Consider the following 61,293-nt stretch of genomic DNA (forward strand, 5'->3'; position numbering starts at 1 on the left):
TCAGGTCAAGAAGCCCAAGAAGAGCCTTGGGAGCTTCTTTTAAGCAGACCAGCAGTGCACCTGCCCTCATGTTCAGAGAGGCAGATCATTGAGCAAGAGCTGAATAGCTTACATTCTGGCAACGGCAGCAGACACGCGAGTCTGATCCTTTGGAGTGGTGGCGATTTCACGGATCTAATTTTCCACGTGTGAGTTGTCTGGCAAAGAAATACTTATGCATCCCTGCCACAAAGTGCCCCCTCTGAGAGGGCATTCAGCACTGGGGGCAATGTGGTGACATGTCACAGGGCAGCACTAAAGCCAGAAACAGTCAACATGCTGGTATTCTGGCACGGAACTTGTGAAGAAAGTTCTAGTGAAGATTTGTTGATATTGTTGATAATTGATGGTTGAGGCTTGAAAGGTTTTAGTTTCAAACGGTTAGTTTTTTACATATCTACGGACCGTAGCCAAAACAAACACACGTATTTGAATTTTGTAATTACCTTATTTTCTTTTATCTCCTGTTATTTTTTATTTAATTTTACTTAATATCTAATTTATATATATATATATATATAGGCCTACCTACCTCATGTTTACGGAATGCATGTTTGCACAATACAAATAAAAACTTTTCAGGTCCATACGGTCCAATGCCTCACTCTTTCTGGTTATATAAGGTTCAAATACATATTTTTCCTTAACTAATATAATTTAACCAAGAAGGGATATTAAAATGTGATTCATATTTTTTTACGTCATATATCGTGATATCATATCGATATCGTCTGGACAGTGGAAAATATCGTGATATGAATTTTAGCTCATATCGCCCACCCCTATGATCAACCCCGTCTACCATCCAACTCACCATGATGAACCCTGTCTACCATTCGACTCACCATCACCATGATCAACCCTGTCTACCATCCAACTCGCCATGATGAACCCTGTCTACCAGCCAACTCACCTCACCATGATCAACCCTGTCCACCATCCAACTCACCATCACCATGATCAACCCTGTCCACCATCCAACTCACCATCACCATGATCAACCCTGTCTACCATCCAACTCACCATGATCAACCCTGTCTACCATCCAGCTCACCATATTTTGAAATGACATGATATTATTTGGCAGAATGAACACAGTATAGTGAATATTTTCCCAAACTGCGTTACCCACTCCAGTCAGCAGATGACGATGTGAGTCTTTCAAGAGCTGTTTCTTGCTTGACGTATAGTCCAGTGGACAGGAAGCTTTTTCAACAACAGACTCATCAGCCTCCTCGGTAGCTTGCTAGCAAACATAGAAACCAAAACATCGGCGCTCTTTTGACCATTTCATGTACAGTCGTGGTCAAAGGTTTTGAGAATGACACAAGTATTGGTCTTCACAAAGTTTGCTGCTTCAGTGTTTTTAGATATTTTTCTCAGATGTTACTATGGTATACTGAAGTATAATTACAAGCATTCCATAAGTGTCAAAGGCTTTTATTGACAATTACATTGTTTATGCAAAGAGTCAATATTTGCAGTGTTGACCCTTCTATTTCAAGACCTCTGCAATGGCATGCTGTCAATTAACTTCTGGGCCACATCCTGACTGATGGCAGCCCATTCTTGCCTAATCAATGCTTGGAGTTTGTCAGAATTAGTGGATTTTTGTTTGTCCACCCGCCTCTTGAGGATTGACCACAAGTTCTCAATGGGATTAAGGTCTGGGGAGTTTCCTGGCCACTTAATTATCACTTTTGCCTTATGGCAAGGTGCTCCATCATGCTGGAAAAGGCATTGGTCGTCACCAAACTGTTCTTGGATGGTTGGGAGAAGTTGCTCTCTGAGGATGTGTTGGTACCATTCTTTATTCATGGCTGTGTTCTTAGGCAAAATTGTGAGTGAGCCCACTCCCTTGGCTGAGAAGCAACCCCACACATGAATGGTCTCAGGATGCTTTACTGTTGGCATGACACAGGACTGATGGTAGCGCTCACCTTGTCTTCTCCGGACAAGCTTTTTTCCGGATGCCCCAAACAATCGGAAAGGGGATTCATCAGAGAAAATTACTTTACCCCAGTCCTCAGCAGTTCAATCCCTGTACCTTTTGCAGAATATCAGTCTGTCCCTGATGTTTTTCCTGGAGAGAAGTGGCTTCCTCGCTGCCCTTCTTGACACCAGGCCATCCTCCAAAAGTCTTTGCCTCACTGTGCGTGCAGATGCACTCACACCTGCCTGCTGCCATTCCTGAGCAAGCTCTGCACTGGTGGTGCCCCGATCCCGCAGCTGAATCAACAAGGAGACGGTCCTGGCGCTTGCTGGACGTTCTTGGGTGCCCTGAAGCCTTCTTCACAACAATTGAACCTCTCTCCTTGAAGTTCTTGATGATCCGATAAATGGTTGATTTAGGTGCAATCTTACTAGCAGCAATATCCTTGCCTGTGAAGCCCTTTTTGTGCAAAGCAATGATGACGGCACATGTTTCCTTGCAGGTAACCATGGTTAACAGAGGAAGAACAATGATTTCAAGCACCACCCTCCTTTTAAAGCTTCCAGTCTGTTATTCTAACTCAATCAGCATGACAGGGTGATCTCCAGCCTTGTCCTCGTCAACACTCTCACCTGTTTTAACGAGAGAATCACAGACATGATGTCAGCTGGTCCTTTTGTGGCAGGGCTGAAATGCAGTGGAAATGTTTTTGGGGGATTAAGTTCATTTTCATGGCAAAGAGGGACTTTGCAATTAATTGCAATTCATCTGATCACTCTTCATAACATTCTGGAGTATATGCAAATTGCCATCATAAGAACTGAGGCAGCAGACATTATGAAAATTATTATTTGTGTCATTCTCAACTTTTGACCACGACTTTATATTAACAGCAGGGTTTTAAACACAGTCTGTGTGCTAACCAGTTATTACATTTCATATACAGTTGAAGTCGGAAGTTTACATACACTTAGGTTGGAGTCTTTAAAACTCGTTTTTCAACCACTCCACAAATTTCTTGTTAACAAACTATAGTTTTGGCAAGTCGGTTAGGACATCTACTTTGTGCATGACACAAGTAATTTTTCCAACAATTGTTTACAGGCAGATTATTTCACTTATAATTCACTATATCACAATTCCAGTGAGGTGTACCTGTGGATGTATTTCCAGGCCTACCTTCAAACTCAGTGCCTCTTTGCTTGACATCATGGGAAAATGAAAATAAATCAGCCAAGACCTCAGAAAAAAAATTGTAGACCTCCAAAGTCTGGTTCATCCTTAGGAGCAATTTCCAAACGCCTGAAGGTACCACGTTATCTGTACAAACAATAGTACGCAAGTATAAACACCATGGGACCACGCAGCCATCATACCGCCCACGAAGGAGACACGCGTTCTGTCTCAAAGAGATTAACATATTTTGGTGCGAAATGTGCAAATCAATCCCAGAAAAACAGCAAAGGACCTTGTGAAGATGCTGGAGGAAACGGGTACTGAAAGGCCTATCGGCAAGGAAGAAGCCACTGCTCCAAAACCGTCATAAAAAAAACCAGACTACGGTTTGCAACTGCACATGGGGACAAAGATCGTACTTTTTGGAGAAATGTCCTCTGGTCTGATGAAACAAAAATAGAACTGTTTGGCCATAATGACCATCGTTATGTTTGGAGGAAAAAGGGGGTAGGGGGTGGGTGGGGGTGGTCGCTTGCAAGCCGATGAACACCATCCCAACTGTGAAGCACGGGGGTGGCAGCATCATGCTGTGGGGGTGATTTGCTGAAGGAGGGACTGGTGCACTTCACAAAATAGATGGCATCATGCGGAAGGAAAATGATGTGGATATATTAAAGCAACATCTCAAGACATCAGTCAGGAAGTTAAAGCTTGGTCGCAAATAGGTCTTCCAAATGGACAATGACCCCAAGCATACTTCCAAAGTTGTGGCAAAATGGCTTAAGGACAACAAAGTCAAGGAATTTGAGTGGCCATCACAAAGCCCTGACCTCAATCCTATAGAACATTTGTGAGAAGAACTGAAAAAGCATTTTGTGTATATTATAATAATAATAATAATAATATGCCATTTAGCAGACGCTTTTATCCAAAGCGACTTAGTCATGTGCGCATACATTTTTACGTATGGGTGGTCCCGGGGATCGAACCCACTACCCTGGCGTTACAAGCGCCATGCTCTACCAATTGAGCTACAGAGGACCACTAATAACAGCAGGGTTATAAACACACAGTCTGTGTGCTTACTAGTCATATATATATGTTGTTATTCAGTTAGCTTGTTAAGATAGCCTAGCACTACGCTAATGCTAATTAACTAGCTAGCCAACTAACGTCCACAACCAGGAGCTCAATAAGCTACTCGCCCCGTACAAAAGAAGATGTGTGCTGGTTGGAGAAAGAAGCTCTGGGGCTGAACATTGTCGTGAAAGAGGAAGAGGAAGATATCACAGTGAAAGGGGAGGAGGGGGAGATGACTGTCACAGTGGTCCTCTGTAGCTCAGCTGGTAGAGCACGGCGCTTGTAACGCCAAGGTAGTGGGTTCGATCCCCGGGACCACCCATACACAAAAAATAATAATAATAATGTATCCACGCATGACTGTAAGTCGCTTTGGATAAAAGCGTCTGCTAAATGGCATATTATTATTATTATTACAGTGAAAGGGGAGGAGGGGGAGATGACTGTCACAGTGAAAGAGGAGGAGGAGGGTGAATATGGATATCTGATTAACAGCAGTGAGTTTTGTCTTGGGGAGAGGCAGAAAGCTCTGATTAGAGAAAAGGCCTGCAGTGTCACTGGCCTTTTTAACTATCCCAAAGCCTATGACCAAGAGGCATGGAGAGGCAGCCTTTAGTTACTATGCCTCCCAGCCTCTGGAATAGCCAGAGAACCTGAAGGGGAACGAAACTGTGGCATTTTAAAAAATAGATCTTAAAACACACCTTTTTAGTGGTGCTTTTCCTCAGGATGCTTTTTAGTCGTGCAGTTTTTATTGTAATTCTTTAGTTTTTTATCCTCTTATATTTGTGTAGTAAATATTTAGTTTTATTTTTATTGTTTTTATTAGTTTTTTTCCTGTGAAGCACATTGTGTTCCATTCCATGTCTGAAATGTGCTGTATAAATAAAGCTTGATTTGATTCTCTATGGTGTTATTAGGTCCCTAATATTGAGTTAGGCCTATAAGGTAACATAGATGGATATGATTGAAATCTCTATGGTGTTATTGAATTTAAACAACAAGGCACTCAACCCCGTGGATTATTGTGAACAACTAAGAGCTGTTCTCTAACATGACGTGAAGAGGAGTGAATAACACAACTAAGAGCTGTTGTCTAACATGACGTGAAGAGGAGTGAATAACACAACTAAGAGCTGTTCGTATTGGAGATTTTTAGTTAACTACTTAGACAACGTAACAAACCAATTATATGATTTATAAAATGTTGTATACCCCTTCCACTTTTTCACATTTTGTTGTTACAACCCTGAATTTAAAATGGATTAAATTGAGATTAATTTAGTCACTGGCATACACACAATACCCCAAAATGTCAAAGTGGAATCATGTTTTTAGAAACAAATTAATTAAAAATAAAAAGCTGAAATGTCTTGAGTTAATAAGAATTCAACCTATTTGGTATGACAAGCCTAAGAAAAAAAAAAAAATCTTCTCAACAAGTCACATAATAAGTTGCATGGACTCACTCTGTGTGCAATAATAGTGTTTAACATGATTTTTGAATGACTACCTCATCTCCGTACCCCAGACATACTGTACAATTATCTGTACGGTCCCTCAGTCGAGCAGTGAATTTCAAACACAGATTCAACCACAAAGACCAGGGAAGTTTTCCAATGCCTCGGAAAGAAGGGCACCTATGGGTAGACGACATTGAATATTCCTTCATTCATTACACTTTGGATGGTGTATCAATATACCCAGCCTCTACAAAGATAGAGACATCCTTCCTAACTCAGTTGCCGGAGAGGAAGGAAACCGCTCAGAGATTTCACCATGAGGCTAATGCTGACTTTTAAACAGTTACAGAGTTTAATGGCTGTGATAGGAGAAAACTGAGAATGGATCAACAACATTGTAGTTACTCCACAATACTAACCTAAATGACAGAGTGAAAAGAAGGAAGCCTGTACAGAATAAAGTTATTCCAAAACATGCATCCTTGTTTGCAACAAGGAACTAAAGTAAAAATGCAAAAAAATGTGGCAAAGCAATTAACTTTTTGTCCTGAATACAAAGTGTTATGTTAGGGGCAAATCCAATTGAACACATTACTGACTACCACTCTTCAAATGTTCAAGCTTCGTGGTGGCTGCATCATGTTATGGGTATGCTTGTAATCATTAAGGACTGGGGAGTTTTTCAGGATAAAAATTAATGGAATGGTGCTAAGCACAGGCAAAATCCTAGAGGAAAACCTGGTTCAGTCTGCTTCCACCAGACACTGGGAGATGCATTCACCTTTCAGCAGGACAATAACCTAAAACACAAGGCCAAATCTACGCTGGAGTTGCTTACCAAGAAGATAATGAATGTTCCTGAGTGGCCGAGTTACAATTTTGACTTAAATCTACTTGATAATCTATGGCAAGACCTGAGAATGGTTGTCTAGCAGTGGAGGCGCCTCTGAGTAGGAATGAGAACCATCTTCCTTAGTGAATTTCATAAAAATAAAAATGTTAAAACATTGAAAAAGTTATCCTTTATAGATAAAACTATACTGAATATATTCACCTGTCACCAAATAATTGATTAAAACACACTGTTTTGCAATGAAGGTCTACAGTAGCCTCAACAGCACTCAGTACGATAGCACAACTCCCATCCATAGACTTACAAATTAATTATGACAACTTCCGGAGGACGTCCTCCAACCTATCAGAGCTCTTGCAACATGAACTGACATGTTGTCCACCCAATCAAAGGATCAGATAATTCATCTAGTACTGAAAGCACAAGCTACAGCTAGCTAGCGAGCACTGCAGTGCATAACATGTGGTGAGTAGTTGACTCAAAGAGAGAGAAAGACAATAGTTTAGCAGTTTTCAACAAACTAATTATTTCAAAAATGAAGGAGAAGGAAGAAACAGAGAATTCATCATTTCTTTTCACTTTCAGTTTCACTTACTTAGCTAGCAAATGCAGCTGGCTAGTTTAGTTACTCAAACACCCTGCTCCAACAGAGGGATGATATGTTAGCTAGCTGGCTAGTTTAGTTACTCAAACAACCGGCTCAAACAGAGGGATGCTATGTTAGCTAGCTGAGCTATTTAGTTACCGAAAAACTGCACAAAGAGGGGAGTTTGCTGGCAAGTTTAGTTACTCAAACACCCGGCTCAAACAGAGGGATGCTATGTTAGCTAGCTGGCTAGTTTAGTTACTCAAACACCCGGCTCAAACATATAAACATATCTGAATTTGACCATTAGAAACTCTTGTTTGCAACTGTTGGACAAATTATTACACCCTAGATAAGCTATTTGCAGGCAAGAGTGTGCAAGGCGGTATTGAGTCACTGTCCGTATGTCACCTACGTTGTAAACTTTCATTCATAGACTAGGTTGTAGCAACCTCATGATGGGTATTGGGAAATTTTGAGTATCATGTAGTACCCTAAACCTATCGATGTTACATTGAACTGGGTGAATGGAATATGAATGACAGTCATCCAACATGCTGTAATAGAAATAAGGCCATGCTCATTAAAAAATAAATAATGGTCCTCCCTCATCTTAAACGGCATTTACGGCCACTGTTGTCTAGCAATGATCAACAACCAATTTGACGGAGCGTGAAGAAGTTGTAAAATAATAATGGGGAAATGTTGCACAATCCAGGTTTAGAAAGCTCTTAGAGACTTACCCAGAAAGACTCAACTGTAACCGCTGCAAAGGTGCTTCTATAAAGTATTGACTCGGGTGTGAATACTTAAACTACCGGTCAACATATTTAGAACACCTAATCATTTAAGGGTTTTTCTTTAATTTGACTATTTTCTACATTGTAGACTAATAGTGAAGACATCAAAACTATGAAATAACACATATGGAATCATGTAGTAACCAAAAAAGTGTTAAACAAATCAAAATATGTTTTATATTTGAGATTCTTTAAATAGCCACCCTTTGCCTTGATGACAGCTTTGCACGCTCTTGTCATTCTCTCAACCAGCTTCACCTGGAATGCTTTTCCAACAGTCTTGAAGGAGTTCCCACATATGCTGAGCACTTGTTGGCTGCTTTTCCTTCACTCTGCGGTCCGACTCATCCAAAACCATCTTAATTTGGTTGAGGTCGGGGGATTGTGGAGGCCAGGTCATCTGATGCAGCACTACATCACTCTCCTTCTTGGTAACATAGCCCTTACACAGCCTGGAGGTGTGTTGGGTCATTGTCCTGTTGAAAAACAAATGATAGTCCCACTAAGCCCAATCCAGATGGGATGGCGTATCGCTGAAGAATGCTGTGGTAGCCATGCTGGTTAAGTGTGCCTTGAATTCTAATAAATCACAGACAGTGTCACCAGCAAAGCACCCTCACACCATAACACCTCCTCCTCCATGCTTTACAGTGGGAAATACACATGCGATCATCCGTTCACCCACACCGCGTCTCACAAAGACACGACGGCTGGAACCAAAAATCTCCAATTTGGACTCCAGACCAAAGGACAAATTTCCACCGGTCTAATGTCCATTGCTTGTGTTTCTTGGCCCAAGCAAGTCTCTTCTTCTTATTGGTGTCCTTTAGTAGTGTTTTCTTTGCAGCAGTTCGACCATGAAGGACTGATTCACACACTCCCCTCTGAACAGTTGTTGTTGAGGTGTGTCTGTGACTTCTGAAGCATTTATTTGGGCTGCAATTTCTGAGGCTGGTAACTCTAATGAACTTAACCTCTGCAGCAGAGATAACTCTGGGTCTTCCATTCCTGTGGCGGTCCTCATGAGATCCAGTTTCATCATAGAACTTGATGGTTTATGCGACTGCACTTTAAGAAACTTTCAAAGTTCTTGAAATGAGTGACTGATCTTCATGTCTTAAAGTAATGATGGACTGTCGTTTCTCTTTGCTTATGTGAGCAGTTCTTTCCATAATATGGACTTGGTCTTTTACCAAATAGGGCTGTCTCCTATATACCCCCTACCTTGTTACAACACAACTGATTGAATCAAACGCATTAAGAAGGAAAGAAATTCCACAAATCAACTTTTAAAAAGGCACACCTGTTTATTGAAATGCATTCCAGGTGACTACCTCATGAAGCTGGTTGAGAGAATGTCAAGAGTGTGCAAAGCTGTCATCAAGGCAAAGGGTGGCTATTTGAAGAATCACAAATATTTTTTAGACCCCAGGAAGAGTAGCTGCTGCCTTGGGAGCAGCTAATGGGGATCCCTAATGAATACTAATACTTTTTTGGTTACTACATGATTCCATGTGTTATTTCATAGTTTTGATGTCTTCACTATTATTCTACAATATAGAGCATAGTAAAAATTTTGAAAAACCCTTGAATGAGTAGGTGTTCTAAAACTTTTGACTGGTAGTGTATTTAAATTAGATATTTATTTATTTAATTTAAATAGATTTACACAACAGCGTTCATTCCAAGCTGGGAGAGAGCACGAGGAGGGTTCATGTCATGCAGGTTCAGGTAGCAACTACAGGACAGTTGTATATTATTTAAAACATAAATTGGTAGCTGATTAGTATGCATGGATAATTTATTTTAAAATCTGCAATGTTTGAATGTCCAGTTTTAATTACTGAATAAGAAATGACATTATTACCACCAACCAGCAGGATATAAAATTGCAGAATTACGACACAGTGTATAGATTTCGTGAAATGTTAGGCCCTGTGTTGCTCAGTTGGTAGAGCATGTCGTTTGCAACGGCAGGGTTGTGGGTTCGATTCCCACGGGGGGCCAGTATAAAAATATATATATATATGCACTCACTAACTGTAAGTCGCTCTGGATAAGAGCATCTGCTAAATTACTAAAACGAGAAAATGACGACCAAATAGAGGCCTACCAATAAACCTTTATCCATTAGCTAAAGCAAAGCTTTACATGCTCTTGCACCACAGGAACCCTATCATCGATTAATTAGGCACGCAGCCGCATAGACATGTCTCTATTTCAGCACGATGTACAGCGATCAGTTTGTGAGTGGCTGTCTGGATGAAACATTCAATTTTATTTTATATTAGGGAGAGGCCCAAAGTCCAACGTTGTGGGGTCCAGAGAAACTGCATGGACTTTAGAAAATGAGTTACTAAAAGCAGAAGGCTTCCTACGACTGGAGTAAAAGTAATTTCCTCTCAATCTTAAATAAGTATGCCCCATTCAAAAAATACAGAACTAAGAACAGATATAGCCCCTGGTTCTCCTCAGACTTGACTGCCCTTGACCAGCACAAAAACATCCTGTGGCGTACTGCATTTGCATCGAATAGCCCCCGCGATATGCAACTTTTCAGGGAAGTTAGGAACCAATTTACACAAGCAGTTAGGAAAGCAAAGGCAAGCTTTTCAAACAGAAATTTGCATCCTATAGCGCTAACTCCAAAAGGTTTTGGGACACTGTAAAGTCCATGGAGAATAAGAGCACCTCCTCCCAGCTGCCCACTGCACTGAGGCTAGGAAACACCATCACCACCGATAAATCTACAATAATCAAGAATTTCAACAAGCATTTTGCTATGGCTGGCCATGCTTTCCACCTGGCTACCACTACCCTGGCCACCAGCTCTGCACCCTCCGCTGCAACTTGCCCATGCCCCCCCCCGCTTCTCCTTCACACAAATTCAGACAGCTGATGTTCTGAAAGAGCTGCAAAATCTGGACCCCTACAAATCATCTGGGCTAGACAATCTGGACCCTTTCTTTCTAAAATTAGCCGCCGAAATTGTCGCAACCCCAATTACTAATCTGTTCAACCTCTCTTTCGTAACGTCTGAGATCCCCAGAGATTGGAAAGCTGCCCATCTTCAAAGGGGGTGACACTCTAGATCCAAACTGTTACAGACCTATATCCATCCTGCCCTGCCTTTCAAAAGTTTTTGAAAGCCAAGTTAACAAACAGATCACTGACCATTTCGAATCCCACCGTACCTTCTCCGCTATGCAATCCGGTTCCCTAAACGATATTATAACCGCGATCGTTAATAGACAGTACTGTGCAGCCGTCTTCATCGACCTGGCCAAGGCTTTCGACTCTGTCAACCACCGCATTCTTATTGGCAGACTAAATAGCCTTGGTTTCTCAAATGACTGCCTCGCCTGGTTCACCAACTACTTCTCAGATAGAGTTCAATGTGTCAAATCGGAGGGCCTGTTGTCTGGACCTATGGCAGTCTCTATGGGGGTGCCACAGGGTTCAATTCTTGGGCTGACTCTTTTCTCTGTGTATATCAATGATGTCGCTCTTGCTGCTGGTGACTCTCAGATCCACCTCTACGCAGACGACACCATTTTGTATACATCTGGCCCTTCATTGGACACTGTGTTAACAAACCTCCAAACGAGCTTCAATGCCATACAACACTCCTTCAGTAGCCTCCAACTGCTCTTAAACACTAGTAAAACTAAATGCATGCTCTTCAATCGAACGCTGCTGGCACCCGCCCACCCGACTAGAATCACTACTCTCGATGGGTCTGACCTAGAGTATGTGGACAACTACAAATACCTAGGTGTCTGGTTAGACTGTAAACTCTCCTTCCAGACTCACATTAAGCATCTCCAATCCAAAGTTAAATCTAGAATCGGCTTCCTATTTCGCAACAAAGCCTCCTTCACTCATGCTGCCAAACATGCCCTCGTAAAACTGACTATCCTACCGACCCTTGACTTCGGCCATGTCATTTACAAAATAGCCTCCAACACTCTTCTCAGCAAATTGGATGTAGTCTATCACAGTGCCATCCGTTTTTCACCAAAGCCCCATATACTACCCACCACTGTGACCTGTACGCTCTTGTTGGCTGGTCCTCACTACATATTCGTCGCCAAACCCACTGGCTCCAGGCCATCTATAAATCACTGCTAGGCAAATCCCTGTCTTATCTTAGCTCACTGGTCACCATAGCAACACCCATCCGTAGTATGCCTCCAACAGGTATATCTCACTGGTCATCCCCAAAGCCAACACCTCCTTTGGCCGCCATTCCTTCCAGTTCTCTGCTGCCAATGACTGGAACTAACTGCAAAAATCTCTGAAGCTGGAGACTCTTATCTCCCTCACTAACTTTAAGTATCAGTTGTCAGAGCACCTTACCGATCACTGCACCTGTACACAGCCCATCTGAAATTAGCCCACCCAACTACCTCATCCCCATATTGTTATTTATTTTGCTCATTTGCACCCCAGTATCTCTATTTGCACATCATCTCTTACACATCTATCATTCCAGTGTTAATTCTAATTGTAATTATTTTGCACTATGGCCTATTTATTGCCTTACCTCCATAACTTGCTACATTTGCACACACTGTGTATATATATTTTCTGTTGTATTTTTGACTTTATGTTTTGTTTTACCCCGTATGTAAATCTGTGTTGTTGTTTTTATCACACTGCTTTGCTTTATCTTGGCCAGTTGTAAATGAGAACTTGTTCTCAACTGGCTTACCTGGTTAAATAAACGTTAAATAAAAAAAAAAAAATAACAATGATTTGTATGTTAGCCGAATCCCAACGTTTCAGTTGAACGGAAGTGAAGGCGGAGCCTGGCTCTTTTCTCTTGTGACTTTACACTCCGTGCAGAGTAGAACACCAGACAACATGATTGAACAAAGGAGGAATGTTAAAATGATATCGGACTGTAACTTTTGAAAATGAGCTAAGCAGACTACTGCTGTATTATTATTTGTATGTTGGCGGAAGTCCTATTTTTAATTCGAACCGAAGTGAAGCTGGAGTCACATGTTCTCTATTCTCCATTTTGTCTTGTGACTTTAAGCAGAGAGTCACATGTTGAAATATAACGTCTCGGTCCTCTACCTCCCTGATCTAAAAGGTCCGTAGACTACAGATAAACATTGTCATCTAGTTAACGTCGCCTGAACTCTGCAATCGACCATAAACACACGTTTCTACAATGAATCAGGTGAGTTTAGATTAATTTAAACATTTTTATAACCTGCTTCATGCTTTTACACTGCACGCATTTAATGGTCCTGGACTTTTGGAAAATCATTTGTGTAGTTTAGCTGGTTACTCGTAGCCAGGCCCGGCGGCAGGATGAACATGGCAAGGGGGTATCAGAAATGATTATGGGGTCACAACTATTTTCGCTTGCTGATAACACAGGATGGATAATAATCGATAGTACAAAATTACACACAATGTATTTGCAGCCACGCACGGCGGTCTTGCAGCAAGAATACAGGCTACTGCACCGCTTTACAAACATGGACAATCCATAAATAGCAAGTCATGACAACGCTACACAGCTACATGCACAACACCCAACAATACAATGCAAAACAGTTGCTAATTACCGTAATAACACTTCCTCATGCCAATACAATGCATTTCCAATGGCGGAAAGCAAACAATAATGTACAATACACTACCACGATTTATCGGTACAATACAAGCTGTCTTCCCACAAGAGTGCCGTCCTACGCTTTGTATGATAACAGAGGAATTACTATTCCATAACTACCAGTTGTTTATGGCAACACTATAGCTACATCGTTACTCATCCATTGGTCAAGGTCTGCTCACCCTCATCAATGAAATGCAAAGCACCTCTTGTACATTATAAAACATTAAAAACAATCCGATGATATTATTAAACAAAACTATTCCAATCACATCACAGAAATTAAGCAGTATACTTGGCAGCAACGCAAATAAAGACAATCACCTCTAGGCCTATTTCTGACGTTTGCAACGCAGCATTTCCAAAAGCTAGCAAATACCAAAATAACCCAAGCCCAGCCAGGCTGCCTGTTCTTACCCAGATTCAAGAGTTGTAGCCTCCTTGATGCTGTGTTGAACCTCCTCAGCAGTCTCTTGTTCCCCACGGAATGTGCTTGGAAGATCCCTCTCATATCCATATATAGATCCACCACATATTCTTTCAGATTACTACTCACTACTCTTTGCCGTTTGCTTGGAGCGGGGGTGTCCAAGTGTGTTTGTATTTCTCCCATAACTCATCAAACTGCATCTGCCTTTGAACCGCGTGCTACAAAATGCCAGTTTTCTCCCCCAGTCCAGGCGGGTTGGGTATTTCCCCAGACAAACCTGCACTGGGTCCTCATCACCTCCTATGTCACCAGGCTGCAAGACGGTTTGCTCAGGTGCCTTTGCTGCTGGGCTCGTGGCCTTGGCCTCAGTGATTAGCGTCGGCCCAGCGGCCTTGCATTTGGCCTCTGTGGCAGGCTTCTCCCTGCCGCTTTGATGTCTTCACTATTATTCTACAATGTTAAACATTTTCAAAAGAAAGACAAACCCTTCAATGAGTAGGTGTGTCCAAACTTTTGACTGGTACTGTATTCACTGCTTTATCCAAAGTTACATCTTGCTCACGCAGCAATCTCTCATTGAGTCCATTATCAAGTATGCCTCAGACTATCCTTTTCACTAGTGAGTCTTTCAGATTTTTCAAATTCACACGTTTTGCTCATTGTGTTCAGCTCAGCCAAGTACTGGTCAAAACTGACTTCTGTTTCTGATCATGAGTGAAAACGTGTATTTCTCAAATGTGATGTTCTGGCTTGCTTCAAAGTACTCCTCAAATTTAGCCATGAGCACAGTCAATGTCAAGTTTGCCTCGTCTAGCTGAAAGCTATTGTATACACTGCATTCGGGAAGTATTCAGACCCCTTTACTTTTTCCGATTTTGTTACGTTAGTCTAAAATAGATTAAATTATTTTTGTCCCTCATCAATCCACACACTACCCCACAATGACAAAGTGAAAACATACGCACATCTGGGGAAGGTACCAAAACAATTCTTGCAGCATTGAAGGTTCCCATGAACACAGTGGCCTCCATCGTTCTTAAATGGAAAAGTTTGGAACCACCAAGACTCTTCCTAGAGTTGGCTGCCAGGCCAAACTTAGCAATCGAGAGAGAAGGGCCTTGGTCAGGAGGTGACCAAGAACCCGATGCTCACTCTGACAGAGCTGCAGAGTTCCTCTGTGGAGATGGGGAAAACCTTCCAGAAGGACAACCATCTCTGCAGCACTCCACTAATCAGGCCTTTATGGTAGAGTGGCCAGACGGAAGCCACTCCTCAGTAAACGACAGCTCGCTTGGAGTTTGCCAAAAGGCACCTAAATGACTCTCAGACCATGAGAAACAAGATTCTCTGGTCTAATGAAATCAAAATTAAACTATTTTGGCTGAATGCCAAGCTTCACATCTGGAGGAAACCTGGCACCATCCCTACGGTGAAGCATGGTGGTGGCAGCATCATGCTGTGGGGATCCTTTTCAGCGTCAAGGACTGGGAGACTAGTCAGGATTGAGGGGAAAGATGAACACCGCAAAGTACAGAGAGATCCTTGATGAAACCTGCTCCAGAGCGCTCAGGACCTCCGACTGGGGCGAAGGTTCACCTTCCAACAGGACAACGACCCTAATCACACAGCCAAGACAACGCAGGAGTGGAATATGGTCTGGGTAAAGCATATTATAATTAGTCTCTGACATCCCTGACCTAGGGAAACAGCACGTGGTCTGGGTAAAGTGGGGGGTTAAGGCCAATCCAGAGATCACTGGGGGTTTTTGTTGGTGTGGGCATGCGCTTGGGTGGACTCTGATCTTTTGGAGCAATATGCACCTGTTGGTAACATGATACCCTCACCGTTCCATGTGTGCCTAGACCCCCGAATAGCAATATTCACAATGGGGATAGCAGTGACTCTCCATTTGGGATAAAAGCAAAAAATAATCCTGTTGAAAACATCACCACTGTTAGCTTATTTCAAAGAAATTGCATATTTGAATAATAGCTACATGTAATACAAGTTTAGGTTTGTATTACATTTACATTGTTTTGTGCCAGTTGGCTGTAGTCTCTACTAGCAGCTTACCAGTTGGCTGTAGGCTACTCCACTAGCAGCTTACCAGTTGGCTGTAGGCTACTCCACTAGCAGCTTGCCAGTTTGCTGTAGGCTACTCCACTAGCAGCTTACCAGTTGGCTGTAGGCTACTCCACTAGCAGCTTGCCAGTTGGCTGTAGGCTACTCCACTAGCAGCTTACCAGTTGGCTGTAGGCTACTCCACTAGCAGCTTACCAGTTGGCTGTAGGCTACTCCACTAGCAGCTTGCCAGTTGGCTGTAGGCTACTCTACTAGCAGCTTACCAGTTGGCTGTAGGCTACTCCACTAGCAGCTTACCAGTTGGCTGTAGGCTACTCCACTAGCAGCTTACCAGTTGGCTGTAGGCTACTCCACTAGCAGCTTGCCAGTTGGCTGTAGGCTACTCCACTAGCAGCTTGCCAGTTGGCTGTAGGCTACTCCACTGGCAGCTTGCCAGTTGGCTGTAGGCTACTCCACTGGCAGCTTGCCAGTTGGCTGTAGCTTACTCCACTAGCTGCTTGCCAGTTGGCTGTAGGCTACTCCACTGGCAGCTTACCAGTTGGCTGTAGGCTACTCCACTAGCAGCTTGCCAGTTGGCTGTAGGCTACTCCACTAGCAGCGCCAGTTGGCTGTAGGCTACTCCACTAGCAGCTTACCAGTTGGCTGTAGGCTACTCCACTAGCAGCTTGCCAGTTGGCTGTAGGCTACTCCACTAGCAGCTGGCTGTAGGCTACTCCACTAGCAGCTTGCCAGTTGGCTGTAGGCTACTCCACTAGCAGCTTGCCAGTTGGCTCTAGGCTACTCCACTAGCAGCTTGCCAGTTGGCTGTAGGCTACTCCACTAGCAGCTTGCCAGTTGGCTGTAGGCTACTCCACTTGCAGCTTGCCAGTTGGCTGTAGGCTACTCCACTAGCAGCTTGCCAGTTGGCTGTAGGCTACTCCACTTGCAGCTTGCCAGTTGGCTGTAGGCTACTCCACTAGCAGCTTACCAGTTGGCTGTAGGCTACTCCACTAGCAGCTTGCCAGTTGGCTGTAGGCTACTCCACTAGCAGCTTACCAGTTGGCTGTAGGCTACTCCACTAGCAGCTTACCAGTTGGCTGTAGGCTACTCCACTAGCAGCTTGCCAGTTGGCTGTAGGCTACTCCACTAGCAGCTTGCCAGTTGGCTGTAGGCTACTCCACTAGCAGCTTGCCAGTTGGCTGTAGGCTACTCCACTAGCAGCTTACCAGTTGGCTGTAGGCTACTCCACTAGCAGCTTGCCAGTTGGCTGTAGGCTACTCCACTAGCAGCTTACCAGTTGGCTGTAGGCTACTCCACTAGCAGCTTGCCAGTTGGCTGTAGGCTACTCCACTAGCAGCTTGCCAGTTGGCTGTAGGCTACTCCACTAGCAGCTTACCAGTTGGCTGTAGGCTACTCCACTAGCAGCTTACCAGTTGGCTGTAGGCTACTCCACTAGCAGCTTGCCAGTTGGCTGTAGGCTACTCCACTAGCAGCTTACCAGTTGGCTGTAGGCTACTCCACTAGCAGCTTGCCAGTTGGCTGTAGGCTACTCCACTAGCAGCTTACCAGTTGGCTGTAGGCTACTCCACTAGCAGCTTACCAGTTGGCTGTAGGCTACTCCACTAGCAGCTTGCCAGTTGGCTGTAGGCTACTCCACTAGCAGCTTACCAGTTGGCTGTAAGCTACTCTACTAGCAGCTTACCAGTTGGCTGTAGGCTACTCCACTAGCAGCTTGCCAGTTGGCTGTAGAGCTACTCCACTAGCAGCTTACCAGTTGGCTGTAGGCTACCCACTAGCAGCTTGCCAGTTGGCTGTAGGCTACTCCACTAGCAGCTTACCAGTTGGCTGTAGGCTACTCCACTAGCAGCTTACCCAGTTGGCTGTAGGCTACTCCACTAGCAGCTTGCCAGTTGGCTGTAGGCTACTCCACTAGCAGCTTGCCAGTTGGCTGTAGGCTACTCTCTACTAGCAGCTTACCGGTTGGCTGTAGGCTACTCCACTAGCAGCTTACCAGTTGGCTGTAGGCTACTCCACTAGCAGCTTGCCAGTTGGCTGTAGGCTACTCCACTTGCATTTGGCCTCTGTGGCAGGCTTCTCCCCTGCCGCTTTGATGTCTTCACTATTATTCTACAATGTTAAACATTTTCAAAAGAAAGACAAACCCTTCAATGAGTAGGTGTGTCCAAACTTTTGACTGGTACTGTATTCACTGCTTTATCCAAAAGTTACATCTTGCTCACGCAGCAATCTCTCATTGAGTCCATTATCAAGTATGCCTCAGACTATCCTTTCACTAGTGAGTCTTTCAGATTTTTCAAATTCACACGTTTTGCTCATTGTGTTCAGCTCAGCCAAGTACTGGTCAAAACTGACTTCCTGTTTCTGATCACTAGCAGCTTGCCAGTTGGCTGTAGGCTACTCCACTAGCAGCTTACCAGTTGGCTGTAGGCTACTCCACTAGCAGCTTGCCAGTTGGCTGTAGGCTACTCCACTAGCAGCTTACCAGTTGGCTGTAGGCTACTCCACTAGCAGCTTGCCAGTTGGCTGTAGGCTACTCCACTAGCAGCTTACCAGTTGGCTGTAGGCTACTCCACTAGCAGCTTGCCAGTTGGCTGTAGGCTACTCCACTAGCAGCTTACCAGTTGGCTGTAGGCTACTCCACTAGCAGCTTGCCAGTTGGCTGTAGGCTACTCCACTAGCAGCTTGCCAGTTGGCTGTAGGCTACTCCACTAGCAGCTTGCCAGTTGGCTGTAGGCTACTCCACTAGCAGCTTGCCAGTTGGCTGTAGGCTACTCCACTAGCAGCTTACCAGTTGGCTGTAGGCTACTCCACTAGCAGCTTGCCAGTTGGCTGTAGGCTACTCCACTAGCAGCTTGCCAGTTGGCTGTAGGCTACTCCACTAGCAGCTTGCTAAAAACTGTAAGCAAGCTAGCCTTTTAGCTTCCCACAGATTTAGATGTGGCTTAGTGTTGTAGGTTACGGTCTTGCTGAAAGGTGAGTTCCTCTCCCAGTGTCTGGTGTAAAGCAGACTGAAGCAGGCTTTCCTCTAGGACATCCTGTTTCGTTTCATCCTGTAAAACTCCCCAGTCTTTGACGATGTCAAGCATTTCCTTACCATGATGCAGCCATCACCATGCTTGGAAATAAGGAGACAGTTACTCAGTGATATTATGTTGGATTTTACCCAAACTTAAGGCTTTGCATTTAGGCCCAAAAAGTGTGTTCATTTGCCCTGTTAATTTTTTAACAGTATTACTTTAGTGCCTTGTTGCAAACAAGATGGATGTTCTGGAATATTTATATTCTCCTTTCACTCTGTCATGTAGGTCATTATTGTGGATTATTGTGAATAGTCACATGTACAGGGTTGCAGGTGGTCACTGTGGTATAAGGCACTGCACTGCACAGCGTCGTCCAGGGTAGGGGAGGGAATGGCCGGCAGGGATGTAGCTCAGTTGGTAGAGCATGGCGTTTGCAACGGCAGGGCTGTGGGTTCGATTCCCATGGGGGGCCAGTATGAAAAACGAGTCACATGTACAGGGTTGCAGGTCATTATTGCGAACAGTCACATGTACAGGGTTGTAGGTGGTCATTATTGGGGATTATTGTGAATAGTCACATGTACAGGGTTGCAGGTGTTCATTATTGGGGATTATTGTCAATAGTCACATACAGGGTTGCATGTGGTCAGTATTGTGGATTATTGTGAATAGTCACATGTACAGGGTTGCAGGTAGTCATTATTGTGGATTATTGTGAATAGTCACATGTACAGGGTTGCAGGTGGTCATTATTGTGAATAGTCACATGTACAGGGTTGCAGGTGGTCATTATTGTGGATTATTGTGAATAGTCACATGTACAGGGTTGCAGGTGGTCATTATTGTGAATAGTCACATGTACAGGGTTGCAGGTGGTCATTATTGTGGATTATTGTGAATAGTCAAATGTACAGGGTTAAAGGTGGTCATTATTGGGGATTATTGTGAATAGTCACATGTACAGGGTTGCAGGTGGTCATTATTGGGGATTATTGTGAACATCTTTGACGTGTCTGGGTGGCTTAATACACCATACACAACATCATTATTAACAGAGGAAGGGTTAGTCATTCATATCACACAATTACTATTTTAGTTATTGTTTTGTATTTGTTTGTACAAATTTGTAGAATTTTGTTTTTACTTTCACATGACTTTGTGTAGATGAATTACGGAAAATTATAATCAAATCTATTTCAATCCCACTTTTTAAAGCAACAAAATGTGAAAAAAAGTTATAGTGGGTGTAGACTTTCCATAGGAACTGTATAGCCTAATAATATTTAGGAAGTTAATTTCCTTGGGAAGATAACTGCCCGTACTTCTCCATCCATTCATATATAGACTACTCTATTTAATTGAGACCAAACGCTCACCTAATCTGGCATGCCCAACCAGGAGAGGAGAGGAGAGGTATGGCTGCCGAACTAGGAGAGGAGAGGTATGGCTGCTGAACTAGGACAGGAGAGGAGAGGTATGGCTGCTGAACTTGAAAAAGCAAGAAAGATGAGCGGTCCGTTGCACTTTCTCTTGACCTACGTTTTGCACGTAGGATATAGCCTGTCTTTTAGGAGCGGTAATATTAACAGACTCAACGCTCGATCCCCATGTTGCGCCTTTTGCTTTATATTGATAATCACATTTTGGGATTTCACCTCGACTCACGTTGGTTGAGCGTCCCCAACTTCTTTCTATTAACAGACACTGTAGTAAACTATAGCCTAATTATATTTCAGTGAATTTCCTTGGAAAGATAACTGCCACGTGATTTATTCGCCCATTCATAGGTAGGCTAGTGTGTGAATAATTTGACAGAGGTGCTTTTAGTACAATAGCTAGGCTAACGCATACCCAGCAGAAAGACACCGTTTCCAAATAATCTGCGGAACAAGTATATTTATCACAACGTTTTCTGTCTGACCGCCCTCAACATGAAAAATACGGACTGCGCTGCAATGATCTCTGTCGGAGCCCGCAGCCCTCTACCTCCAAACATCTTTGTTGTAACATTTGAAAGTGGAAAGAAAAATATACAGTACCAGTCAAAAGTTTGGACTCACCTACTCATTCAAGGGTTTTTCTTTATTTTTACGTTGTAGAATAATAGTGAAGATATCAAAACTATGAAATAACACATATGGAATGATGTAGTAACCAAGAAAGTGTTAAACAAATCAAAATATGTGGTGTTTGAGATTCTTCAAATAGCCACCCTTTGCCTTGATGACAGCTTTGCACACTCTTGGCATTCTCTCAACCAGCTTCATGAGGTAGTCACCTGGAATATATTCTGAATTGTTTAACACTTTGTTGGTTACAACATGATTCCATATGTGTTATTTCATAGTTTGGATGTTATTACATTTTAGTACATTTGTCAGCCAAAACATGACACCCACCCTTTTTTTATGTGTTCTATCGCAAACTGTCATCAACATGAAGCTTTCCAACGTAACATCAACTATCCAATCAAAGCCACATTGTCAATTTAAATTAGCACATCAATTACAAAAAATTACAATTTAATATATTTCAATCCCACTTTGTAACGTAACAAAATGTGAAAAAGGTTCAAGGGAGTGCAGACGTTCTAAAGGCAATGTATTATATTAGGTTAACATTTCAAAATAGTCTGATGCATATCCTGTAGATCAGATCAAATATCCTGTAGATCAGATCAAATAGCCTGTAGATCAGATCAAATAGCCTGTAGATCAGATCAAGGAACGCTGTCTATACTTCCATCCCTTTTGTTATTGGCTGATTCCATCGCCAGCAATGCCCAAAAATATTCTTGGAATTCTCACATAGAAACGTAATTGGGGTCTAAAATAAAAATAAGCTAAACCAATTTGCCCTTTTTCCCGAAATGTCCTATTGGTCTGAAGTGTAAGATATTGGTTTCTCCCGTGGGAGCCCCGGGTTCATATCGTGCGTGTTACATACAGTTACAATATTTGAGCGCTGCAAATCTGCGTAGCAAGCAAACAGACAATGTGTATTATTTTTAACATGCTGTGAAAGTAGTACTCACTTTTAGGAATGGGTAATCGTTTAGAAGTTACAAGCTATATCATAAACCCATCGTTGAAAACCACAATTTTCATCTTCTGTGGTTTGGTAACTTCCTGTTGTTCAACGGACCGGAATGAAGAAGCAGAGTTTGGAAAAAATGTATTTGGTGTCCATTAAGTCTTAAACAGCAAGGGGGCATTGTTTCCACTCCGTTGTGGCCGTCCCCATTTAAATGCAAGACCTCATCATACCATTGTTATGTTGTTTTACCCTTAGTGTACTAACTTGAACTCCACTACCCTCTTTTTGGGATTTACAGGAAACACCTATTCCACCCCCTCCTCCCTCTCCCTCCAACCCTCCTCCCCCCTCCCCTCTTGGGGTCCCCAGGTCGTGCCTCTCCTGGTAACTTACTGCTGGGTCTGAAGAGGGTGTCTGTGCTGCTGGTCGACTGCAGGAAAACATCGGAACGGAGTGGGTTTATGCTCTTACATACATTTATTTTGGGACATTCCTAGATGTCCTTAATTACCATTAAATACAATACACTAACCTTCTTAAAATGTAGACTCATTAGAAGCACTCCTATCCCATTGGTTACATTGATGATTTTAACCCATCCAAAATGCTCAAATCTGATCACAAGAGTTTGAAAGCTCGAGCCTTGAACTAACTCGATATGAAGAAGGAAACCTAACTGTCTGTCTTTGTTTCACAGGGGACAGCCCTAACCATCGTCTCTCTCAGTAGAAGGCTTATCATCTGGGGGGGCTAACCAAACATCATGATGCTGATGAGGCAGAGAAGAGTCTCTCAGATCAGAACACCTCAAGAAACACCAGCAGAGACTTACAGGGAAGAAACCTCACTGCTGCTTTGACTGTGGAAAGAGTTTCACCTCTTCAGCAAAACTTTAAAATAACCAGAGAACACACACAGGGGAGAGGCCTTACAGCTGTGATCAATGTGGGAAGAGATTCACTCAGTCAGGAAACCTGGCTGGACACAAGAGAATACACACAGGAGAGAAGCCTTACCACTGCTCAGACTGTGGAATGAGCTTCACCACTTCAAACGGACTTCTAGGACACCAGAGAACACACACAGGAGAGAAGCCTTTTGGTTGTGATCAGTGTGGGAAGAGATTCACTCATTCAGGACACCTGGCTGGACACAAGAGAACACACACAGGAGAGAAGCCTTTTGGTTGTGATCAATGTGGGAAGAGATTCACTCATTCAGGAAGCCTGGCTTTACACAAGAGAATACACACAGGAGAGAAGCCTTTTGGTTGTGATCAGTGTGGGAAGAGATTCACTCGGTCAGGACACCTGGCTGGACACAAGAGAACACACACAGGAGAGAAACCTTATAGCTGTGATCAATGTGGGAAGAGATTCACTCATTCAGGAAGCCTGGCTTTACACAAGAAAATACACACAGGAGAGAAGCGTTTTGGTTGTGATCAGTGTGGGAAGAGATTCACTCAGTCAGGACACCTGGCTGGACACAAGATAATACACACAGGAGAGAAGCCTTTTGGTTGTGATCAATGTGGGAAGAGATTCACTCAGTCAGGAAGCCTGGTTGAACACAAGAGAAAACACACAGGAGAGAAGCCTTTTGGTTGTGATCAGTGTGGGAAGAGATTCACTCAGTCAGGACACCTGGCTGGACACAAGAGAACACACACAGGAGAGAAACCTTATAGCTGTGATCAGTGTGGGAAGAGATTCACTCAGTCAGGAAGCCTGGCTGGACACAAGAGAATACACACAGGAGAGAAGCCTTACCACTGCTCAGACTGTGGAATGAGCTTAACCACTTCAAAAGGACTTCTACTACACAAGAGAACACACACAGGAGAGAAGCCGTATAGCTGTGATCAATGTGGGAAGAGATTCACTCATTCAGGAAGCCTGGCTTTACACAAGAGAATACACACAGGAGAGAAGCCTTTTGGTTGTGATCAGTGTGGGAAGAGATTCACTCAGTCAGGAAGCCTGGTTGAACACAAGAGAATACACACAGGAGAGAAGCCTTACCACTGCTCAGACTGTGGAATGAGCTTAACCACTTCAAAAGGACTTCTACTACACAAGAGAACACACACAGGAGAGAAACGTTATAGCTGTGATCAATGTGGGAAGAGTTTCACTCATTCAGGAAGCCTGGCTTTACACAAGAGAATACACACAGGAGAGAAGCCTTTTGGTTGTGATCAGTGTGGGAAGAGATTCACTCAGTCAGGACGCCTGGTTGAACACAAGAGAAAACACACAGGAGAAAAGCCTTTTGGTTGTGATCAGTGTGGGAAGAGATTCACTCAGTCAGGACACCTGGCTGGACACAAGAGAACACACACAGGAGAGAAACCTTATAGCTGTGATCAATGTGGGAAGAGATTCACTCAGTCAGGACACCTGGCTGAACACAAGAGAAAACACCACACTGTTGGGTAACCTTTCCACTTTTGTTAAATCAATCCAGTTAATGGTAGACTAGTGTACACACACCGGAGAGAAGCCCTACAGGGTGAGTTTTGCCACCTCAAGCGTTCTTAATGTGGCCTTCCTTAGTGTAATTTGATGTACTGTCAACAAGGGGTCCACCCTCTGAAAACTTTAAATAACTGTCCATTATTTCCAGATTTCTATTAATTGCAATGTGAGTGAAATAGTCTGTGTTTGAATGGTGTGGGCGTACGTACCCCAACAACAGGATTGGTCAGCTCAGAGAAAGCAGGGCGGTAGCTCCTCCCCCTCTCTCTTCCAGTCTATCGATAGGGTTAAAGCAAGGGTCCGTTTAACATGTTGACTAGTTGGGATGTGGTCAGAAAAGTCCCTTAAATCGCTGCCGTCCCACAGTCTGTTGACAGATGCTACGATACCAGTTAAGTCTGTTCACCAGAGATTACAGAAATGTTGGCCTGTAGATTTATTTGGTTTGCTTAGTTGAGCAAGCTGAGAGGATCTGAAGACTGATAACAATGTCTGAGGACAATTCACCATCACCATGATCAACCCTGTCTACCAGCCAACTCACCTTATTTTGAAATGACATGATATTGTTTGGCAGAATGAACACAGTGTAGTGAATATTTTCCCAAACTGCGTTACCCACTCCCGTCAGCAGATGACGATGTGAGTCTTTCAAGAGCTGTTTCCTCCAGTGGACAGGACGCTTTTTCAACAACAACACGGACTCATCAGAAGCCTTGGTAGCTTGCTAGCAAACAAACAAACCACAACATTTGCTGCTTCAGTGTTTTTAGATATTTTTCTCAGATGTTACTATGGTATACTGAAGTATAATTACAAGCATTCCATAAGTGTCAAAGGCTTTTATTGACAAGTACATTAAGTTTATGCAATGAGTTAATATTTGCAGTGTTGACCCTTCTATTTCAAGACCTCTGCAATGGCATGCTGTCAATTAACTTCTGGGCCACATCCTGACTGATGGCAGCCCATTCTTGCCTAATCAATGCTTGGTGTTTGTCAGAATTTGTGGGAATAAGTTCTGGGGGAGTTTCGGCTTGCCCATGGACCCAACATTTCAATGTTTTGTTCCCGAGCCACTTGGTTATCACCTTTGCCTTATGGCAAAGGTGCTCCATCATGCTGGAAAAGACATTGTTCGTCACCAAACTGTTCTTGGATGGTTGGGAGAGTTGCTCTCAATTGTGAGTGAGCCCACTCCCTTGGCTGAGAAGCAACCCCACACATGAATGGTCTCAGGATGCTTTACTGTTGGCATGACACAGGACTGATGGTAGCGCCACCTTGTCTTCTCCGGACAAGCTTTTTTCCGGATGCCCCAAACAATCGGAAAGGGATTCATCAGAGAAAATGACTTTACCCCAGTCCTCAGCAATTCAATCCCTGTACCTTTTGCAGAATATCAGTCTGTCCCTGATGTTTTTCCTGGAGAGTAGTGGCTTCCTCGCTGCCCTTCTTGACACCAGGCCATCCTCCAAAAGTCTTCGCCTCACTGTGCGTGCAGATACACTCACACCTGCCTGCTTCCATTCCTGAGCAAGCTCTGCACTGGTGGTGCCCCGATCCCGCAGCTGAATCAACTTTAGGAGACGGTCCTGGCGCTTGCTGGATTTTCTTAGGCGCCCTGAAGCCTTCACAACAATTGAACCTCTCTCCTGAAGTTCTTGATGATCCGATAAATGGTTGATTTAGGTGCAATCTTACTAGCAGCAATATCCTTGCCTGTGAAGCCCTTTTTGTGCAAAGCAATGATGACGGCACGTGTTTCCTTGCAGGTAACCATGGTTAACAGAGGAAGAACAATGATTTCAAGCACCACCCTCCTTTTAAAGCTTCCAGTCTGTTATTCTAACTCAATCAGCATGACAGGGTGATCTCCAGCCTTGTCCTCGTCAACACTCTCACCTGTGTTAACGAGAGAATCACTGACATGATGTCAGCTGGTCCTTTTGTGGCAGGGCTGAAATGCAGTGGAAATGTTTTTTGGGGATTAAGTTCATTTTCATGGCAAAATGCAATGAATTGCAATTCATCTGATCACTCTTCATAACAGTCTGGAGTATATGCAAATTGCCATCATAAAAACTGAGGCAGCAAAATTTGTGAAAATTTATATTTGTGTCATTGTCAAAACCTTTGACCACGACTGTATATTAACAGCAGGGTTTTAAACCCAGTCTGTGTGCTTACTAGTTATTACATGTCATATACAGTTGAAGTCGGAAGTTTACATAAACTTAGGTTGGAGTCATTAAAACTCGTTTTTCAACCACTCCACAAATTTATTGTTAACAAACTATAGTTTTGGAAAAATGGCTTAAGTACAACAAGTCAAGGTATTTGAGTGGCCATCACAAAGCCCTGACCTCAATCCTATAGAACATGTGTGGGTAGAACTGAAAAAGCATGTTCGAGCAAGGAGGCCTACAAACCTGACTCAGTTACACCAGCTCTGTCAGGAGGATTGGGACAAAATTCACCCAATTTATTGTGGGAAGCTTGTGGAAGGCTACATGTAAAGTTTGACCCAAGTTAAACAATTTAAATGCAATGCGACCAAATACTAATTGAGTGTACGTAAACTTCTGAACCACTGGGAATGTGATGAAAGAAATAAAAGCTGAAATAAATCATTCTCTCTACTATTATTCTGACATTTCACATTCTTAAAATAAAGTGGTGATCCTAACTGACCTAAGACAGGGAATCTTTACTAGGATTAAATGTCAGGAATTGTGAAAAACTGAGTTTAAATGCATTTGGCTAAGGTGTATGTAAACTTTTTAGTCGTGCATTTTTTATTGTAATTCTTTAGTTTTTTATCCTCTTATATTTGTGTAATAAATATTTAGTTTTATTTTCATTGTTTTTATTAGTTTTTTTTCCTGTGAAGCACATTGTGTTCCATTCCATGTCTGAAATGTGCTGTATAAATAAAGCTTGATTTGATTCTCTATGGATTTATTAGATCCCTAATATTTTAGTTAGGCCTATAAGGTAAGATAGACTGATATGATTGAAATCTCTATGGTGTTATTGAATTTAAACAACAAGGCACTCAACCCCATGGATTATTGTGAACAACTAATAGCTGTTCTCTAACATGACGTGAGAGTGAATAACACAACTAAGAGCTGTTTGTATTGGAGATTTTTAGTTAACTACTTAGACAATGTAACAAACCAATTATATGATTTATAAAATGTTGTAGAATGAAACGCCTTTATGCCCTATATGCCTATGGATTAAGAACCAATTAAAGGGTTTAAAAAGAGCCAGTGAGTTTGGCGACGAATATGTAGTGAGGACCAGCCAACAAGAGCGTACATGTGACAGTGGTGGGTAGTACAGTGGGGAGAAAAAGTAATTAGTCAGCCACCAATTGTGCAAGTTCTCCCACTTAAAAAGATGAGAGAGGCCTGTAATTTTCATCATAGGTACACGTCAACTATGACAGACAAATTGAGAAAATGATTTCCAGAAAATCACATTGTAGGATTTTTTATGAATTTAATTGCAAATTATGGTGGAAAATAAAAAAAGTATTTGGTCAATAACAAAAGTTTCTCAATACCCTTTGTTGGCAAGGAACTAACGGAACTAACATTATCACTTGTTTGTGCGCTATGACCTGATACACATAGCCACAAGAAGAAACCATAGTGGCTCAAGGTCAAGGTCAAGGGAGGGTGGCTGTTTGGATAAAGAGGGGGTTCCGATATGATATGAAAAGGAGACCAAGCAGACATGGGGATAGACAGGAAAGAAGCTAGACAAAGAAACCATAGTGGCTCAAGGTCAAGGTCAAGGGAGGGTGGCTGTTTGGATAAAGAGGGGGTTCCGATATGATATGAAAAGGACAACAAGCAGACATGGGGATAGACAGGAAAGAAGCTAGACAAAGAAACCATAGTGGCTCCGATATTATATGAAATGATGAAGCTGTATAAAAAGAGAGCTCCAAGTCTGGGACGGCAGTTGCTCTGCAGACCAGCTCGGCTCTATTGCTTGTGAATATCCCTTCATTCATTACACTTTGGATGGTGTATCAATATACCCAGCCTCTACAAAGATAGAGACATCCTTCCTAACTCAGTTGCCGGAGAGGAAGGAAACCGCTCAGGGATTTCACCATGAGGCGAATGCTGACTTTTAAACAGTTAGAGAGTTTATTGGCTGTGATAGGAGAAAACTGAGAATGGATCAACAACATTGTAGTTACTCCACAATACTGACCTAAATAACAGAGTGAAAAGAAGGAAGCCTGTACATAATAAAAATATACCAAAACATGCATCCTGTTTGCAACAAGGAACTAAAGTAATAATGCAAAACAAAATCCAAAGCAATTAACTTTTTGTCCTGAATACAAAGTGTTATGTTAGGGCAAATCCAATCCAACACATTTCTGAGTACCACTCTTGGAAATGTCCAAGCTTACTGTGGCTGCATCATGTTATGGGTATGCTTGTAATCGTTAAGGACTGGGAGTTTTCAGGATAAAATAAATGGTGAAGCTACACAGGCAAAATCCTAGAGAAATCTGGTTCAGTCTGTTTTCCACCAGACATTGTGAGATGATTCACCTTTCAGCAGGACAATAACCCTAAACACAAAAAGGACAAATATACGCTGGAGTTGCTTACCAAGAAGGTAATGAATGTTCCTGAGTGGCCGAATTACAGTTTTGACTTAAATCTACTTGATAATCTATGGCAAGACCTGAGAATGGTTGTCTAGCAGTGGAGGCTCCTCTGAGTAGGAAAGGGATGAGAGCATCCTCCTCAGTGAATTTCATAAAAATAGTAAAACTGTCAGTAATGCTGTAGGTGGGTGTAGTGGTGGAATCAAGCGCAGGACACCGAAGTATAGTCCAAAAGACTTTAGTGCAATTTCCAACAAGGAAAAATCGAACAAACTTGCCCGAAGGCGAAACTACGCACGAAGGCGACAAAACAAAAGGCGCACTACACATGTGCGTAAAACGCTCCAACACAGTGGAGTAAAGCTCAACCGAGCGACTAAGTAATTATACAAGCACAACACACGACAGAAATAAATCAATCACACACAACACTAGACAAACACAACGAGAAACTTATAGGACACTAATTACACTAAACGAGAACAGGTGTCACAACAAACAGACAAAAAGCAAACGAACATAGAAACATGCAACGGTGGCAGCTAGTATTCCGGAGACAACGAACGAAGCCTGCCCGGACAAGGAAGAGAGGCAGCCTGGCCGAAACCGTGACAGTACCTCTTGACGCGCGGCTCAGACGTGCGCCCGACTCCGGCCTCGGGACGACCAGGAGGACGCGGAGCAGGGTGCGTCGGGTGCCCACGATGGAATTCTGTCAGGAGAGACGGGTCCAAAATGTCTCTCCTCGGCATTCCAGCACCGCTCCTCCGGACCGTACCCCTCCCACTCCACTAGATATTGGAGACCCCCCATCCGACGTCTCGAATCCAAGATGGACTCACGGAGTCGCCGGTGCCTCTCGATGTCAATGGGGTGGAGGAGTCTCCTGATCTCACTTTCTTGGAGTGGGCACAGCTACCACCGGCCTAAGAGACACATGGAACGAGGGGTTAATACTTTTATATTCAACAGGTAGTTGTAATTTGTAACACACCTCGTTCAACCTTCTCAGGACTTTAAATGGCCCTACAAACCGCCGACCCAGTTTCCGACAGGGCAGGCGGAGGGGCAGGTTTCTGGTAGAGAGCCAGACTCGATCACCAGGTGCGTGCACCCGGTCCTCACTGCGGTGGAGATCGGCGCTCGCCTTATGACGACGGAGGGCCCGCTGCAGGTGGACGTGTGCAGCGTTCCATGTCTCCTCCGAGCGCCGCGCCCACTCATCCACCGCAGGAGCCTCGATCTGGCTCTGCTGCCAAGGTGCCAGAACGCCGGCTGGTAACCCAACACACATTGGAAAGGGGTTAGGTTAGTGGAGGAATGGCGTAGGGAATTCTGGGCCATCTCGGCCCAGGGAACATTCTTGCCCACTCTCCGGGCCGGTCCTGGCAGTATGTTCTAGAAACCTACCCATCCTGGTTCACGCGTTCCACCTGCCCATTACTCTCCGGGTGGTAACCCGAGTGAGGCTCACGAGACCCCCCAACCGCTCCATAAAGGCTCTCCAGACCCTGGAGGTAAATTGGGGACCTCGATCAGACACAATATCCTCGGGTACCCCGTAGTGCCGGAACACATGGGTGAATAGTGCTTCGGCAGTTTGCAGGGCAGTAGGAAGGCCCGGCATGGGGAGCAAACGACAGGCCTTAGAAAACCGGTCCACAACGACCAGTATAGTGGTATTCCCCTGTGAAGGAGGAAGGTCAGTAGGAAATCCACCGAGAGGTGAGACCATAGTCGTTGTGGAACGGGCAGGGTGTAGTAACTTACCCCTAGGCAGATGTCTAGGCGCCTTACACTGGGCGCACACCGAGCAGGAGGAAACATAAACCCTCACATCCCTTGCCAACGTGGGCCACCAGTAGCTCGGCACTAAGACAGTGCACTGTCCAGCCGATACCAGGGTGTCCAGAGGAGGGTGACGTGTGAGCCCAATAGATCAATCGATCCCGAACCTCGAGCAGGAGCGTACTTCCGACCCTCCGGGCATTGCGGTGGACTAGGGTGGTGCGTAGCCGCTCGAGACTCAGCATCGACCTCCCACTACCGGTGCACCAGACACGACTCCGGCAGTGGGAGTGGGCTCCACGGACCTCTCCTCCGTGTCATACCGTCGAGACAGTGCATCTGCCTTACCGTTCTGTGACCAGGGATGTACGTGATCTTAAATGTAAACCGGGTCAAAACATATTCCATCTTGCCTTGGCGAGGGTTCAGCCTCCTCGCTGCCGGATGTACTCAGGTTCACGGTGGTCCGTCAAAATGAGGAAAGGGTGTTGAGCCCCCTCAAGCCAGTGCCTCCACACCTTTAGGGCCTGTACCACGGCTAACAGCTCCTGTCCCCCTACGTCAGTTTCGCTCCGCCTGGACGAGGCTCTTGGAATAAAAAGCACAGGGGCGGAGTTTGGTGGCGCGCTTCGGACCGTTGTGAAAGCTACGGCTCCTATACCGGCCTCTGACGCGTCACCTCTACCTGAAATGGCAAGAGGGATCCGGATGCGCCAGCACCGGAGTCGAGTAAACAGGTCCTTCAGCTCCCAAACGGCCCTGTCCGCCTCAGCAGACCACTGCAGGCTACGGACCCCCTTCAAAAGAGAGCGTGATGGGAGCTGCCACCTGTCCAAAACCCCGGATAAACCTCCGGTAGTAATTCGCAAACCCCAAAAACTGCTGCACCTCCTTCACAGTGGTTGGTGTTTGCCAGTGCTACGGCTGACACCCAGTCTACCTCCATCTTCACCCCTGGCGAGACAACTGATACCCCCAAAAAGGGAGACCGACTCCTGGAAAAACAGACACTTCTCTGCCTTAACATACAGGTGCGTGCTCCACCAGCCTCCATAACACTCTGCGCACCAGGGCCACATGCTCGACTCGGGTAGCAGCGAGAATGTCATCATGTACAACACCCCTGCCCCTGCATGTCCCTGAAGATCTCATCCACGAATGATTGGAAAACTGACAAGCGTTCATCAACCGTATTGCATGACAAGATACTCGTAATGGCCCGAGTGGTACTAAAGGCTGTCTTCATTCATCGCCCCTCCCTGATGCGACCAAGTTATGCTGCGCTCTGAGATCTAATTTAGTGAAAAGCTTGGCCCCCGTGCAATGACTCAGTCTGGTCGTAATCAGCGGGAGTGGATAATGTACTTCACCGTGATCTGATTGAGACCACGGTCATCGTATGGGCGTATAACCACCATCCTTTTTCTTCACAAAAAGAAACTCGGGACGCAGGGGAAGTGGAAGGCCGTATGTATCCTTGTCTCAGAGATTCGTCTATGTAAGTCTCATAGCTTTCTTCTCCTCCTGAGACAGGGATACACATGGCTCCGTGGGAGCGCAGCCCTGCCTGAAGTCTATCCACAATCTCCCTGCCTATGGGGCGGAACTGCTGCCTCGACTTACTAAACGCATAGCCAAATCCCCATACTCAGGGAAACATGCAATGCGGGCACCTGGTTTGGACTCTCGGGTGGCCCCTACGAAAGCCTCAAGCTTCGACCACACACTGGGCAGACCACTCCATCAGAGCCCTCTCCTGCCACAAAATAGATGGGTTAGGGTACTCAACAGGGAGCATGCCCAGCACCACCGGATCGCATGCAGCGAGTCGTCGGAAATAGCTGAATCATCTCCTGATGACCCCCTCGCACACATCCTAGTGGCGCAGTGACCTCCTGATCAATCACCGCAACAGACCGGCTATCTAGGGCATAGGAAGGGACATCAACAGGGAGAAGGGGAATCCTAAGGCTAAACAAACTTCTTATCAACAAAATTCCTTCAGCAGCCTGAATCTACGAAGCAGCGCCTTATGGCTGGGAATGAGACTCCTGTGGAAAACGCACAGGTATACAGAAAAATGCAACAGAGGCTCTGGGTGAGTGGGCGCCTACTCACCTGGAAGGACTCCCCAGTGCGGGACCTGTCGTCCCTCTCCCCTAGGAGGCCATCCCCCAGCACCTAGCCGCGGTGTGTCCTCCCGACCACAGTTGGTGCAGAGGATGGACCCCCTCGTGGCCGACCCCTCCTCTCTCTAGCGCCCAGCGCCCCGAGCTCGGCTGGGGCACGGCTCGGAGGCGCTGGAGGGTGAAGTGGACCGGACCCCTCGGGACGTCCGCGGGTAGCCTAGCAGGTTATCCAGCCTGATGGACATGTCGACCAACTGGTCGAACGAGAGGCTGGTGTCCCTACAGGCCAGCTCCCGACGGACGTCCTCGCGTGACTACATCTGTAGTGATCGGTAGAGCCCGCTCATTTCCACCCTGCATCGCCGCTAGAGTACGAATTCTAGGGCGAACTCCTGGGCACTCCTCTTCCCCTGCGGAGGAAGACCAGAGCGCTCCCCGCCGCTTCCTCCGGAGATGGTCACCACCGCCCTGAAGTGGCGGGAGAACTTGTCGGAAGGGATGGTGTCCGCGTCGATCCTCCTCCACTCTGCGTTGGCCCATTCCGGCGCCTTCGAAAGGCAGGAGATCAGGGCGGACACGCTCTCATGTCCCGGGCGCCGGGTGCACAGTGACCAGTGCAGCTCCACCTGGAGAAGGAATCCCTGAACACCGCGCGGTCCCATCGTGAGGCCCTCGGGAGGCGGGGAGTCAACTCCTCTGGGTTCGGAGCAGGAATGGGCTGACTTGCCGATGGTGCTGGCAGAGAGGATGGCGGTGGAGGAGTCCCCCAGCCTCGGATGTGGTGATCACCTCCTGCGGCGGACCCCATCTGCAGGATCTAGTCACTCTGTTCACGGACCTTGTCCTCCACGTCGCCTGGGCTGCTGCGGCTCCTGATTCCATTCTTGAAGGTGTGTGATTCTGTCGTAATGCTGTAGGTGGGTGTAGTGGTGGAGATCAAGCGCAGGACACCCGGTATAGTCAAAGACTTTATGCAATTTCCAACAGGAAAAATCGAACAAACTTGCCCGAAGGCGAAACTACGCACAGGCGATCAAAACAAAAGGCGCACTACACATGTGCGTGAAACGCTCCAACACAGTGGAGTAAAGCTCAACCGAGCGACTAAGTAATTATACAAGCACAACACACGACAGAAATAAATCAATCACACACAACACTAGACAAACACAACGAGAAACTTATAGGACACTAATTACACTAAACGAGAACGGGTGTCACAACAAACAGACAAAAGCAAACGAACATAGAAACATGCAACGGTGGCAGCTAGTATTCCGGAGACAACGAACGCCGAAGCCTGCCCGAACAAAGAAGAGAGGCAGCCTCGGCCGAAACCGTGACAAAAACATTGAAGAAGTTATCCTTTTTAGATAAAACTATACTCAATATATTCACCTGTCACCAAATAATTGATTAAAACACACTATTTTGCAATGAAGGTCTACAGTAGCCTCAACAGCACTCTGTACGATAGCACAACTCCCTTCCATAGACTTACACAGTAATTATGACAACTTCCGGAGGACGTACTCCAACCTATCAGAGCTCTTGCAGCATGAACTGACATGTTGTCCACCCAATCAAAGGATCAGATAATTCATCTAGTACTGAAAGCACAAGCTAAAGCTAGCTAGCTAGCACTGCAGTGCGTAAAATGTGGTGAGTAGTTGACTCAAAGAGAGAGAAAGACAATAGTTTAGCAGTTTTCAACAAACTAATTTATTCAAAAATGAAGGAGAAGGAAGAGAGAGAGAATTCATCATTTCTTTTCACTTTCAGTTTCACTTACTTAGCTAGCAAATGCAGCTGGCTAGTTTAGTTACTCAAACACCCGGCTCCAACAGAGGGATGCTATGTTAGCTAGCTGGCAAGTTTAGTTACTCAAACACCCGGCTCAAACTGAGGGATGCTATGTTAGCTAGCTGGCTAGTTTAGTTACTCAAACACCCTGCTCAAACAGAGTGATGCTATGTTAGCTAGCTGGCTAGTTTAGTTACTCAAACACCCGGCTCAAACAGAGGGATGCTATGTTAGCTAGCTGGCTAGTTTAGTTACTCAAACACCCGGCTCAAACAGAGGGATGCTATGTTAGCTAGCTGGCTAGTTTAGTTACTCAAACACCCTGCTCCAACAAAGGGATGCTATGTTAGCTAGCTGGCTAGTTTAGTTACTCAAACACCCTGCTCAAACAGAGTGATGCTATGTTCGCTAGCTGGCTAGTTTAGTTCCTCAAACACCCGGCTCAAACAGAGGGATGCTATGTTAGCTAGCTGGCTAGTTTAGTTACTCAAACACCCTGCTCAAACAGAGGGATGCTATGTTAGCTAGCTGGCTAGTTTAGTTACTCAAACACCCGGCTCAAACATATAAACATATCTGAATTTGTCCATTAGAAACTCTTGTTTGCAACTGTTGGACAAAAGATTACACCCTAGATAAGCTAATTGCAGGCAAGAGTGTGCAAGCCGGTATTGAATGTGTCACTGTCCGTATGTCACCTACGTTGTAAACTTTCATTCATAGACTAGGTTGTAGCAACCTCATGATGGGTATAGGGGAAATTTGAGTATCATGTAGTAGCCTAAACCTATCGATGTTACATTGAACTGGGTGAATGGAATATGAATGACAGTCATCCAACATGCTGTAATAGAAATAAGGCCATGCTCATTAAAAAATAAATAATGGTCCTCCCTCATCTTAAACGGCACTTACGGCCACTGTTGTCTAGCAATGATCAACAACCAATTTGACGGAGCTTGAAGAATTTGTAAAATAATAATGGGGAAATGTTGCACAATCCAGGTTTAGAAAGCTCTTAGAGACTTACCCAGAAAGATTCAGCTGTAACCGCTGCTAAAAGGTGCTTCTATAAAGTATTGACTCGGGTGTGAATACTTACACTACCGGTCAAAGGTTTTAGATCACCTACTCATTCAAGGGTTTTTCTTTATTTGGACAATTTTCTACATTGTAGACTAATAGTGAAGACATCAAAACTATGAAAAAACACATATGGAATCATGTAGTAACCAAAAAAGTGTTAAACAAATCAAAATATGCTTTATATTTCAGATTCTTCAAATAGCCACCCTTTGCCTTGATGACAGCTTTGCACACTCTTGCCATTCTGTCTACCAGCTTCACCTGGAATGCTTTTCCAACAATCTTGAAGGAGTTCCCACATATGCTGAGCACTTGTTGGCTGCTTTTCCTTCACTCTGAGGTCCGACTCATCCCAAACCATCTCAATTTGGTTTAGGTCGGGGGATTATGGAGGCCAAGTCATCTGATGCAGCACTACATCACTCTCCTTCTTGGTAACGTAGCCCTTACACAGCCTGGAGGTGTGTTGGGTCATTGTCCTATTGAAAAACAAATGATAGTCCCACTAAGTTCAAACCAGATGGTATGGTGTATCGCTGCAGAATGCTGTGGTAGCCATGCTGGTTAAGTGTGCCTTGAATTCTAAATGAATCACAGACAGTGTCACCAGCAAAGCACCCCCACACCATACCACCTCCTCCTCCATGCTTTACGGTGGGAAATACACATGCAGAGATCATCCGTTCACCCACACATCATCTCAAACAGACACAGCGGTTTGAACCAAAAATCTCAAATTTAGACTACAGACCAAAGGACAAATTTCCACCGGTCTAATGTCCATTGCTCGCGTTTCTTGGCCCAAGCAAGTCTCTTCTTCTTATTGGTGTCCTTTAGTAGTGGTTTCTTTGCAGCAGTTCGACCATGAAGGACTGATTCACACAGTCCCCTCTAAACAGTTGATGTTGAGGTGTGTCTGTGACTTGAACTCTGAAGCATTTATTTGGGCTGCAATTTCTGAGGCTGGTAACTCTAATGAACTTATCCTCTGCAGCAGAGGTAATTGGGTCTTCCATTCCTGTGGCGGTCCTCATGAGAGCCAGTTTCATCATAGAGCTTGATGGTTTTTGCGACTGCACTTTAAGAAACGTTCAAAGTTCTTGAAATGAGTGACTGATCTTCATGTCTTAAAGTAATGATGGACTGTCGTTTCTCTTTGCTTATGTGAGCTGTTCTTGCCATAATATGGACTTGGTCTTTTATCAAATATGGCTATCTTCTGTATACCCCCCCTTACCTTGGCACAACACAACTGATTGAATCAAATGCATTAAGAAGGAAAGAAATTTCAAAAATTAACTTTTAAGAAGGCACACCTGTTTATTGAAATGCATTCCAGGTGACTACCTCATGAAGCTGGTTGAGAGAATGTCAAGAGTGTCCAAAGCTGTCATCAAGGCAAAGGGTGGCTATTTGAAGAATCACAAATATTTTTTCGACCCCAGGAAGAGTAGCTGCTGCCTTGGGAGAATCTAAAGGGGATCCCTAATGACTACAAATACTTTTTTGGTTACTACATGATTCCATATGTGTTATTTCATAGTTTTGATGTCTTCACTATTATTCTACAATGTAGAGCATAGTAAAAAATTAAGAAAAACCCTTGAATGAATAGGTGTTCTAAAACATTTGACCGGTAGTGTATGTAAATGAGATTTTTCTGTATTTAATTTAAATATATTTGCAAAAATTTCTAACAACATGTTTTCACTTTGCCATTATGGGGTATTGTGTAAGGGGGTAAAAAACTATTTAATTCAATTTGAATTCAGGCTGTAACACAACAAAATGTGGAATAAGTCAAGGGGTATGTATCCATTCTGAAGGCACAGTAGCTATAGATAGTTTAATTTAAATAGATTTATGCACAACAGCGTTCTATCCAAGCTGGGAGAGAGCACGAGGAGGGTTCATGTCATGCAGGTTCAGGTAGCCGCTACAGGACAGTTGTATATTATTTAAAACATCAATTGGTAGCTGATTAGTATGCATGGACAATTTATTTTTAAATCTGCAATGTTTGAATGTCCAGCTTTAATTACTGAATAAGAAATGACATTATTACCACCAGCCAGCAGGCTATATAATTGCAGCATTACGACACAGTGTATAGATTTCGTGAAATGTTAAGCCCTGTGTTGCTCAGTTGGTAGAGCATGTCTTTTGCAACGGCAGGGTTGTGGGTTCGATTCCCACGGGGGGCCAGTATGAAAAAAAATATATATATGCACTCACTAACTGTAAGTCGCTCTGGATAAGAGCATCTGCTAAATGACTAAAATTAGAAAATGACGACCTGGTTCTCCTCAGACTTGACTGCCCTTGACCAGCACAAAAACATCCTGTGGCGTACTGCATTTGCATCGAATAGCCCCCGCGATATGCAACTTTTCAGGGAAGTTAGGAACCAATATACACAAGCAGTTAGAGAAGCAAAGGCAAGCTTTTTCAAACAGAAATTTGCATGCTGTAGCACTAACTCCAAAAAGTTTTGGGACACTGTAATGTCCATGAGAATAAGAGCACCCCCTCCCAGCTGCCCACTGCACTGAGGCTAGGAAACACCATCACCACCGATAAATCTACAATAATCAAGAATTTCAACAAGCATTTTGCTATGGCTGGCCATGCTTTCCACCTGGCTACCACTACCCCGGCCACCAGGTCTGCACCCTCCGCTGCAACTTGCCCATGCCCCCCCCCCCTCCGCTTCTCCTTCACACAAATTCAGACAGCTGATGTTCTGAAAGAGTTGCAAAATCTGGACCCCTACAAATCATCTGGGCTAGACAATCTGGACCCTTTCTTTCTAAAATTAGCTGCCGAAATTGTCGCAACCCCAATTACTAGCCTGTTCAACCTCTCTTTCGTAACGTCTGAGATCCCCAGAGATTGGAAAGCTGCCCATCTTCAAAGGGGGTGACACTCTAGATCCAAACTGTTACAGACCTATATCCATCCTGCCCTGCCTTTCGAAAGTTTTTGAAAGCCAAGTTAACAAACAGATCACCGACCATTTCGAATCCAACCGTACCTTCTCCGCTATGCAATACGGTTTCCGAGCTGGTCATGGGTGCACCTCAGCCACGCTCAAGTTCCTAAACTATATTATAACCGCGATCGATAATAGACAGTACTGTGCAGCCGTCTTCATCGACCTGGCCAAGGCTTTCGACTCTGTCAACCACCGCATTCTTATTGGCAGACTAAATAGCCTTGGTTTCTCAAATGACTGCCTCGCCTGGTTCACCAACTACTTCTCAGATAGAGTTCAATGTGTCAAATCGGAGGGCCTGTTGTCTGGACCTATGGCAGTCTCTATGGGGAGTGCCAAAGGGTTCAATTCTTGGGCCGACTCTTTCTCTGTGTATATCAATGATGTCGCTCTTGCTGCTGGTGACTCTCAGATCCACCTCTACGCAGACGACACCATTTTGTATACATCTGGCCCTTCATTGGACACTGTGTTAACAAACCTCCAAACGAGCTTCAATGCCATACAACACTTCTTCAGTAGCCTCCAACTGCTCTTAAACACTAGTAAAACTAAATGCATGCTCTTCAATCGAACGCTGCTGGCACCCGCCCACCCGACTAGAATCACTACTCGACGGGTCTGACCTAGACTATGTGGACAACTACAAATACCTAGGTGTCTGGTTAGACTGTAAACTCTCCTTCCAGACTCACATTAAGCATCTCCAATCCAAAGTTAAATCTAGAATCAGCTTCCTATTTCGCAACAAAGCCTCCTTCACTCATGCTGCCAAACATGCCCTCGTAAAACTGACTATCCTACCGACCCTTGACTTCGGCCATGTCATTTACAAAATAGCCTCCAACACTCTTCTCATCAAATTGGATGTAGTCTATCACAGTGCCATCCGTTTTTCACCAAAGCCCCATATACTACCCATCACTGTGACCTGTACGCTCTTGTTGGCTGGTCCTCACTACATATTCGTCGCCAAACCCACTGGCTCCAGGCCATCTATAAATCACTGCTAGGCAAATCCCTGCCTTATCTTAGCTCATTGGTCACCATAGCAACATCCATCCGTAGTATGCGCTCCAGCAGGTATATCTCACTGGTCATCCCCAAAGCCAACACCTCCTTTGGCCGCCATTCCTTCCAGTTCTCTGCTGCCAATGACTGGAACGAACTGCAAAAATCTCTGAAGCTGGAGACTCTTATCTCCCTCACTAACTTTAAGCATCAGTTGTCAGAGCACCTTACCGATCACTGCACCTGTACACAGCCCATCTGAAATTAGCCCACCCAACTACCTCATCCCCATATTGATATTTATTTTGCTTATTTGCACCCCAGTATCTCTATTTGCACATCATATCTTGCACATCTATCATTCCAGTGTTAATACTTATTGTAATTATTTTGCACTATGGCCTATTTATTGCCTTACCTCCATAACTTGCTACATTTGCACACACTGTATATATATTTTCTGTTGTATTTTTGACTTTATGTTTTGTTTTACCCCATATGTAACTCTGTGTTGTTGTTTTTATCGCACTGCTTTGCTTTATCTTGGCCAGGTCGCCGTTGTAAATGAGAACTTGTTCTCAACTGGCTTACCTGGTTAAATAAACGTTAAATAATATAAAAATATAAAAATTATTTGTATGTTGGCCGAATCCCAACGTTTCAGTTGAACGGAAGTGAAGGCGGAGCCTGGCTCTTTTCTCTTGTGACTTTACGCTCCGTGCAGAGTAGAACACCAGACAACATGATTGAACAAAGGAGGAATGTTAAAATTATATCGGACGGTAATTTTTGAAAATGAGCTAAACAGACTTCTGCTGTATTATTTGTATGTTGGCGGAAGTCCCATTTTTCAGTCGAACGGAAGCGAAGATGGAGTCACATGTTCTCTATTCTCCATTTTGTCTTGTGACTTTAGGCATGTTGAAATATAACGTCTCGGTCCTCTACCTCCCTGATCTAAAAGGTCTGTAGACTAGAGATAAACAGCTAGTTAACTTCGCCTGAACTCTGCAATCGACCATAAACACACGTTTCTACAATGAATCAGGTGAGTTTAGATTAATTTAATCATTTTTATAACCGGTCTTTGTGGCCTACTTCCTGCTTCTACACTGCGCACATTTAATGGTCCTTGACTTTTGGAAAATAATTTGTGTAGTTTAGCTGGTTAATCGTAGCCAGGCCCGGCAGCAGGATGAACACGGCAAGGGGGCATCAGAAATGACTAAGGGGGCACAACTATTTTCGCTTGCTGATAACACAGGATGGATAATAATCGATAGTACAATTACACACAATGTATTTGCAGCCAAGCACGGCTGTCTTGCAGCAAGAATACAGGCTACTGCACCGCTTTACAAACATGGACAATTCCTAAAAAGCAAGTCATGACAACGCTACACAGCTACATGCACAATACCCAACAATCCAATGCAAAACAGTTGCTAATTACCGTAATAATACAATGCATTTCCAATCGCGGTAAGCAAACAATAATGCACTACCAATTACTTATTGGTACAATGCAGCTAGTTGGAGCTTACCAGTTGGCTGTAGGCTACTCCACTAGCAGCTTGCCAGTTGGCTGTAGGATACTCCACTAGCAGTTTGCTAAAAACTGTAAGCAAGCTAGCCTTTTAGCTTCACAAAGATTTAGATGTGGCTTTGTGTTGTAGGTTACGGTCTAGCTGAAAGGTGAGTTCCTCTCCCAGTGTCTGGTGTAAAGCAGAATGAAGCAGTCTTTCCTCTAGGATCTCCCGTTTGGGCTTCATCCCGTAAAACTCCCCAGTCTTTGACGATGTCAAGCATTTCCTTACCATGATGCAGCCATCACCATGCTTGAAAATAAGGAGGCAGTTACTCAGTGATGTTATGTTGGATTTTACCCAAACTTAAGGCTTTGCATTTAGGCCCAAAAAGTGTATTCATTTGCCCTGTTAATTTTTTTGCAGTATTACTTTAGTGCCTTGTTGCAAACAAGATCTGGAATATTTATATTCTCCTTTCACTCTGTCATTATTGGGGATTATTGTGAACATCTTTGATGTGTCTGGGTGGCTTAATACACCATACACAAAATCATTATTAACAGAGGAAGGGTTAGTCATTCAAAAAAAATCATGTTAACCGCTATTAGTTTACAGTCCATATCACTTATTATGTGATTTCTTAACACCAACTTTACTGACTATATTAGTTATTGTTTTGTATTTGTTTGTACACATTTGTAGAATTTTGTTTTTACTTTCACATTATTTTGTGTAGATGAATTACGAAAACATATAATCAAACCTATTTCAATCCCACTTTTTAAAGCAACAAATGTGAAAAAAGTTATAGTGGGTGTAGACATTCCATAGGCACTGTATAGCCTAATAATATTTAGGAAGTTCATTTCCTTGGGAAGATAACTGCCCGTGCTTCTCCATCCATTCAAATATAGACTACTCTATTTAATTGAGACCAAACACTCACCTGATCTGGCACGCCCAACTAGGAGAGGAGAGGTATGGCTGCTGAACTAGGAGAGGAGAGGTATTGCTGCCGAACTAGGAGAGGAGAGGTATGGCTGCTGAACTAGGAGAGGAGAGGTATGGCTGCTGAACTAGGACAGGAGAGGTATGGCTGCTGAACTAGGACAGGAGAGGTATGGCTGCCGAACTAGGAGAGGAGAGATATGGCTGCTGAACTAGGAGAGGAGAGGTATGGCTGCTGAACTAGGAGAGGAGAGGTATGGCTGCCGAACTAGGAGAGGAGAGGTATGGCTGCCGAACTAGGAGAGGAGAGGTATGGCTGCTGAACTAGGAGAGGAGAGGTATGGCTGCCGAACTAGGAGAGTAGAGGAGAGGTATGATTGCTGAACTAGGAGAGGAGAGGAGAGGTATGGCTGCTGAACTAGGAGAGGAGAGGTATGGCTGCCGAACTTCAAGCAGCAAGAAAGATGAGCGGTCCGTTACACTTTCTCTTGACCTACGTTTTGCATTTAGGATATAGCCTGTCTTTTAGGAGCGGGAATATTTTCAGTCAGAGACAAATAAATGGATAATTAATATATATTTTCAAAAGGACAAGACTCAACGCTTATTCCCCATGTTGCGCCTTTTGCTTTATGATGATAAGATTTTGGGATTTCACCTCGACTCACGTTGGTTGAGCGCCCCCAAATTCTTTCTATTAACAGACACTGTAGTAAACTATAGCCTAATTATATTTAAGTGAATTTCCTTTGAAAGATAACTGCCACGTGATTTATTCGCCCATTCATAGGTAGGTCTTTTAGTACAATAGCTAGGCTAACGCATACACAGCAGAAAGACACCGTTTCCAAATAATCAGCGGAACAACTATATTTATCACAACGTTTTCTGTCTGACCGCCCTCAACATGAAAAATACAGACCGCGCTGCAATGATCTCCCAGAGCCCGCAGCCCTCTACCTCCAAACGTCTTTGTTGTACCATTTGAAAGTGGAAAGAAATATATACAGTACCAGTCAAAAGTTTGGACACCTACTCATTCAAGGGTTTTTCTTTATTTTTACGTTGTAGAATAATAGTGAAGACATCTAAACTATGAAATAACACAAATGGAATCATGTAGTAACCAAGAAAGTGTTAAACAAATAAATATATATTTTATATTTGAGATTCTTCAAAGTAGCCACCCTTTGCCTTGATGACAGCTTTGCACACTCTTGGCATTCTCTCAACCATCTTCATGAGGTAGTCACCTGGAATATATTTTGATTTGTTTAACACTTTGTTGGTTACAACATGATTTCATATGTGTTATTTCATAGTTTTGATGTTATTACATTTTAGTACATTTGTCAGCCAAAACATGACACCCGCCCTTTTTTTCATGTGTTCTATCGCAAACTGTCATAAACATAAAGCTTTCCAACGTAACATCAACTTTCCAATCAAAGCCACATTGACAATTTGAAATTAGCACATCGATTACAAAAAATTACAATTTAATATATTTAAATTCCACTTTGTAACGTTACAAAATGTGAAAAAGGTTCAAGGGAGTGCAGACGTTCTAAAGGCAATGTATTATATTAGGTTAACATTTCAAAATAGTCTGATGCATATCCTGTAGATCAGATCAAATAGCCTGAAGATCAGATCAAATAGCCTGTAGATCAGATCAAATATCCTGTAGATCAGATCAAGGAATGTTGTCTATACTTCCATCCCTTTTGTTATTGGCTGATTCCATCGCCAGCAATGCCCAAAAATATTCTTGGAATTCTCACATAGAAACGTAATTGGGGTCTAAAATAAAAATAAGCTAAATCAATTTGCCCTTTTTCCCGATAGGGAGTGTGCTATTGGTCTGAAGTGTAAGATATTGGTTTCTCCTGTGGGAGCCCCAGGTGCATATCGTGCGTGTTACTTTTAACATGCTGTGAAAGTAGTACTCACTTTTAGGAATGGGTAATTGTTTACAAGTTGGAAGCTATATCATAAACCCATCGTTGAAAACCACATTTTTCATTTTCTGTTGTTTGGTAACTCCTGTTGTTCAACGGACCGGAATGAAGAAGCAGAGTTTGGAAAAAATGTATTTGGTGTCCATTAAGTCTTAAACAGCAAGGGGGCAATGTTTCCACTCCGTTGTGGCCGTCCCCATTTAAATGCAAGACCTCATCATACCATTGTTGTGTTGTTTTACCCTCAGTGTACTAACATGAGAACTCTACTACCCTCTTTTTGGGATTTTCAGGAAACACCTATTCCACCCCCTCTCCTTCCAACCTTCCTCCCCCTCCCCTCTTGGGGTCCCAGGTCGTGCCTATCCTGGTAACTTACTGCTGGGTCTGAAGAGGGTGTCTGTGCTGCTGGTCGACTGCAGGAAAACACCGGGACGGAGTGGGTTTATGCTCTTACATACATTTATTTTGGGACACTCCCTAGATTTCCTTAATTACCATTAAATACAATCACTAACCTTCTTAAAATGTTGAATCATTAGAAGCACTCCTACCCCATTGGTTACATTGATGATTTTAACCCATCCAAAATGCTAAAATTTGATCACAAGAGTTTGGAAAGCTGGGCCTTGAACTAACTTCGATATGAAGAAGGAACCCTAACTGTCTGTCTTTGTTTCACAGGGGACAGCCCTAACCGTCGCTCTCTCAGTAGAAGGGGTTTATCATCTGGGGAGGCTAATCAACATCATGATGCTGAGGAGGCAGAGAAGTGTCTCTCCAGATCAGAACACCTCAAGAAACACCAGCTGAGACTTACAGGGAAGAAACCTCACTGCTGCTTTGACTGTGGAAAGAGTTTCACCTCTTCAACAAATCTTAATACACACAAGAGAATACACACAGGAGAGAAACCTTATAGCTGTGATCAATGTGGGAAGAGGTTCACTCAGTCAGGAGACCTGGCTTTACACAAGAGAATACACACAGGAGAGAAGCCTTTTGGTTGTGATCAGTGTGGGAAGAGATTCACTCAGTCAGGAAGCCTGGTTGAACACAAGAGAATACACACAGGAGAGAAGCCTTTTGGTTATGATCAGTGTGGGAAGAGATTCACTCAGTCAGGAATCCTGGCTTTACACAAGAGAAAACACCACACTGTTGGGTAACCTTTCCACTTTTGTTAGCTCAATCCAGTTAATGGTAGACTAGTGTACACACACCGGAGAAAAGACCTACAGGGTGAGTTTTGCCACCCCAAGCGTTCTTAATGTGGCCTTCCTTAGTGTAATTTGATGTACTGTCAACAAGGGTCCACCCTCTGAAAACTTTAACTATCCATTATTTCCAGATTTCTATTAATTGCAATGTGAGTGAAATAGTCTGTTTGAATGGTGTGGGCGTACGTACCCCAACAACAGAATGGTGTGATTGTTTCCCAACAACTGGATTGGTCAGCTCATAGAAAGCAGGGCGGTAGCTCCTCCCCCTCTCTCTGCAAGTCTATCGTTAGGGTTAAGGCAAGAGTCCGTTTAACATGTTGACTAGTTGGGATGTGGTCAGAAAAGTCCCTTAAGTCGCTGCCGTCCCACAGTCTGTTGACAGATGCTATGATACCAGTTAAGTCTGTTCACCAGAGATTACAGAAATGTTGGCAGGTAGATTTCTTTGGTTTGCTTAGCGAGCAAGCTAGAGGGATCTGAAGACTGATATCAATGTCTGAGGACAATTCACCATCACCATGATCAACCCTGTCTACCATCCAACTCATCATGATCAACCCCGTCCACCATCCAGCTCACCTTATTTTGAAATGACATGATATTGTTTGGCAGAATGAACACAGTGTAGTGAATATTTTCCCAAACTGCGTTACCCACTCCAGTCAGCAGATGACGATGTGAGTCTTTCAAGAGCTGTTTCCTCCAGTGGACAGGACGCTTTTTCAACAACAACACGGACTCATCAGCCGCCTCGGTAGCTTGCTAGCAAACAAACAAACCACAAAGTTTGCTGCTTCAGTGTTTTTAGATATTTTTCTCAGATGTTACTATGGTATACTGAAGTATAATTACAAGCATTCCATCAGTTTCAAAGGCTTTTATTGACAATTACATTAAATTATGCAATGAGTTAATATTTCCATTGTTGACCCTTCTATTTCAAGACCTCTGCAATGGCATGCTGTCAATTAACTTCTGGGCCACATCCTGACTGATGGCAGCCCATTCTTGCCTAATCAATGCTTGGTGTTTGTCAGAATTTGTGGGATTAAGTTCTGGGGAGTTTCGTTGCCCATGGACCCAATATTTCAATGTTTTGTTCCCTGAGCCACTTGGTTATCACCTTTGCCTTATGGCAAGGTGCTCCATCATGCTGGAAAAGACATTGTTCGTCACCAAACTGTTCTTGTATGGTTGGGAGAAGTTCCTCTCAATTGTGAGTGAGCCCACTCCCTTGGCTGAGAAGCAACCCCACACATGAATGGTCTCAGGATGCTTTACTGTTGGCATGACACAGGACTGATGGTAGCGCTCACCTTGTCTTCTCCGACAAGCTTTTTCCGGATGCTCCAAACAATCGGAAAGGGGATTCATCAGAGAAAATGACTTTACCCCAGTCCTCAGCAATTCAATCCCTGTACCTTTTGCAGAATATCAGTCTGTCCCTGATGTTTTTCCTTGGGAGAGTAGTGGCTTCCTCGCTGCCCTTCTGACACCAGGCCATCCTCCAAAAGTCTTCGCCTCACTGTGCGTGCAGATACACTCACACCTGCCTGCTTCCATTCCTGAGCAAGCTCTGCACTGGTGGTGCCCCGATCCCGCAGCTGAATCAACTTAGGAGACGGTCCTGGCGCTTTGCTGGATTTTCTTAGGCGCCCTGAAGCCTTCACAACAATTGAACCTCTCTCCTTGAAGTTCTTGATGATCCGATAAATGGTTGATTTAGGTGCAATCTTACTAGCAGCAATATCCTTGCCTGTGAAGCCCTTTTTGTGCAAAGCAATGATGACGGCAAGTGTTTCCTTTCAGGTAACCATGGTTAACAGAGGAAGAACAATGATTTCAAGCACTACCGTCCTTTTTAAAGCTTCCAGTCTGTTATTCTAACTCAATCAGCATGACAGGAGGATCTCCAGCCTTGTCCTCGTCAACACTCACCTGTGTTAACGAGAGAATCACTGACATGTCAGCTGGTCCCTTGTGCGCAGGGGGCTGAAATGCAGTGGAAATGTTTTTTGGGGATTAAGTTCATTTTCATGGCAAAATGCAATTAATTGCAATTCATCTGATCACTCTTCATAACTGTCACACTCTGGCTATGGACTCGAGTTATTGTGCCAGGGTGTGTTTGTTTCGGTGTGTTTTCGTTTTCTATGTTGGGTAGTCTAGTTGTTCTTTTTCTATGTGTACCTGAGTGACTCCCAATCAGAGGTAACGAGTGTCAGCTGTTGGCTCGTTGTCTCTGATTGGGAGCCATATTTAAACTGTCGGTTTTCCTTTGTGTTTGGTGGGTTCTTGTTTCGTGTTGGTTGTGTTTGACCGTTTACTGTCACGTTACCGTCTTTTGTTGTTTTGATCGCGTTTCACTAATAAATGAGTATGTTTGCCTGCAACGCTGCGCCTTGGTCTACTCCTTACCCTGACGTTCGTGACAATAACAGTCGGGAGTATATGCAAATTGCCATCATAAAAACTGAGGCAGCAGACTTTGTGAAAATTAATATTTGTGTCATTCTCAACTTTTGACCAAGACTGTATATTAACAGCAGGGTTTTAAACACAGTCTGTGTGCTTACTAGTTATTACGTATCATATACAGTTGAAGTCGGAAGTTTACATACACTTAGGTTGGAGTCATTAAAACTCATTTTTTCAACCACTCCACACATTTCTTGTTAACAAACTATTCATAAGGTTCATCCTTAGGAGCTATTTCCAAATACCTGAAGGTACCACGTTCATCTGTACAAACAATAGTACACAAGTATAAACAAACACCATGGGACCACGGAGCCGTACACCACTCAGGGGGAAGGAGACGCGTTTCTGTCTTCTAGAGATGAACGTACTTTGGTGCGAAAAGTGCAAATCAATCCCAGAACAACAGGTATAAAAGTATCTATATCCACAGTAAAACGAGTCCTATATCAACATAACCTGAAAAGCTGCTCGGCAAGGAAGAAGCCACTGCTCCAAAACCGCCATAAAAAAGACAGACTACGGTTTGCAACTGCACATGGGGACAAAGATTGTACTTTTGGAGAAATGTCCTCTGGTCTGATGAAACAAAAAATAGAACTGTTTGGCCAAATGACCATCGTTATGTTTGGAGGAAAAAAGGGGGGGGTCGCTTGCAAGCCGAAGAACACCATCCCAACTGTGAAGAACGGGGTGGCAGCGTCATGCTGTGGGGGTGATTTGCTGAAAGGAGGGTCTGGTGCACTTCACAAAATAGATGGCATCATGCGGAAGGAAAATTATGTGGATATATTGAAGCAACATCTCAAGACATCAGTCAGGAAGTTAAAGCTTGGTCGCAAATAGGTCTTCCAAATGGACAATGACCCCAAGCATACTTCCAAAGTTGTGGCAAAATGGCTTAAGGACAACAAAGTCAAGGTATTGGAGTGGCCATCACAAAGCCCTGACCTCAATCCTATAGAACATTTGTGGGCAGAACTGAAAAAAGCATGTTCGAAAGCAAGGAGGCCTACAAACCTGACTCAGTTACACTAGCTCTGTCAGGAGGAATGGGCCAAAATTCACCCAACTAATTGTGGGAAGCTTGTGGAATGCTACCCGTAACGTTTGACCAAAGTTAAACAATTTAAAGGCAATGCTACCAAATACTAATTGAGTGTATGTAAACTTCTGACTCACTGGGAATGTGATGAAAGAAATAAAAGCTGAAATAAATCATTCTCTCTACTATTATTCTGACATTTCACATTCTTAAAATAAAGTGGTGATCCTAATTGACCTAAGACAGGACATTTCTACTGGGATTAAATGTCAGGAATTGTGAAAAACTGAGTTTAAATACATTTGGCTAAGGTGTATGAGGAGGAACGAAACTGTGGCATTTTAAAAAAGAGATCTTAAAACACACCTTTTTAGTGGTGCTTTTCCTCAGGGTGCTTTTTAGTCGTGCATTTTAATTGTAATTCTTTAGTTTTTTATCCTCTTATATTTGTGTAATAAATATTTAGTTTCATTTTAATTGTTTTTATTAGTTTTTTTTCCTGTGATGCACATTGAGTTCCATTCCATGTCTGAAATGTGCTGTATAAATAAAGCTTGATTTGATTCTCTATGGTGTTATTAGGTGCCTAATATTGAGTTAGGCCTGTAAGGTAAGATAGACTGATATGATTGAAATCTCTATGGTGTTATTGAATTTAAACAACAAGGCACTCAGCCCCGTGGATTATTGTGAACAACTAAGAGCTGTTCTCTAACATGACGTGAAGAGGAGTGAATAACATAACTAAGAGCTGTTCTTATTGGAGATTTTTAGTTATAAACTAATTATATGAATTCTGCATGTTCTATAATGAAACACCTTTATGCCCGATATACCTATGGATTAACATTTACATTACATTTTACATTTTAGTCATTTAGCAGACGCTCTTATCCAGAGCGACTTACAGGAGCAATTAGGGTTAAGTGCCTTGCTCAAGGGCACATTAACGTCATTTAGCAGACGCTCTTAGCCAGAGCGACTCACAAATTGGTGCGTTCACCCTATAGCCAGTGGGATAACCACTTTACAATTTTTTTGGGGGGTAGAAGGATTACTTTATCCCTATCCCAGGTATTCCTTAAAGAGGTGGGGTTTCAAATGTCTCCGGGAAGTTGGTGGTGAGTGACTCTCACGCTGTCCGGCGTCGTGAGGGAGCTTGTTCCACCATTGGGGTGCCAGAGCAGCGAACAGTTTTGACTGGGCTGAGCGGGAACTATGCTTCCGCAGAGGAAGGGAGCCAGCAGGCCAGAGGTGGATGAACGCAATGCTCGTTTGGGTGTAAGGGACTGATCAGAGCCTGAAGGTAACAGAGGTGCGTTCCCCTCACTGCTCCATAGGCAAGCACCATGGTCTTGTAGCGGATGCGAGCTTCAACTGGAAGCCAGTGGAGTGTGGCGGAGGGAGGGGGGTGACGTGAGAGAACTTGGGAAGGTTGGAACACCAGACGGGCTGCGGGCATTCTGGATGAGTTGTAGGGGTTTAATGGCACAGGCAGGGAGGCCAGCCAACAGCGAGTTGCAGTAGTTCAGACGGAGATGACAAGTGCCTGGATTAGGACCTGTGCCGCTTCCTGTGTAAGGCAGGGTCGTATCTCGAATGTTGTAGAGCATGAACCTGCAGGAGCGGGTCACCGCCTTGATGTTGGCGGAGAACGACAGGGTGTTGTCCAGGGTCACGCCTAGGCTCTTCGAGAGACTCTGGGAGGAGGACACAGCGGAGTTGTCAACCGTGATGGTAGGGATCATGGAATGGGCAGTCCTTCCCCGGGAGGAAGAGCAGCTCCGTCTTGCCAGGGTTCAGCTTGAGGTGGTGATCCGTCATCCATACTGATATGTCTGCCAGACATGCAGAGATGCGATTCCGCCACCTGGTTATCAGAAGGGGGAAAGGAGAAGATTAGTTGTGTATCGTCAGCGTAGCAATGATAGGAAAGGCCATGTGAGGATATGACAGAGCCAAGTGACTTGGTGGGGAGAAAAGGGAGAGGGCCTAGAACTGAGCCCTGGGGGACACCAGTGGTGAGAGCACGGGTGCGGAGACAGCTTCTCGCCACGCCACTTGGTAGGAGCGACCGGTCAGGTAGGACGCAACCAGGAGTGAGCCGCGCCGGAGATGCCCAGCTCGGAGAGGGTGGAGAGGAGGATCTGATGGTTCTCAGTATCAAAGGCAGCAGACAGGTCTAGAAGGGACAAGAGCAGAGGAGAGAGAGTTAGCTTTAGCAGTGCCAAGGAGAGTCTCCAAGTGACACAGAGAAGAAGCAGTTCTCAGTTGAATGACCAGTCCTGAAACCTGATTGGTTTGGATCAAGAAGGTCATTCTGAGAGAGATAGCAAGAGAGTTGGCTAAAGACGGCACGCTCAATAGTTTTGGAAAGAAAAGAAAGAAGGGATACGGTCAGTAGTTGTTGACATCAGTGAGGGTCGAGTGTTGGTTTTTTGAGAAGGGGAGCAACTCTCGCTCTCTTGAAGACGGGAAGGGACATGGCCAGCGGTCAGAGGATGAGTTGATCAGCGAGGTGAAGTGGGGAGAAGGTCACCGGAGATGGTCTGGAGAAGGGAGGAGGGGATGGGGTCAAGCCGGGCAGGTTGTTGGGCGGCCTGCAGTCACAAGTCGCAGGGATTTTATCTGGAGAGAGAGGGGAGAAAGAAGTCAAAGCATAGGGTAGGGCAGTGAGGCAGGACCAGCAGTGTGCAGTAGACTTGAACAAACGAGGATCGGATGTACGCTCAACCTTTTTTTTCAAAGTGGTTGACCGAAGTCATCCACAGAGAGAGGAGGGGGGGAGGATTCAGGAGGGAGGAAAATGTGGCAAAAAGAGCTTCCTAGGGTTAGAGGCAGATGTTGGAATTTAGAGTGGTAGAAGGTGGCCTTAGCAGCAGAAACAGATGAAGAAAAGTAGAGAGGAGGGAGGAAAAGATGCCAGGTCGGCAGGGAGTTTAGTTTCTTCCATTTCGGCTCCGCATGCCCGGAGCTCTGTTCTGTGAGCTCGCAATGAGTCATCAAGCCACGGAGCTGGAGGGGAGGACCGAGCCGGCCGGGAGGATAGGGGACTACAGAGAGTCAAAGGATGCAGAAAGGGAGGGAGGGAGGGATTGAGGAGGCAGAATCAGGAGATTGAGGGGAGAAGGATTGAGCAGAGGAAGAGAGATAGGGATGGAAGAGGAGAGAGTATGGGAGAGAGAGAGCGAAGGTTGCGGCGGCGCATTACCATCTGTGTAGGGGCAGGAGTGAGTAGGTGTGGGAGGAGAGCGAGAGAGAAAAGGAAACAAAGTAGTGGTCGGAGATTTATGGAGGGGAGTTGCAGTGAGATTAGTAGAGGAGCAGCATCTAGTGAAGATGAGGTCAAGCGTATTGCCTGCCTTGTGAGTAGGGGGGGACGGTGAGAGGGTGAGGTCAAAAGAGGAGAGGAGTGGAAAGAAGGAGGCAGAGAGAACCAATTAAGAACCAATTAAAGGGTTAAAACAGAAACATGATGAAATGACTCTATAGGTATTTTTCATTACATATTATAATAAGCCTAGCAATAGTAGAGACATTTCTTTAGTGCAAATGCTGTGCTTCTGATAAATGATGGTTCCCTCTAGCTCCCTGCATCTGGTCTGGGCCTGTAGTTCAAGGACATGGGATGTAGATAAACTTCAGGAACAGATACACCTGTATTGTAGTAAACGGAACTAACGTTATCACTTGTTTGTGCGCGCTATGACCCGATACACATAGCCACAAGAAGAAACCATAGTGGCTCAAGGTCAAGGAAGGGTGGCTGTTTGGATAAAGAGGGGGTTCCGATATGATATGAAAAGGAGACCAAGCAGACATGGGGATAGACAGGAAAGAAGCTAGACAAAGAAACCATAGTGGCTCCGGAGTATGATATGAAATGATGAAGCTGTATAAAGAGAGAGCTCCAAGTCTGGGACGGCAGTTGCTCTACTGCAGACCAGCTCAGCTCATTGCTTGTGTAATAAAGTCTATCTTGATTCTACAAAACTCAAAGTACTTGTTTGTTTTAATAAGTATAGGGATAATTTACTACAACAATAGCAGCTAAATAGCCACTAAATACTGTATATACAGTGCCTTCAGAAAGTATTTATACCCCTTCCACTTTTCACATTTTGTTGTTAGCAACCCTGAATTTAAAATGGATTAAATTGAGATTAATTTAGTCACTGGCGTACACACAATACCCCAAAATGTCAAAGTGGAATCATGTTTTTCTAACAAATTAATTAAAATGAAAAGCTGAAATGTCTTGAGTTAATAAGAATTCAACCTATTTGTTATTACAAGCCTAAGAAAGTTCAGGAGTAAAATGTTTCTCAACAAGTCACATAATAAGTTGCGTGGACTCACTCTGTGTGCAATAATAGTGTTTAACATGATTTTTAAAATGACTACCTCATCTCCGTACCCCAGACATACTGTACACATTATCTGTAAGTGGTCGCTCAGTCGAGCAGTGAATTTCAAACACAGATTCAACCACAAAGACCCCGGGAAGTTTTCCAATGCCTGCAAAGAAGGGCACCTATGGGTAGACGACATTGAATATTCCTTCATTCATTACACTTTTGATGGTGTGTATCAATATACCCAGCCTCTACAAAGATAGAGACATCCTTCCTAACTCAGTTGCCGGAGAGGAACATAACAAAACATGAATCCTGTTTTGCAACAAGGAACTAAAGTAATAATGCAAAAAATGTGGCAAAGCAATTAACTTTTGTCCTGAATACAAAGTGTTATGTTAGGGACAATCCAATCCAACACATTACTGAGTACCACTCTTCAAATGTTCAAGCTTAGTGGTGGCTGCATCATGTTATGGGTATGCTTGTAATCATTAAGGATATATTCACCTGTCACCAAATAATTGATTAAAACACACTGTTTTGCAATGAAGGTCTACAGTAGCCTCAACAGCACTGTACGATAGCACAACTCCCTTCCATAGACTACACAGTAATTGTGACAACTTCCGGAGGACGTTCCCTCCAACCTATCAGAGCTCTTGCAGCATGAACTGGACATGTTGTCCACCCAATCAAAGGATCAGAGAATTAATCTAGTACTGAAAGAACAAGCTACAGCTAGCTAGCACTGCACTGCATAAAATGTGGTGAGTAGTTGACTAATTTATTCAAAAATGAAGGAGAAGGAGAGAGAGAGAATTCACTCATTTCTTTTCACTTTCAGTTTCACTTACTTAGCTAGCAAATGCAGCTGGCTAGTTTAGGCGTTACTCAAGCAATCCCTACTCCAACAGAGGGATGCTATGTTAGCTAGCTGGCTAGCTTAGTTACTCAAACACTTCTGCTCCAACAGAGGGATGCCGTATGTTAGCTAGCTGGCTAGTTTAGTTACTCAAACACCCGGCTCAAACATATAAACATATCTGAATTTGTCCATTAGAAACTCTTGTTTGCAACTGTGGGACAAATGATTACACCCTAGATAAGCTAATTGCAGGCAAGAGTGTGCAAGGCGGTATTGAATGTGTCACTGTCCGTATGTCACCTACGTTGTAAACTTTCATTCATAGACTAAGTTGTAGCAACCTCATGATGTGGGTATAGGGAAAATTTGAGTATCAGTGTAGTAGCCTAAACCTATCGATGTTACATTGAACTGGGTGAATGGAATATGAATGACAGTCATCCAACATGCTGTAATAGAAATAAGGCGCATGCTCATTAAAAAAATAAATAATGGTCCTCCTCATCTTAAACGGCATTTACGGCCACTGTTGTCTAAGAAATGATCAACAACCAATTTGACGGAGCTTGAAGAATTTGTAAAATAATAATGGGGAAATGTTGCACAATCCAGGTTTAGAAAGACTCAGCTGTAACCACTGCTAAAAGGTGCTTCTATAAAGTATTGACTCGGGTGTGAATACTTACACTACCGGTCAAATGTTTTAGAACTACCTACTCATTCAAGGGTTTTTCTTTATTTGGACTATTTTCTACATTGTAGACTAATAGTGAAGACATCAAACTATGAAAAACACATATGGAATCATGCCAGTAACAAAAAGTGTTAAACAATTCAAAACATGTTTTATATTTGAGATTCTTCAAATAGCCACCCTTTGCCGATGACAGCTTTGCACACTCTTGCCATTCTCTCTACCAGCTTCACCTGGAATGCTTTTCCAACAGTCTTGAAGGAGTTCCCACATATGCTGAGCACTTGTTGGCTGCTTTTCCTTCACTCTGGGTCCGACTCCATCCCAAACCATCTCAATTTGTTTTAGGTCGGGGGATTGTGGAGGCCAGGTCATCTGATGCAGCACTACACCACTCTCCTTCTTGGTAACATAGCCCTTACACAGCCTGGAGGTGTGTTGGGTCATTGTCCCTGTTGAAAAACAAATGATAGTCCCACTAAGCCCAAACCAGATGGGATGGCGTATCGCAGCAGAATTCTGTGGTAGCAATGCTGGTTAAGTGTGCCTTGAAATCTAAATAAATAGAGACAGTGTCACCAGCAAAGCACCCCCACACCGAAAGGCACCTCCTCCTCCATGCTCTACGGTGAAAAATACACATGGTGAAATTTTCCAGAGTGACTGACCTTGTCATGTCTTAAAGTAATGATGGACTGTCATTTCTCTTTTTGCTTATTTGAGCTGTTCTTGCCATGATATGGACTTGGTATTTTACTAAATAGGGCTATCTTCTGTATACCCCCTTACCATGTCACAACACAACTGATTGGCTCAAACTCATTAAGAAGGAAACAAATTCCACAAATTAACTTTTAAGAAGGCACACCTGTTAATTGAAATGCATTACAGGTGACCACCTCATGAAGCTGGTTGAGACAATGCCAAGAGTGTGCAAAGCTGTCATCAAGGCAAAGGGTGGCTACTTTGAAGAATCTAAAATATATTTTGATTTGATTAGATTTTTGGACCCCAGGAAGAGGTAGCTGTTGCCTTGGCAGGAACTAACGGGGATCCCTAACAAATACAAATACAAACACTTTTTTTTGGTTACTACATGATTCCATGTGTTATTTCATAGTTTTGATGTTTCACTATTATTCTACAATGTAGAACATAGTAAAAATAAAGAAAAACCCTGAATGAGTAGGTGTTCTAAAACATTTGACCGGTAGTGTATGGAAATTAGATATGTATTTAATTTTCAATAGATGTGCAAACATTTCTAACAACATGTTTTCACTTTGCCATTATGGTATTGTGGAAGGGGTAAAACAATTTCATTCATTTTGAATACAGGCTGCTTAGCACAACAAAATGTGGAATAAGTCAAGGGGTATGAATCCATTTCTGAAGGCACAGTAGCTATAGATAGTACACTGAATAATGAAACAATCCCTAGTAAGCTAATGTTTCAAGGGCAGTGCTGACAGTATTATTTGGCATTAATAGACTGGTTTCACGCACAACAGCGTTCTTGTCATGCTTAACGATATGTGGTTAGCGGGGAAGTCAAATGCAGGACACAGAGCGGCTGGCAAAAAGTTCTTTTTACTGAACACCCTTCCTGATAACCAGGTGGCGAATCACATCTCTGCATGTCTGGCAGACATATCAGTATGGATGAATGGATCACCCACCTCAAGCTGAACCTTGGCAAGATGGAGCTGCTCTTCCTCCCGGGAAGGACTGCCTGTTCCATGATCTCGCCATCACGGTTGACAACTCTGTTGTGTCCTCTTTCCCAGAGTGCGAAGAGCCTTGGCATGACCCTGGACAACACCCTGTCGTTTCTCCGCTAACATCAAGGCGGTGACCCGATCCTGTAGGTTCATGCTCTCTACAACATTTGGAGATTACGACCCTGCCTTACACAGGAAGCGGCAAGGTCCTAATCCAGGCCTTGTCATCTCCCATCTGGATTACTGCAACTCGCTGTTGGCTTGGTCCCTGCCTGTGCCAGTAAACCCCTACAACTCATCCAGAATGCCGCAGCTCGTCTGGTGTTTAACCTTCCCAAGTTCTCTCACGTCACCCGCTCCATCCGGCACACTCCACTGGCTTCCAGTTGAAGCTCGCATCTGTTACAAGACCATGGTGCTTGCCTATGGAGCTGTGGGAGGGGAACGGCACCTCGTACCTTCAGGCTCTGATCAGTCCCACACCCAAACGAGAGGGCATTGCGTTCATCCACCTCTGGCCTGCTTGCTCCCCCTTCCTCTGCGGAAGCATAGTTCCCGCTCAGCCCAGTCAAAACTGTTCGGCTCTGGCACCCCAATGGTGGAACAAGCTCCCTCACGACGCCAGGACAGCGGAGTCACCACCACCTTCCGGAGACATTTTGAAACCCTACCTCTTTAAGGAATACCTGGGATAGGATAAAGTAATCCTTCTACCCCCCTTACCCCCCAAAAAACCATTGTAAAGTGGTTTTCCCACTTATAAGGTGAATGCAATCGAATTTGTAAGTCGCTCTGGATAAGAGCGTCTGCTAAATGACGTAAATGTAAATGTAAACACAGTAAAATAAACGTACAAAAAACAAAACCTCCAAAACAGGGAGGAAAACACAAAGACCGTACATACAAGAAACTGCCGGAATGACAAACGAACAATCACACAAAAATAACCAAATGAGAGACAGGGGTTAATATAGGGAATACAATCCAACATAATGGGAAACAGGTGTAAACAATAAAGACCAAACAAGACAAACACCGAAACATCGATGGCAGCAGCTTAGTACTCCCGGGGACGGCGAACGCCGAAGCCTGCCCGAGCAAGGAGGAGGAGCAGCCTGGCTGAATCGTGACAGTTCTATCCAAGCTGGGAGAGTGCCACAGGAGGGTTCATGATGCAGGTTCAGGTAGCAGCTACAGGACAGTTGTATATTATTTTTAAAATAAATTGGTAGCTGATTAGTATGCATGGACAATTTATTTTAAAATCTGCATTGTTTGAATGTCCAGTTTTTAATTAATGAACAAGTAATGGCATTATTGTCACCAGCCAGCAAAAAAATGTGTGCAGCAATGCGACACCCGTGTATTGATTTTGTGAAATGTTAGGCTTAACATGAGAAAATCACAACCAAATAGAGGCCTACCAATAAACCTTTATCCATTAGGGCTATAGCAAAGCTTGACTGTGCTCTAGCACCAAATGAACCCTATCATCGATTAGTTAGGCATGCAAGCCCATAGACATGTCTCTATTTCAGCACGATGTACAGCGATCGGTTTGTGACTGGATATCTGGCTGGAAACATTCGATTTTATTTTATATTGTGGTAGGAAATATTTAACTCAAAGTAGTTAACTCAAAAATATCTCTCTCAAGAAACCGGAGCTTGTGAATTCAAAAATACTACTTTATTAAGGCTTAACAAATCCAAGCTTGTCCATGGAGCAACTAACTTTCCTTGACTCAAAGCTGTCCTTTTACCACAGACACAAATTGCATAGTCATGTATACACAGTTACCCTCTTTATGTAAATGATGAACTCTTTCAGAGCACACGCCACAAACACATTACAAAGTCCAAGGGCCACGTATAGTTACTTTACGAGGGGCTACGTGAGCTTTTCCAGGTGGGGCCTCTTTCCCTTATGTCATTATATTGGTGGCGTGACTTATACACTTTCTTAAAAATAATATACAGTCATACATTATAGAATAGTTACACACTGTAATGGCTACATTCTCTATTCAGGCATCTGGATTATAAAAGTATCAACCATGTTTACTATGGTTTACCCTTGTCATTTCCCAACATTTGCCTAAGAAAATAATCTATAATATTAGGGAGGCCCAATGTCCAACCTATGCGGGGTCCAGAGAAACTGCACGTTAACTTTAGAAAATAAGTTACTAAAAGCAGAAGGCTTCTTCCCTACGACTGGAGTATTATTTGTATGTTGGCCGAATTCCAACGTTTCAGTTGAAAGGAAGTGAAGGCGGAGCCTGGCTTTTTTTCTCTTGTGACTTTACGCTCCGTGCAGAGTAGAACACCAGACAACATGATTGAACAAAGGAGGAATGGTAAAATGATATCGGACCGGTAACTTTTGAAAATGAGCTAAACAGAAGCCTACTGCTTGGAGTATTATTTGTAGTGTTAAGCGGAAGTCCTTTTTTCCAGTTCGAACGGAAGTGAAAAGTGGAGTCACATGTTCTCTATTCTCCATTTTGTCTTGTGACTTTAGGCAGAGAGTCACATGTTGGAATATAACGTTCTCGGTCCTCTACCTCCCTGATCTAAAAGGTCCGTAGACTAGAGATAAACATCTAGTTAACTTCACCTGAACTCTCTGTGGAACACCATAAACACACGTTTCTACAATGAATCAGGTGATTTAGATTAATTTAATCATTTTTATAACGGGTCTTTGTGGCCTACGCCCTGCTTTTTTACACTGCGGCGCATTTAATGGTCCTTGACTTTGGAAATAATTTGTGTAGTTTACCGCTGGTTACTCGTTAGCCAGGCCCGGCGGCAGGATGGAACACGGCAAGGTGGCAACAGAAAATGACTAAGGGGGCACAACTATTTTCTCTGCGGATAACACAGGATCGAGTAAAATCGAGTAGTACACATTACACACAATGTATTTGCAGCCATGCACGGCTGTCTTGCAGCAAGAATACAGGCTACTGCACCGCTTTACAAACATGGACAATTCACCAAAATAGCAAGTCAGTGACAACGCTTACACAGCTACATGCACAATACCCAACAATCCAATGCAAAACAGTTGCTAATTACCGTAATAACACTTCCTCATGCCAATACAATGCATTTCCAATCTGCGAAAGCAAACAATGCACTACCAATGACTTATCGGTACAATGCAGCTAGTTGGAGCTTGCCAGTGTAACAGGTCAAAGAATTACAGATTTTTGCAACCGTTCATTTTCTATTTTTATTTTATTTTGTGAGTTGATTTCCACCCAAAATATTGTATTGTTCAGCATTTCGTGTAGTCTACAGATGTATTGGGAGAGTTAGTTGTAAGTGCCCTCTAGAGTGTTGGTTTACAGGCGTTATATGAGGGGTGTCATGCTTTTCTCAGTCAATGTATTGTCTCGACTGGAGAGAGGCAGTGTGTTCACTTAGCGTGATATAAACTTGATATACCTGTTAAAACTAAAACGTTTCAGTGAACATAGTAACTTGTATGTATATTATATGATGAGTGTACGTACATTTAATCAAGCTGTCGTCGTGAATTTAGCTATTTTTGAGAGTTTGGAAATTGCTAACTTAGCTAACCTCGTGGTTTTGTTTAGCTGTAAGTTAAGCAATCGTCTATCCTCTTGTGATGAAGCCCACGTTGTTCTTTTATGTTAGGCGGATTCTGGTCGAGGGTAGAGTTTTGAACATTTCTCTCCCTTGATGTTGAACAGGTATGTATTCCCTATATCAGGTTAAAAATATGTGTTCATTTAAAATGTTTTCATGGATTGATTAGTGTTTAATGGCACTGAAAAGCTCAAATGTGAAGGATTACATGTTGCTTCGTGCATATTACTGTATGTATTACCTATTTGAAAGATGGTTTATGTCATGTTGCACAGTATTAATGTAAAGGCTAAAAGCTCAGAGTTTTTGGCAGAGATAACATGCAATATGACACATACATAAAATATACACCAGATGTGATGTTTATTTTCCAATTATGTTGTATTTGTATCCCTTGTATTTTTGAATGTGATCATACTGAGTCGCATTGTACTCGACTGAGAGGCGGATTCTGGTCGAGGGTAGAGTTTTGAACATTTTCTCTCCTTGATGTTGAACAGATTGAGAGAGTTGGCCACAATAAAGTGCCTTCAAGTACGCCAGTGTCTTGTCTTCAGTGCACCGGAACACAACGCAGTAGTCGGGCAACCCAGCAGACCGCATTGCCAAGCATTGGTGCCGGGACCCGGATTATCTTCGCAGATCATCGCAGGGTGATCGGGTGGTGTTGCTGTGACTTGTAGAACCTGCTTGGAACCTTACAGGTATAAGGGGCAAAACATTAATGTGTAAATTGTAGGCTCTTAATTGCTTGCCTCATACTTCTATCATTTTACAATTTTTT

At 43.8% G+C, this 61,293-nt stretch overlaps 1 long non-coding RNA gene across 1 annotated transcript; it reads left to right on the plus strand.

The window, feature by feature from the left end:
• The first annotated feature begins 12,776 nt into the window (after positions 1 to 12,776).
• Positions 12,777 to 59,513, plus strand: LOC123485101. Its single transcript, XR_006658867.1, has 3 exons — positions 12,777 to 13,121; positions 41,032 to 41,115; positions 59,472 to 59,513. It is a non-coding gene; the product is annotated as an uncharacterized LOC123485101 (long non-coding RNA).
• The last annotated feature ends 1,780 nt before the right edge of the window (positions 59,514 to 61,293 follow it).

Source organism: Coregonus clupeaformis, unplaced genomic scaffold (genome assembly GCF_020615455.1).
Source record: "Coregonus clupeaformis isolate EN_2021a unplaced genomic scaffold, ASM2061545v1 scaf0574, whole genome shotgun sequence".
In the NCBI taxonomy this organism is placed as follows: Eukaryota; Metazoa; Chordata; class Actinopteri; order Salmoniformes; family Salmonidae; genus Coregonus; species Coregonus clupeaformis.